We start from the raw sequence: 72,089 nt of genomic DNA on the forward strand, positions 1-72,089 counted from the left end.
ATAAAATCAAGCATCTTACTGGCATCGCTCGCTGTGCTCTTGTATTATTACTAAATTTCAGGTCCTCTGAATTTATATTTCCCAAGTACCATTTCTTATTTTTTTTGTTTTGTTGTCAGTGTGTCATTTAATCTATCATATACATTTGGGGGCCAATTTATCATGTGTCAGGCGGACATTGTATCATTTCCGCCAGACATCGCTAAATGACGACAGCATACACTGTCTGCATTTATCATTGCACAAGCATTTCTGCCCCCTGCAGACTCGCAGCCAATCGGCCGCTAGCATGGGGTGTCAATCAACCCGATCTTAAGACCACTGCTTCATAACTCCTGTTTCCGGCGAGCATGAAGGCTCACGCGGAAACAGATGTATTTGGCCCCATTCGGCCCCTTGGTTTTTGCATCATATGTGTTAATCTATAAATATCAATCACTTAATCCTACAGTTTTTAAAACCACCCCACTCTTGTATGAAAGAAACACACCAATATCACTGATGAATATATTAAATAAAACAGGCCCCAGCAGTGAACCCTGAGTTATACCACTAGTAACTTTTCGTACATTTAAATACATTTTGTATATTAAAGGACCACTCAATACAGATTTGATTAGTCAGCATACCCACATAGCCGTGCTAGAACATAGGTGATTATAGTTTGATGCAGTTCCCAATAGCTTTGTTATGGTCAGATTTCAAAACTTTATTTCTTTCATGTAATTGAAAAGAGTCCATGAGCTAGTGACGTTTGGGCTATACAATCCTACAAGGAGGGGCAAAGTTTCCCAAAACTCAAAATGCCTATAAATACACCCCTCACCACACCTACAATTCAGTTTTACAAACTTTGCCTCCTATGGAGGTGGTGAAGTAAGTTTGTGCTTGTTTTTTTATGATGTCTACTGTGATAAGTGCTTCTAAGCATTCTGAAGCCCAATTCCTCTCAGAGCACAGTGTATTGCCTATTGTTTTTATGGTTTTCCTCGCGGGAAATCTTTTCAAAGGTTCTCTGTTATCGGTCGTAGGGATTCATCTTCTTCCTCCCTTTTCAGATCGACAATATACTCTTATATACCATTACCTCTGCTGATAGTTTTCAGTACTGGTTTGGCTATCTGTGGATGGGTGTCTTTCGGTAAGTATGTATCATTATTTAAGACACTCTCAGCTATGGTTTGGCGCTTTATGTATTAATATAAAGTTTTAAATATATGTATTTTACTTATATTTGCCATGAGTCAAGTCTATGTGTATTTCCCTTTGCAGTCTAAAAAGTTTCAGTATAGGAATCATGTTTGGGAAGTTTATTAAAACTGTTCTCTTACCTGGGGTTCAGTCTTTTTCTAATTTGACTTTCTTTTTTTCGCGGGCAAATCTAGGCTCGCGAGGCCGCAAAATGCTGTTTTTTATTGCCTAATTTTTGGTGCAAAATTTTTGTGTGCAAAGTTGCGCCTTTGATGGCGCAAATTTCGTAATTTCCTGAGTCTTTGTTGTCGCTAATTGCTTTGGCGTGAGTTGCTTCATTTCCTGGTGTTAGTTTTGTGCCAAAAAAATGTAACTTCTTTTGCGTAATGAGTCATTCTTGGCGCCAAATTTTATTTATTTTACCCCTCTCCCTCTATTGCTCACTGTTTGCATGAAGTTTGAAAGCTATTATGCCTGCTTTTGTTTTTCTCTACTGAAAATGTTACATTGTGGAAATTGAATGTTTTGCCTAATGTTATTTTTCTTTTTCTGTTACATTTTGCGAGATGTCTCATTCTGATCCTGACTCTGATGTTACTGTAGACACCCCCTGCTAGTGGCCGTGAATCTGCAGGGGGCGGCGTTGCACCAGCAGTTCACAAGAGCTGCTGGTGCAATGCTGAATGCGGAGAGCGTATTGCTCTACGAATTCAGCGAGGTCTGTCAGACATGATTTGCAATGTTGGATCATGTCCGACAGGCCTTTCATAAATAGGCCCCTTTGTCTTTATCGGACAAAAGTCAATTGTAAGTGGCGTTAGCTTGTCTAACTTACAGTCTAGAACATTTCTTTCAGTGGCTATGTGCATAGAAGTTTTTAGGTCTCTTAACTGCAGCATCGGGCATGGTTCCCTTTGCTTGTTTTTCATCCGAGATCGCTTTTTGATTTGAATACTGAATCAATGATACAGGGTTTATTTTTAAATATCACAGTTTATATTTTTAAATCCTAACACTCTACTCTCTCTGTTTTGGTGATTAGTCTATCATCATTTTATTCAGGGGGCCTCCTTTTGTTCGTCCTTCCTGGACTGTATTCTTAATGGATGCAAGTCTTACAGGTTAGGGAGCTGTCTGAGGGTCTTTTGACAGCACAAGGGGTTTGGATACTTCAAGAGGCAAGGTTTCCAATCGATATTTTGGAACTCTGTGCTATTTTTCAGAGCTCTTTCAGGCTTGGCCTCTTTTATGAGAGAACTTTTTCATTTTTTGCTTTTAGACATACAATATCACAACTGTGGTATATGTCAATCAACAATAGGGACTCATAGTTCCTTAGCAATTAAGAAGTATCTTGAATATGTTCTTAGATGGAATTCATCTCCTGTCTATTTTCTATGATTTTAGACATTTGGGAGGTGGATTATCTCAGCCATCAGTCTTTACATCTGGGAGAGTGGTGTCTGAAAAAAAAATCTGAATCATGAAAGTTTTTTTTGGACTAGACTGTCCCTTTAACATCAAATTCATTATATTTTCATTTATTTTAATCAATCATGTTAGCCCATATTTTAAGTAGATAATAAAAGTTATGTTTTAACACATTTTGTTCCACCTATATTAGTCTAGGCACAGAGTGCTATAATGCATCCTATAGTGGACGACTTATTTTCCACACAGGTGTCACTCAATGCAGTAGAATTGCATAACTAACAAATGCATAATAAAAAGACAATGCAATAACACTGCCAATTGCATTTTTCTCTCCCATTTTCTGTCCCCCTGTATCATGTGACAGACATCAGCCAATCACAAACTAGTATACATATACCCTATAATACTGTGCACATGCTCAGTAGTAGATGGTGCCTCAGAAAGTGTGAATGTAAAAAGACTGAGCAAAATTTGATAATAGAAGTAAATTGGAAAGTGTCTTACAACTGCATAATCTTTCTGAATCATGAAAGTTTATTTTGACTTTAGTGTCCCTTTAACATCAAATTCATTATATTTTCATTTATTTTAATCAATCATGTTAGCCCATATTTTAAGTAGATAATAAAAGTTATGTTTTAACACATTTTGTTCCACCTATATTAGTCTAGGCACAGAGTGCTATAATGCATCCTATAGTGGACGACTTATTTTCCACACAGGTGTCACTCAATGCAGTAGAATTGCATAACTAACAAATGCATAATAAAAAGACAATGCAATAACACTGCCAATTGCATTTTTCTCTCCCATTTTCTGTCCCCCTGTATCATGTGACAGACATCAGCCAATCACAAACTAGTATACATATACCCTATAATACTGTGCACATGCTCAGTAGTAGATGGTGCCTCAGAAAGTGTGAATGTAAAAAGACTGAGCAAAATTTGATAATAGAAGTAAATTGGAAAGTGTCTTACAACTGCATAATCTTTCTGAATCATGAAAGTTTATTTTGACTTTAGTGTCCCTTTAATTTCAAATAAGCAGTAGATTTTCTTCTGATAAATTTATTTTTCCCCCCATTTTAATAAATATATAAAAACTGTGCAAAACTTGATAACGGAAGTAAATTGGAAAGTGTCTTAAAATTGCTGTTCCATCTGAATCATAAAAGTTTATGTTGACTTGAATGTCCCTTTAAGCCACTATTCTACCAACCTAAATGTCACTGAATCTAGTCTAGATTATGGATTTTTTTTTCTGTGTGAAAAAGTGAGAGCAGTAATTACCAGAGTCTTCACAGCCCTTTAATGAACAGATACTAAATTAGCAATTCCAATTATCTAAAACAACTCTTGTCAATATTAATTGATTTAACAGATGGGCAAACGAAACAGCTAACACAGAACAGCGTTCTTTGCTGCTCCTGAGCTTAGCTAGATAAACCTTTCAGCAAAGGATAACAAGAGAAGGACGCTAATTAAATAATAGAAGTAAATTGGAAAGTTGTTTAAAATTGTATGCACTGTCTAAATCATGAATGTCTAATTATGACTTTATTGTCCTTTTAACTTCATTAAATAAACAGCCATATTTTAGGATTCTAGAGACTCTTTTTGTAGTCAATTTCAGACTGATGTTTTCAGTGCCTCCATATATTTACACAATATAGACTATATTTAAAACAGGATAATCATTTTTATTTTAGTTTTATTTTACTTTGCTTTTTTCTGTTGACCGATCATATTTGAAGCAATTTGAATGTTTTCTCTGATTAGATATTTTGCTTTACAACTTTTATTGAGAGAAAGAGGACCCTCAAACTTACACAAAATGTTGTAGAGAAAAAGATGGAAAATCAGATATGTGGTCATTGTTAGCTGAAAACCACCTATACATGAGATGGTCAGCAGAACAGATGGACCTGTGAATTTGCATTGTAAAGCAGAACTAGAGAAGAGAGATCCGAGGGAAGAGAAACATTGTAATATACTGTAGATTGTACAATCCCTGAACAAATGTGTTTTGGATTCACATAATATATATGAAAATGTATGCAAATAGAATGTCAAGAAGTAATGAGAGATAAGGGGAGAATTAGGTTGTGTAGTGGTGGCTGGTTGGCGAGTAATCACAGATAAGGGTAGAGATATAGGAGGATGCAAATTTAAAGTGAACCTTAACTAATCAAATGTCATATATGCAATCTTTGCTGTTAAAATAGTAAATGTGTACCTTTTTTGTTTTTAATCCATCTGTGAAAGGGTTAAATTAGTGCATATAGTAATACTTCTATTGCAATGTTATGCCAGCCCACTTGGATGAACTCTTTTTTTTTTATGACAATTCCACTGAACATCCAATCAACATGTGCGTCATTTGACAATTTTGAAGTCCAGCCCTTTAAAGTCTATAGAAAGCCTATGCAGAGAGTGGGTAGGAGTGCTCTATACATCAAAGCCCAGCCAAAAGAGGAAATGAAGAGGGGCGGAGGAACAGACAATACCAATTAGGATTATAAATCTTTTATTATAAAATTTATATACACTTTAAAAAAAAATTATTATGTGGTTTTACTTGCAAACAAATATATTTTTCATTGCAACATTTTTATGCTCTTAAATTTACCATTACTTTAACAAGGGTGTTTACTGTGTTATGGTCAATATTTTATTATTGAGGCTAAGAGAAGCCAATGGAGGGATAGAGTGGTAGAGCAGATCTGGAGTGACACACAATGATGATGAGTCTGGCAAATGCATTCATATATGGTAATGCAGTAAGGACAGGTGCCAGCTTGGGAGACATAAGAGGATAGAGTTGCAATAGTGAAGGTGGGAAATGCCTGAGAAAAGTATTGGTGCCTTAGGTGACAAAGTGACACATTTTGGAGATATTTTAAGGTGGGAATAGATGGGTTTATCCACAGTAATTGGGATTTGGGGAATGTGAAACTGGAAAAAAACTATTTCTTAACACACCTTCGGGATAACACTTGATCGAAAGCCAGTGCAGGGTTTTGAAACGTGTCAAGAACTTGCGCTATCCGACTTCCAGATATTAGCTTGTGTGAGGCTTTTACTCAAGCGATAACATTGCATTTTGAACTTGTAATATCAGTGCAAGAATAAGAAGAGCGCTATTGATTTGGCTTAAAGCGGTGGAAGCACTCGATAGTGCTAATATTTGTGTAATCCACTTGTAATTTAGCCCTATACCTTTTAGAAATGTAACTTTCTAACGAGAAGTAGAACTTTTTACTAGTCCTTGTGAATATCACAGTACTAGTTATATATAGGTATTTATAACTGTAGGGCAAATATTGGCACAAAGTTACCTAAATGACAGAATGGTTTATTCCACAGACCTAATTTAACCCTTCTTTACAAAGACCATAACAGGACTTTTCACATAGAAATTCCCTTCCAGGAATTGTCTTTAAAAAGGGTGGTGTGGAGTAGGAGGCAGAGTGGGAGAGTGTCTAGTAGTATTTATAAAAATGGGGAAACACCCTTAAGGGTGAATGCATGGGGCTGTGTAAGTGTGAGAGGGCATCTAGGGATATGTAAAAGTATGGGAGAGTGCTTAAGGTTGTGTGCAATAATCAGCGGGCATTTAGGGTTGTGTATATTGGTTGGAGAGTGCCTATGGGTTTGAGTAAGGGTGGGCAAATGTCCTAGTGGTATTTGTAAGAAAGGGACAGCATCTAGAGGTAAGCACCTGTGTGTGTGTGAGGGTTGCAGTGTGCCTAGGGGTATGAGTATTGGTGTGAGAGTGCCTATGGGTGTGTGTAAGTGCTAGAGGTGTGAATAAATGTGGGAGAGTGCCTAGGGGTGTGTGTAAGTGCTAGGTGTGTGAATAAAGGTGGGAGAGTGCCTAGGGGGTGTGTATAAGTGCTAGGTGTGTGAATAAAGCTGGGAGAGTGCCTAGGGTGTGTGTGTAAGTCCTAGGGTTTGGAATAAGGGTGGGAGAGTGCCTGGGTGTGTGTATGGTTGGGAGAGTTTCTAGGGGTGTGGATAAGGTTGGGAAAGTGCTAGGTGTCAATAAGGGTGGGAGAGTGCCTAGAAGTGTGTATAAGGGTGGGAGAGTGCATAGGGGTGTGTGGAAGAATGTCCAGGGGTGTGAATAAGGGTGGAAAAGTGCTATGGGGTGTGAATAAGCTTGGGAGAGTGCCTAGGGGTGTGAATAAGGTTAGGAGAGTGCTTAGGGGTGTTAATAAGGGTAGGGGAATGCTTAGGGGTGTATGGGATAGTCCCTAGGGATGTGAATAAGGGTGGGAGAGTGCCTACGGGTGTGTGGAAGAATGCCCAGGAGTGTGAATAAGGATAGAAAAGTGCTTAGGAGTGTGAAAAAGGGTGGGAGAGTGCCTAAGGGTAAGAATAAGGTTGGGAGAGCGCTTGGGCTGAGAATAAGAGTGTGAGAGTGCCTAGGGTGTGTTAATGTGGAAGAGTGCCTAAAGATGAGAATAAGCCTGGGATATTGCCTAGGGGTATGTGTAAGTATGGGAGAGTACCTAAGGGTGAGAATACGGTTGGGAGAGTGCCTAGGATATAAGTGTGGGAAAGTGCCTAAAAGTGAGACTAATGATAGGAGTGTGCCTAGGGGTGTGTATAAGTGTGGGAGAGTGCTTATGGCATGGAATAAAATAGAAGGACCAGTGTGTAATAATACAATTACAAAACTTTATTTTAATGCAGCATTATCACACTTAGGTATTAAGCATTGATCTGCATACTGTAGTGTACTGTGAAGTTGCTACAAGGTGGGATACAAGGTGTGGCGTGAACAGTGGGATCTTGCAACATGAATATTAGACCGTAGAGAAACAAATGTCATGAAAAACATGTTTTATTTTTTGTTTCTTCCTTGTGTCTTTTAGAATTTGTTAATGAAAATCCTTTTGTCTGCTATTTCCCAAAGGAAATAGCTAAAAGACAGCAGCAGCACAAAGATTTAGTTAAAATAAAATGTTTATATATATAATGTTTGGAGTGTCATGAACAAAAGTGAGGCTTAACTGACAAGGAAAAAGTGTTTTTCATCATAGGAGTATCGATTTTTAACTGCATGTACAGATTAAGGGGTTGATTTATTATTATTTGTTGAGCGGACATAATTTGCTATAGCGAATCATGTTTGCTCTACATCGCTAAATACGCTGTCTGGTGAAATACTTGTGCAATGCCGCTCCCTTCTCACTGGCATCCAATCGGCCGATAGCAGGGGCTGTCAATAGTCCCGATCGGATCGGGATTATTTCAATCTGCCACCTAAAATATAGCGGACAGGTTAAAGGGACATAATACTCATATGCTAAATCCCTTGAAACTGATGCAGTATAACTGCAAAAAGCTGACAGGAAAATATCACCTGAGCATCTCTATGTAAAAAAGGAAGATATTTTACCTCACAATCTCCTCAGCTCAGCAGAGTAAGTTCTGTGTAAAAAGTTATACTCAGCTGCTGCCCAGCTGCAGGTAAAAAAAAAAAATATGAAGAAATGAACAGCAGCCAATCAGCATCAACTATGCTGAGGTCATGAACTCTCTTACTGTGATCTCATGAGATTTCACTTAACTCTCATGAGATTTCATTGTAAACTTCCTTACACTGAATAGGGAAATAAGTTGAGTGTGCACGAAAGCTCGCTCCTTCCGCTGTCCCGGGACAGACACACTGATTTGCTGCTTAGAAGTCCTTTACAATGGGATGTGGCTACTGAGAAACCTTTGAGGTAAAATATCTTTCTTTTTTACATAGAGATGTTCAGGTGATATTTTCTAGTCAGCTTTTTCCAGCTATATTGTATCACTTTCAAGTATTTAAACATTTGGGTATTATGGCCCTTTAAGGAGCAGTGGTCTTACGACTGCTTCTTCTTAACTTCCTTTTCAGGCAAGTCTGAAATGATGGGCCTCTGAAGCAGCATCCGCTGCTTAATAAATGGAGCCCTAAATCTTGTGACACGTGCTTGCGTCTGTTCATTTATTAGTTAAAGAGGCAGCATGTTTTGAGCTTTCAAATTAATGCAAAGGATACAGCAAAATCAGTGGTTTTGCCCTGAACATGAGAACATGTCTAATGATATTGGGCTCCATGTACTAAGCAGCAAAAGCTGCTCCAGAGCCCTTGCATCCCGCAATGTAAGAAGCAGAGGTCATTAGACCGCTGCTCCATACACCCTATGCCACCTCTGAGGAGGTGAGGGGAAATCAGAGAGCTCGCTCCTGGGGATTGACAATCCCTTCTCTCATGTGATTGGTCGTGCAAGAGAAGGGGCGGGCATTATACGCTTACTTGAGCGTGTAATGAAACATACGGGCAGCATTTATTGTTTGTCCGCTGCCCATATGTAGCAAAGGCGAGCGGACAAATTCTTGAGTGGAGAAGCTTGTCCGCTTGCTCCTTCGTACATGGGGCAATACATAAATAAACTGTGAGCATGTCTAATAATGTTGTCTTAAACCGTGAGCACGTTTAATGAATATGAGTTGTACAGTTTATATTTCCCTAAAAAAGCTACATAAATCCCACTGGACGTTAAACTAATTTTTTACTAGATCTAATTTTCGCGTTTCATCTGCTCTGTCTGGCTCATCAGAAGATTTTTTAAGCACTAGTTTTTTTTTCCCATCCTCTTCATGGCAAGCCAGAGCGTATCCTGGTCGTAATGCAGACTCAAAGTAAAAGCTGTTTGTAGTGCCTCTTGAGAACGTTTTTTGATAGAATATAATGTCGCTGGTGTCTCCCCTAATGATTTGGGGACAGTCTTGTTGCTGAAAGAGAAAATTTGAAATTAACACAAGTGAAGTACAAATATTTGATTCAAAGCAGAAATAAACAACAGTGGGGATATTTTATAGCAGGTACAGCATTGTCATTATCTTATATAAGAAGATATTACAGCCATAAGGCATTATATTGTAACTAGTCCTAAAGCCGAGTAAACCGGCCATTTTCTGCAGTTCAGTGGTCCCACCTGCCCGGCCACGCCCTGTTACTGATGCCCTGTCCTGCCACGCCTGACACACCCGCTCACGCCCGGCCATATCCCTATCACACCTGCTCCCGTCCACCCTCTCTGCTGTCTGATCCTAATGCTTCCTTACAGCCAGGCCAGGTATGTTTGTCTCGTGCTGCAGTCTCCACTGTGCATGACAGCTTCAGACAAACATACCTGGCCTTTTATTATATAGGAATAGTCCTAAAGCATGTGTACAAAGGCCATTTTTTGCAGTACAGCAGTCCCACCCCTCTCCCCTCTCTTTTTCCCACCTCTCTTTTGCTCTCTCTCTTTCCCCCCTCTTTTGCTCTCTCTCAATTTCTTTTTTGCTCTCTCCCTTCTCTTTTGCTCTCTCTCCCCTCTCTTTTGCTCTCTCTCTCCCCTCTTTTGCTCTCTCTCTCCCCTCTTTTGTTCTTTCTCCACCCTCTTTTGCTCTCTCTCCCTCCTCTTTTGCTCTCTCTCCCTCCTCTTTTGCTCTCTCTCTCCCCTCTCTTTTGCTCTCTCTCCCCTCTCTTTTGCTCTCTCCCCTCTCTTTTGCACTCTCTCCCCCTCTTTTGCACTCTCTCCCCCTCTTTTGCTCTCTCTCCCCCCTCTTTTGCTCTCTCCCCCCTCTTTTGCTCTCTCTCCCCCCTCTTTTGCTCTCTCTCCCCTCTCTTTTGCTCTCTCTCCTCTCTTTTGCTCTCTCTCTCCTCTCTTTTGCTCTCTCTCCCCTCTCTTTTGCTCTCTCCCCTCTCTTTTGCCCTCTCTCCCCCATCTTTGCTCTCTCTCCCCCATCTTTTGCTCTCTCTCCCACATCTTTTGCTCTCTCTCCTCCTGTTTTTTTCTGTCCCTCATCTTTTGCCTTCTCTCCCCCTCTTTATTCTCTCCCCCCCTGTTTCGCTCTCTCTCCCCCCTTTTTGCTCTCTTTCCACCCTCTTTTGCTCTCTCTCCCTTATCTTTTGCTCTCTCTCCCACCTCTTTTGCTCTCTCCCCTCTTCCCCTCTCTTCTGCTCTCTCCCCTCTCTTTTGCTCTCTCTCTCTCTCCCCACTCTTTTTCTCTCTCCCCCCTTGTTGGTGCTCTCTCCCCCCTCTTTTGCTCTCTCTCCCCCCTCTTTTGCTCTCTCTCCCCCCTCTTTTGCTCTCTCTCCCCCTCTTTTGCTCTCTCTCCCCCTTCTTTTGATCTCTATCCCCCTTCTTTTGCTCTCTCTCTCCCCCTCTTTTGCTCTCTCTCCCCTCTCTTTTGCTCTCTCTCCCCTCTCTTTTGCTCTCTCTCCCCCCCCTCTTTTGCACTCTCTCCCCCTTCTTTTGCATTCTCCCCCCTTCTTTTGCTCTCTCTCCCCCTCTTTTGCTCTCTCCCCCTATTTTGCTCTCTCTCCCCCCTTTTTGCTCTCTTTCCCCTCTCTTTTGCTCTCTCCCCCCCCCCTCTTTCTCGCTCTCTCTCTCTCTCCTCTTTTGCTCTTTTTTCTCTATCTCCCCTGTTTCACTCTTTCTTCCCCCTTTTGCTCTCTTTCCACCCTCTTTTACTCTCTCTCCCCTATCTTTTGCTCTCTCTCCCACCTCCTTTGCTCTCTCCCCTCTGCCCCTCTCTTTTGCTCTCTCCCCTCTCTTTTGCTCTCTCTCTCCCCCACTCTTTTTCTCTCCCCCCCTCCCTCTTGGCACTCTCTCTTCCTCTTTTGCTCTCTCTCTTCCTCTTTTTCACTCTCCCTCCTCTTTTGCGTTCTCTCCCCCCTCTTTCTCTCCCTCCTCTTTTGCGTTCTCTCCCCCTGTTTCGCTCTCTCTCCCTCCCTTTTCGCTCTCTCTCCACCCTCTTTTGCTCTCTCTCCCCTATCTTTTGCTCTCTCTCTCTCCCCCTCTTTTGCTCTCTCTCCCCTTCTTTTGCTCTCTCTCCTCAATCTTTTGCTTTTCTCTCCCCCTCTTTTGCTCTCTCTCCCCCTCTTTTGCTCTCTCTCCCCCTTCTTTTGCTCTCTCTCCCCCCCTCCTTTGCTCTTTCTCCCCTCTTTTGCTCTTTCTCCCCCCCTCTTTTGCTCTCTCTCCCCTCTCTTTTGCTCTCTCTCCCCCTCTTTTGCTCTCTCTCCCCCCTCCTTTGCTCTTTCTCCCCTCTTTTGCTCTTTCTCCCCCCTCTTTTGCTCTCTCTCCCCTCTCTTTTGCTCTCTCTCCCCCCTCTTTTGCTCTCTCTCCCCCCTCTTTTGCTCTCTCTCCCCTCTCTTTTGCTCTCTCTCCCCATTCTTTTGATCTCTATCCCCCTTCTTTTGCTCTCTCTCCCCCTTTTTTGCTCTCTCTCCCCTCTCTTTTGCTCTCTCTCCCCTCTCTTTTGCTCTCTCTCCCCCCTCTTTTGCACTCTCTCCCCCCTTCTTTTGCACTCTCCCTCCTTCTTTTGCTCTCTCTCCCCCCCTCTTTTGCTCTTTCCCCCTATTTTGCTCTCTCTCCCCCCTTTTTGCTCTCTCTCCCCTCTCTTTTGCTCTCTCTCTCCCCCACTCTTTTTCTCTCCCCCCTCCCTCTTGGCACTCTCTCTTCCTCTTTTTCACTCTCCCTCCTGTTTTGCGTTCTCTCCCCCCTCTTTTTTTTCTCTCCCCCTGTTTCGCTCTCTCTCCCTCCCTTTTCGCTCTCTCTCCACCCTCTTTTGCTCTCTCTCCCCTATCTTTTGCTCTCTCTCTCTCCCCCTCTTTTGCTCTCTCTCCCCTTCTTTTGCTCTCTCTCCTCAATCTTTTGCTTTTCTCTCCCCCTCTTTTGCTCTCTCTCCCCCTCTTTTGCTCTCTCTCCCCCTTCTTTTGCTCTCTCTCCCCCCTCCTTTGCTCTTTCTCCCCCCTCTTTTGCTCTCTCTCCCCTCTCTTTTGCTCTCTCTCCTTCTCTTTTGCTCTCTCTCCCCCCTCCTTTGCTCTTTCTCCCCTCTTTTGCTCTTTCTCCCCCCTCTTTTGCTCTCTCTCCCCTCTCTTTTGCTCTCTCTCCCCCTCTTTTGCTCTCTCCCCCCCCTCTTTTGCTCTCTCTCCCCCCTCTTTTGCTCTCTCTCTCTCTCCCCCTCTTTTGCTCTCTCTCCCCATTCTTTTGATCTCTATCCCCCTTCTTTTGCTCTCTCTCCCCCTTTTTTGCTCTCTCTCCCCTCTCTTTTGCTCTCTCTCCCCTCTCTTTTGCTCTCTCTCCCCCCTCTTTTGCACTCTCTCCCCCTTCTTTTGCACTCTCCCCCCTTCTTTTGCTCTCTCTCCCCCCTCTTTTGCTCTTTCCCCCTATTTTACTCTCTCCCCCCCCCTTTTTGCTCTCTCTCCCCTCTCTTTTGCTCTCTCTCCCCCCCTCTTTCTCTCTCTCTCTCTCTCTCTCTCTCTCTCTCTCTCTCTCTCTCTCCTCTTTTGCTATTTTTTCTCTCTCTCCCCTGTTTCACTATTTCTCCCCCCTTTTGCTCTCTTTCCACCCTCTTTTGCTCTCTCTCCCCTATCTTTTGCTCTCTCTCCCACCTCCTTTGCTCTCTCCCCTCTGCCCCTCTCTTTTGCTCTCTCCCCTCTCTTTTGCTCTCTCCCCTCTCTTTTGCTCTCTCTCTCTCTCCCCCAGTCTTTTTCTCTCCCCCCCCTCCCTCTTGGCACTCTCTCTTCCTCTTTTGCTCTCTCTCCCCCCTCTTTTGCCCTCTCTCCCCCTCTTTTGCTCTCTCTCCCCCTTCTTTTGCTCTCTCCCCCTTCTTTTGATCTCCCCCCCCTCTTTTGCTCTCTCTCCCCCCCTCTTTTGCTCTCTCTCCCCTCTCTTTTGCTCTCTCTCCCCTCTCTTTTGCTCTCTCTCCCCTCTCTTTTGCACTCTCTCCCCCTCTTTTGCATTTTCTCCCCCTCTTTTGCTCTCTCTCCCCTTTCTTTTGCTCTCTCCCCTCTCTTTTGCACTCTCTCCCCCTCTTTTGCATTTTCTCCCCCTCTTTTGCTCTCTCTCCCCTTTCTTTTGCTCTCTCCCCCCTCTTTTGCTCTCCCTCTCCCCTCTTTTTCTCTTTCTATCCTCTCTTTTGCTCTCCCTTCCCCCTATTTTGCTCTCTCTTCCCCCTCTTTTGCTCTCTCTCCCCCTCTCTTTTTCTCTCTCTCCCCTCTCTTTTGATTTCTCTCTCCCTCTTTTTCTCTCTCCCCCTATTTTTATCTCAACCTCCTCTTTTGCTCTCTCTCTCCCCCCTCTTTTCTCTCTCTGCCCCCTCTTTTGCTCTCTCTCTACCCCCTCTTTTCTCTCTCTGCCCCTCTTTTGCTCTCTCTCTCCCCTCTTTTTTCTTTATCTCTCCTCTTTTGCTCTCTCTCCCTCCTCTTTTCTCTCTCCCTCTCTCTCTCTCTCTCTCTCTCTCTCTCTCTCTCTCTCTCTCCTCTTTTGCTCTCTCTCCCTCTCCACCTCTTTTTCTCTCTCCCTCCTCTTTTGCCTTCTCTCCCCCCTCTTTTTTCTCTCTCTCCCCTCTTTCACTCTCTCTCCCCCCTTTTTGCTCTCTTTCCACCCTCTTTTGCTCTCTCTCCCTATCTTTTGCTCTCTCTCCCACCTCCTTTGCTCTCTCCCCTCTGCCCCTCTCTTTTGCTCTCTCCCCTCTCTTTTGCTCTCTCTCTCTCTCCCCCACTCTTTTTCTCTCCCCTCCTCTTGGTGCTCTCTCCCCCCTCTTTTGCACTCTCTCCCCCTCTTTTGCTCTCTCTCCCCTCTCTTTTGCTCTCTCTCTCCCCTCTTTTGCTCTCTCTCTCCCTCATTTGCTCTCTCTCCCCCCTATTTTGCTCTCTCTCTCCCCCTCTTTTGCTCCCTCTCCCCTTCTTTTGCTCTTTCTCCCCCTTCTTTTGCTCTCTCCCCCCTTCTTTTGCTCTCTCTCCCCTCTCTTTTGCTCTCTCTCCCCTCTCTTTTGCTCTCTCTCCCCTCTCTTTTGCACTTTCTCCCCCTCTTTTGCATTTTCTCCCCCTCTTTTGCTCTCTCTCCCCCCTTCTTTTGCTCTCTCCCCCCTCTTTTTCTCTTTCTCCCCTCTCTTTTGCTCTCCCTTCTCCCTATTTTGCTCTCTCTCCCCCTCTCTTTTACTCTCTCTCCCCTCTCTTTTGCTTTCTCTCTCCCTCTTTTTCTCTCTCAAGGTATGCTTGTCCTTGTGCAATCTCTACTGTGCATGACTGCATCTGACAAACATACCTGGCCTTTTATTATATAGGATGTGTGTGCCTTTCACTTACATTTAAAACCTGCATTACTAGATAAAAAGATCTGCAGCTAAAATATGCCCCCTCTTTTTATCTCAACCTCCTCTTTTGCTCTCTCTCTCCCCTCTCTTTTCTCTCTCAAGGTATGCTTGTCCTTGTGCAGTCTCTACTGTGCATGACTGCATCTGACAAACATACCTGGCCTTTTATTATATAGGATGTCTGTGCCTTTCACTTACATTTAAAACCTGCATTACTAGATAAAAAGATCTGCAGCTAAAATATGCCTTTCTAAAATTCTTTGAGGGACGTCACATTACTGACAAAATAGTCTGGCTAGAGCGGACAGCTTCAGATCATAAGGCTCTAAATCAAGCATATTATTAATACGTAGTTTAGATTGAAGAATCCATATAATCTATTTTTTTTTATCAGGAAACATTTGTTATATTAAAGGGACAGTGAACTGTAAAAGTAATGTTTTTCACTTAATATGTTCCAATGACTTGTTATATAAACTCCCAAGTGTAAAATATATGCGGAATTGCCTATTTAAGTTTATTTTTGTATTTGAAATAGCTGTTTTTATTCTTTGAAATCACAACCCATCAAAATGGTTTGAGCCTGGAGGGAAATCAGATATCCTTAGTTTATCACACAGCTTCTTTATATTATCTCTGTAAACCAAAACCCAATACTTAGAACAATTGAAAAAAGTGTAATTTCTTCTGCTGGTGTCACGTTACTTCCACCAGGTGTATATACCTTTAACTCACACCTCATAAATTCCCATAGTTCCTAACGCTACCTGCCAATTAATGTTTTGTGTGTAGCGTAGCTGCTCTCTGAACAAGCTGTCCCTTCAGATATGGCTCTAAGAAACCTGTGTGAACATTTGATTTCTTCAACATCTAACTAGCCACTGGCTCACTGGATTTATAGCTTTGTGCTCAAAGGTCTAGCTCCAGCTTTTCCGCTGGCTGGTAAATATAAACAGAGGTTACTTCCCTGCAAACGCTGCAGCGTCTCCCTCCGTGGAAACCCCGATCTGCCTCTGCATCACTCTCTAAGATCTCCTTGGCATCTTACAATACCTTTTCCTAAGTGGCTGTAAAGACTGAACCTTGTAAGTCTGTCTAATAAGGACTTTGTACCTATCTCCGTTCACTTGATTCCCGTTAAATGACAGGCTCCTCCTTCTCTGCTCTGACAGACATTTCACACTTACGCTGCACTGACAGAGACTCCTGGCAATCTGCCCCCACAGCCTACATCACAGTGATTGACACATTCTCCTCGTAGCTTTTAACGCCTTCTCAGACACGTCACAAACCAGTGTGTTCCTCCTATCTGCTTACGCAGACACTGCAAGTACCACTGCAGACCCTCAGCTAAAGTGTGAGCTTGAAACACTATCGCTACTTTCTAAAGACAATTAATACAACTAAAACAAACAACCTGCAACACAGTATCCATCTGCATCTCATAAAGAACATACAGTCTATGAACTTATCCACTCCTGTAACAATATAACAGGACATTCCCAATACATATTGCTCCTAAAATTTCGATTAGCTATCTGCAGTTGTGATCCAGGAACAATCTGATCTTTGATTCTATACGCTGCCTGACAGCTGGCTATGTTTAGACAGGTTTTCATTAGCCTATACTTAAGTATAAAAACTTACAGAAAATGTAGTGATACCACAGAAAAAAACAGCTATTTAAAATAGTGAAATAAGTAAAATGACCTATTTGTAAACAACTTAATACACTCCAGCAGGTACAATGGATAATTGGAAACAAATTAAATAAGGGTAAACTGCCCCTTTAACTGTTTTAGCTCAACAACATGCAATGCATTGTGGTCCTTCCTAAAAAAGCCAAAGAGTTAACTGTATGTACTTAGTGTAACAGTAAACAACTTGTAATCACAGGACATTGTTGTAGTCTTGTTATAGAATAAGATACCAGCCAAGTCTAAACATTTTTAAAATTTTGTTAGCTGCAATCCTATATAATAAAACGCCAGGTATGTTTGTCCAAAGCTGTCATGCCCAGTAGAGACTGCAGCACGAGACAAACATACCTGGCCTGGTCGTAAGGAAGCATGTGGATCAGACAGCAGAGAGGGTGGGCGGAATCTGGCGTGACCAACGGGAGCGGGTTTGGCTGGATGGTAGCGGGTGTGCCAGGGGCGGGGCATGGACGAGCGGGTGGGACCGATGCACTGCAGAAAATGGCCCGTGTACACAGGCTTTAGGACTAGTTGTTTTAGATACAAACGCCACCCATCCCTTGTCTGAGTCAGTCTGGGCATGAGTCTTGAGATGACAAGGCTAGTCAGGGTTATTTGTTAGTATAACTTGCATTGTTTTGCAGATGTTATCTGCTAAAACTTATTAGGGACATCTGTCAAGCAGAGAAGTCTGCCGTGTGCATTTTCAGTATTAGAAAATCTGCAATTTTCAGAGCTGAATTATATGAAAGTATATTGTAAAGTTGTTTTACTCTGCACTGCACAACTAAATACTTTATCTAAAAATCTCAAGGTGTTAACTGTCCCTTTAATCTTCAATTTCAGCCTGAACTGGTATTTCATTTCACAATGATTATGTGTAAAGGAGAAGTAACTGCCTTTAGCAAAAAACAATTTCTCAGTCACTATAAAACACAGATTTTTTTTTATACTTTACCCTCCTATCACAATGCTATGAGGAAGGGGATTCCCACAAGAATCTGAGGGCTTAGATGGAACCAAATGCTTAAACCTAGCCCAGGACAGACACTAAGGGCCAGATTACAAGTGGAGCACTAAACATCGCTTGCATGCTGTTTTTGTATTAAAAAAAAAGGCTAGATTTTTTCTTTTAAGAAAAAACTGCAATGCCCTCTATTTTGAGGGCATTTGGGGCAGTTTAAGAAAATTAACCAAAGATCTAATCTCTGGTTAATTTTCAGAGCGCTAAATTTGCCCATTTGCGGGAACACGATAATTTAGCTTGCCACTTGTAGCTAGGGGCCTATTTAATATGGTGCGAGCAGAAATGATCCGATATAGCGGATCATGTCCACTGAACATCGATAAATGCAGACAGCATACGCTGTCAGCATTTATCATTGCACCAGCAGTTCTTGTGAACCGCTGGTGCAATACCGCCCTCTGCAGATTCATGGCCAATAGCATGGGGTGTCAATCAACCTGATCGTATTCGATTGGGCTGATTTCTGTCCGCCGCCTCACAGCAGGCAGACAGGTTATGAAGCTTGATAAATATGCCCCCTAGTACTAAATGCCTAGACTTGTGAAATTGTTTCCTCTTTATAGGAGAGCTAGCAGTCAGCCAAGTAACAATTCTCATTAAAGAAGTCCAGTTTCCCTTCTGGAAGAGGCCAGATTACCAGTGGGGCGCTAAATATTTTTATTGATCCCGCTAACTGCACTCAAAATTACATTTTATATACATATGATTGTTTTTGTAATGTAGAATATGTCTATTTAAAACACATTAAAACATATAAAAATTGATTTAAAATGATATTGCATGTTTAAAGGTAGTTGACTGAAAAGGGCTCAAAAGTGTGTGTATATATATATATATACCCACACATACATATATATATATATATATATATATATATACACACACACACACACATATATATACATATATATATATATATATATATATATATATATCACATATATGAAATTACAAAAAAGAGACGCACTCGCCGGGTCTTAATCCAAAGTGTGTTTAATACACCAAGTGGAACAGTATATCACATATATTATATACTGTATATTGTGTATGTATATATATATATATATACACACACATACATACAGTCATGGCCAAAAATATTGGCACCCCTGCATTTCTGTCAGATAATGCACCATTTTGCCCACAAAATTGTTGCAATTACAAATGTTTAGGCATTCTAAAGTTTATTTATTTTGTGATGCTCGTGTAATTTGTAATTAAACTCACCTTTATCAATTAGCAGGTGCTGACAATATAGAAATCACACCGCAGCCAGTTAAAATTGTGAAAAATTGACTCAACCTTTCTGTTGTGTGTCTCTGTGGGCCACACTGAGCATGGAGAGGAGAAAGAGCAGCAAAGATTTGTCTGAGGATTTGAGAATAAAAATTGTGGAAAAGCATGGACAATCTCAAGGTTACAAGTCCATCTCCAGAAATCTTAATGTTCCTGTGTCCACTGTGCGCAACATTGTCAAGAAGTTTACAGCCCATGGCACTGTAGCTAATCTCCCTGGACATGGACGAAAGAAAAACATTGATCAAAGATTGCAACAAAGGATTGTCCGAATGGTGGATAAAGAACCTTAATCAAGAATACAGTCTCTACAGTCAAACATGGTGGAGGTTCACTGATGTTTTGTGGTTGCTTTGCTGCTTAAGACAATGGATGTTGACTTAACTGTGTGCATGGCATTATGAAATCTGAAGACTGCCAAAGAATTATGTGGTGCAATGTATTGCCCAGTGTCAGAAAGTTGGGTCTCCGTCCGAGGTCATGGGTCTTACAGCAGGACAATGACCCAAAGCCCACGTCAAAAAGATCAAAAAATGGTTTTAGACAAAGCACTGAAGAGTACTGAACTGGCCAGAAATGAGTCCAGATTTCAATCCCATAGAGCACCTGTGGAGAGATCTCAAAACAGCACTTGGAAAAAGGAACCCTTCCAATCTGGAGCAGTTGGTGAAAGAAGAGTGGTCCAAAATTCCAGTAGAGAGGTGTAAGAAACTAATTGATGGTTACAGGAAGCAATTGACTTCAGTTATTTCTTCCAAGGGGTGTGCTAACAAATATTAAATTGAGGGTGCCAATAATTTTGTCCAGTATATTTTTGGAGTTTTGCAAGAAATGTGTCAGATTTAGCTTTTTTTTCTCCAATTTTTTTGTGTCATATCAATACAAACCAAAGAAATTAACATGAGAATGCCTAAACATTTGTAATTTCAGACATTTTCTGGGCAAAGTGGTGCGTTATCTGACAGAAATGCAGGGGTGCCAATATTTTTGGCCATGACTATATATATATATATATATATATATATATATATATATATATATATATATATATATATATATATATATACATACATATATATGTGTATACACATGTTTGCACATGTATACACACAATTATTATGACCCTGGGGAAGTCTTCCTATGGGTTATGGGGGAAACCAGACGTGGACTCCTTGCCCAGTGTGCTTAGAGGAATGTGGCTGCACCTCACCGACGAGGCCGAAACGATCGTCTGGGGTTGTCATGTTCCTTGTTCAGAGGAGAATTGCCTGGTATTTCGGGGCTGGACTGACCTTACTTGGCAGGATCAGACTGATATACTTCAGCAAAGTTTTCTTCTGTGAAAAGCACACTGGTCTAAAAGAGGCTGCTTCCGGGTGGTAAATCGCCATAGAACAAGCCACTGAGCTGTTGTTCGTTCCTGGTAGAGCGCTTCTCTCTTTATATGCAAATTATTATGACCCTGGGGAAGTCTCCCTATGGGTGATGGGGGAAACCAGACGTGGACTCCTTGCCCAGTGTGCTTAGAGGAATGTGGCTGCACCTCACTGACGAGGCCCATAGGAGGCCGAAACGATCGTCTGGAGTTGTCATGTTCCTTGTTCAGAGGAGAATTGCCTGGTAATTCGGGGCTGGACTGACCTTACTTGGCAGGATCAGACTGATATACTTCAGGAAAGTTTTCTTCTGTGAAAAGCACACTGGTCTAAAAGAGGCTGCTTCCGGGTGGTAAATCGCCATAGAACAAGCCACTGAGCTGTTGTTCGTTCCTGGTAGAGCGCTTCTCTCTTTGTATGCAAATTATTATGACCCTGGGGAAGTCTCCCTATGGGTGATGGGGGAAACCAGACGTGGACTCCTTGCCCAGTGTGCTTTGAGGAATGTGGCTGCACCTCACTGACGAGGCCCATAGGAGGCCGAAACGATCGTCTGGGGTTGTCATGTTCCTTGTTCAGAGGAGAATTGCCTGGTATTTCGGGGCTGGACTGACCTTACTTGGCAGGATCAGACTGATATACTTCAGGAAAGTTTTCTTCTGTGAAAAGCACACTGGTCTAAAAGAGGCTGCTTCCGGGTGGTAAATCGCCATAGAACAAGCCACTGAGCTGTTGTTCGTTCCTGGTAGAGCGCTTCTCTCTTTGTATGTATATATATATATATATATATATATATATATATATATATATATATATATATATGATACATTGGAGCCCTTTCCAGTCAAACAACTTGTTATATACCATACCCCATATAACCCTTATAAAACATTTATATTAATATTTACATGTTTTTTTTTTATAAATAGTGTATATATGAATATAATAGTTTATTTAAATGTGTTTTGTGAAAACAAATGTTTATACTTACATTGACGCTAGGTCACCACCAGTCACGCTAATTGTTCTCAAGCCCAACCTTTTGCTTTCAAAATATGCGTATTAGTTAGTGAGGTTGTGATAGTGCTTGTCGCGTCCCATGCTAACTTTATTGCGCCTCGTGTAATCTAGCTCTTTATTGCCAAGAATTTGTAAATCTCCAGAATGTTCACTCACCTTGAAGCTAATCTTCATATCTTCTGTGCAGCACATACAGTAAGTCTTCTGATTAGCCTTAATAATGAAAGCCACAGAAAGTCCTGGAGAAAATTTTGTGTTTTTATATTTGTGTAGGTTAAACTGTACACCTCCTGTGATAATGTAAAAAATAAGTTATATTAATGTCTTATTCAAACGTGAAAAAGTTCACTTAAAGGGATAGTAAACACCAAAAATATTATTGTTCAAAAAGATAGATAATCTCTTTATTTACCATTCCCCAGTTTTCCATAACCAACACAGTTATATTAATATACTTTTAACCTCTGTGATTATCTTGTATTTAAGCCTCTGCAAACTGCTTCCTTATCTCAGATCTTTTGACAGACTTGCATTTCAGACAATTAGTGCTGACTCTTAAATAACTTCACATGCATGAGCAGAGCACAGTGTTATCTATATGAAACACATAAACTAACGCACTCTAGCTGTGAAAAACTGTAAAAAGCATTCAGATGAGAGGCTTACCTAGGTTTAGCTTTCAACTAAGAATAACACGAGAACAAAGCAAATTTGATGATACAGGTAAATTAGAAAGTTGGTTAAAATTGCATGCCCTATCTGAATCATTTAAGTTTAATTTGGACTTTACTATCCCTTTAAAAAAAGTTGAAACACTTCCCGCCACCCCCCCCCCCCCCAGTGTATTGCATACAAGAAGAACTAGGCAAATAAATGCACCATCTGACCCAGATACTCTTGAACTGACAAAGGAAGGTTTAAGTTTGTATTTATTTTTTAGTGGGTCAGTACAGCATAACCTAAGTTTTAATATTTCATAAGGTAACTGCGAAAAAAGGAATTTTCATGTTTTTCATTATTTATGTGAGGATTTCAACTCCAACATTTTTTTTGCTATTTAATTTCCCTAGTTTTCAAAAAGATATACAACACATAAAATGCTCTTAACCACTTGCAGAAAAGCAGTTAAAGGACCAATCAGTACAGTATAATTACATAATTAACAAGTGCATAATAAAAAGACAATGATTTTACACCTAGGGGCATATCTATCAAGCTTCGTATGGAGCTTGAAGCCTTGTGTTTCTGGTGAGCCGTTAGGCTCACCAGAAACACCTGTTATGAAGCAGCGGTATAAAGACCGCTGCTCCATAACCTGTCCGCCTGCTCTGAGGAGGCGGACAGAGATTGCCTTAATTCAACCCGATCGAATACGATCAGGTTGATTGACACTCCCTGCTAGCGGGCGATTGGCCGTGAATCTGCAGGGGGCGGCGTTCACAAGAGCTGCTGGTGCAATGCTGAATGCGGAGAGCGTATTGCTCTCCGCATTCAGCGAGGTCTGTCGGACATGATCCGCAATGTCGGATCATGTCCAACAGGCCTTTCATAAATAGGGGCCCTACTCTGAATTTCAAATAAGCAGTAGATTTTTTTTTCTGACAAATTTATTTTTTCTCCCATTTGCTGACCACATGTATCATGTGACAGACATCAGCCAATCACAGACTAGCATACGTATACCCTGTGAGCTTGTGCACATGCTCAGTAGGATGTTGTTCCCCAGAAAGTGTGCATATAAAAAGACTGTACAAAATTTGATAATGGAAGTAAACTGGAAAGTGTCTTAAAACTGCTGCTCTATCTGAATCATAAAAGTTTATTTTGACTTGAGTGTCCCTTTAAGATTACACAAACCGAGAACTATATAATTCTACACTTGAGCTACACGTCTTTTTTTTGCATGTTTTGATCATAGCTATATAAGCTCTAAATAGGGTTGCCACCCAGTCAGTGTTGTACCATCAGTGCCAGTGTTTTTAAGGTTCAGGTCAATTTAGATAATATTAAATAAGTATAGAAATAAAGGACCTCTCATGCAGAAACTCATTCTATGGGGTAGTTTCACCAAAGGTCGAGCGGACATGATTCGCTGTAGCAAACCATGCCCGCTCGACCTCCTCTGGTGAAATGCTTGTGCAATGTCTCTTAACTTCAGTTTCTGGGGGACCAGAAACGATGGGGCGTCAATTGACCCCCATATGTGTTCTTATCTAATTATAAAAATAACCCTTTAAAAAGGGCCTAGAAGCTTTAGTTTCTGAGTTATGGTGAGCAATAATGTATGATTAAGGATTGGTGAGCCGAAACATTGCTTGTACTGTTGACCCACTATACACAATAAAGGTCTTTTTATCCTAAGAAGTGCATAACAGATATAGATCTGGCTGCCTTCCTGTAGTCTATAAATACCCTAGTATCAGAATATTACTGTGCTTTCTTTATCCACATCGGTAATACACCAAGAGAGAGTTTAGTATGGTGTGAAGGTATATGGATCCTATGGGGGCTAGATTGCATACATATATAAATATTAATGCCAATTTTAATATATAAAAATGGGTATAAAAATGTATATTTATATGTATATAGGTTTATGGGAATAGCCCTTCAGAATAAGATAAAAAGTATTTTAAATAGTGCACATTGAGGGGAAGTTGGTGTATAACCAACATGAGTGTATATCCCTTTAAATGAGCTAAACGCTTTTTACTGGAAAAAATGTAACCAAGAAATCTGCCTGGGATAGATATAAGTATATTTGTGAAAAAAGCCTAATAGCTCACATATATTCACTCTTAAGCTGCTTGTAAACATTTAGCCCATAAAATAAAAAAGAACAAGCAAGTTTTATAAAGATTTATGCTAATCCATTTTTACTATTTTAAAACCGACATAAGAAGGGCACTTGCCAGTTTCCAATATGGAGGAACAAGCCGTTAAGCTAACAGGACTCAATGGTATTTAAATCAGATAGGAGGGGGGCGGCCCCTACCTCTGATGAAGCAGCCAATAGGCGAGGCTGATTCGCCTAAGTTATCAAGCCCTACACACCGGCAAAAGTAGAATAAAGTGATGTAAGCTTCGATCCGCCGTTCGGCACAATCTGACTACATTTGCTAGTTATCAAAAAACTAGCAGGTACGCTCGGCACTTTTACGGCCCAGCGTACCTGGTTTCAATCCGCCGCCCTGGAGGTGGCGGATCCCATAGGAATCAATGGGAGTCTGACCATAGCGAAAGTTCATGTTCGCTGCTGCCGACATCCCATTGATTCCTATGGGAGCTGTCTACACCTAACACCCTAACATGTACCCCGAGTCTAAACACCCCTAATCTGTCCCCCCCTACCCTGCCTCAACTAAATAAATGTATTACCCCCTAAACCGCCGCTACTGGACCCCGCCGCAACTATAATATATATGTTAACCCCTAAACCGCCGCTCCTGGACCCCGCCGCAACTATAATATGTATGTTAACCCCTAAACCGCCGCTCCCGGACCCCGCCGCAACCTACATAATACCTATTAACCACTATCCTGCTCCCCCTACACCGCCGCCACTATAATACATTTATTAACCCCTATCCCCCCCCCCACACTGCCGCAATTATAATAAAATTATTAACCTCTAAACCTGTCTAACCCTAGCCCTAACACCCCCCTAACTTAAATATTATTTAAATACATCTAAATATTATAACTCTTATTAACTAAATGAATCCTATTTAAAACTAAATACTTACCTTTAAAATAAACCCTAATATAGCTACAATATAAATAATAATTATATTGTAGCTATTTTAGGATTTATTTTTATTTTACAGGCAAATTTCAATTTATTTTAACTAGGTACAATAGCTATTAAATAGTTATTAACTATTTAATAGCTACCTAGTTAAAATAAAGAGAAATTTACCTGTAAAATAAAAACTAACCTAAGTTACAATTACACCTAACACTACACTATACTTAAATAAATTATTCCTATTTAAAACTAAATACTTACCTGTAAAATAAACCCTAAGATAGCTACAATGTAATTAATAATTATATTGTAGCTATTTTAGGATTTATATTTATTTTACAGGTAACTTTGTATTTATTTTAGCTAGTTAGAATAGTTATTAAATAGTTATTAACTATTTAATAACTACCTAGCTAAAAGAAATACAAAATTACCTGTAAAATAAATCCTAACCTAAGTTACAATTAAACCTAACACTACACTATCATTAAATTAATTAAATAAATTACCTACAAATAACAACAATTAAATACAATTAAATAAACTAACTAAAGTACAAAAAACCCCAAAAAACTAAGTTACAAAAAATAAAAAAAATAAGTTGCAAACATTTAAAAAATATTACAACAATTTTAAGCTATTTACACCTAATCTAAGCCCCCTAATAAAATAACAAAGCCTCACAAAATAAAAAAATGCCCTACCCTATTCTACATTAAAAAGTTCTAAACAGCTCTATTACCTTACCAGCCCTTAAAAGGGCCTTTTGCGGGGCATGCCCCAAAGAATTCAGCTCTTTTGCCTGTAAAAAAAAAATACAACCCCCCTGTGACGGACCCTTCGGTCAGGACTGAAAGCGTTAACTTTATTTTCTAAATACAAGTTGCTGGCTCCAGCCATAATTTAGTTAGTGATAAGAATTCCATTGTTTAATCACCTCCAGAGTCAGACTGTTGGTGATAAGGACTCCATTGTGTATTATGTTTAACTTGCTATCTGCCTAAGTAAAGTAATGTATTATATTGTATCATGTCAAAAGGGCGTGTTCCCTCCATGTAATGTACAACAGTCTTTCAACCCCCCCATCTGGGGTCAGACCTGCATAAATACTAGGCATAGCCTTTTAATAAATGACATTCTGTTTTAAACCTGATGTGAAGCCTGGTCTCATGTTTGAGGGGAAAAACTGGCTGGGTTGTGAGTTGCTGATTCCCTATGCAGGACATTGTTCCCTGGTGTTAACCCTTGGTATCCTGTTGGTAACGTAACAATTGGTGGCAAGCGACGGAATGAACCTTATCGCCCAGAAGAGCAACTACACAAGCCAGTAACCACAGGAAGAGGGGGATTATTACAATACTGACAAAGATGGAAAGAGTACCAGGGACCGTAGGAACCAATGGGCTCAGCATATCAAACAGAACCCCCGAAGAAGCAAGTTTTGACCGGGCTGTCAAAATAAGACTGGCACATTATGGCCCCAACCCATCTGCGGAAATTATCGACCGGGTCATAGCAGCTGTGGAGGCCAACCTACTTCGCCAAAGCGGCGCTGCAGCAGCCCAAGTCACAGCAACCCGAGTGGAAAAGAGAAAAGTAAATTTTGCAGCTTTTAAAAACTTCCTGGAAACAGAAGGAGAGATTGATGGGTACCTTGCGGATTTTGAGAGGCAATGTGCACTACACAAGGTACCCGCAGAGGACTGGGTCACGATATTATCCGGAAAATTATCCGGCCGTGCCAGTGAGGCTTTTCGGGCCATTCCAGATGAGGAAGTTGGGGATTATAATACTGTGAAAGAGGCTCTGCTCTCCAGGTATGCGGTTACACCGGAGGCATACCGGAGGCGGTTCAAAGACACTGTTAAATTAGCTGGTGATTCCTACGTTGAGTGGGCATGTAAGGTGCACCGCACAGCAGCTCATTGGATAGCGGGGTGCCAAGCCGTATCTGGGGAAGAGGTGCTGCAGCTATTCCTGTTGGAACATTGCTTTGACAAGTTATCAGCAGGAGTTAGAGAGTGGGTTCGGGACCGTAAACCCTCCACCCTGCATGAAGCTGCTCGCCTGGCAGATGAGTATACGGATGCCCGCAAACTGGACACTGCTACCACTAAGCCCCCTGCTAGAGTGGAGTACAGACCCCCAGTCACCCCAGCAGCTGCCAGTTACCAACCCCCGGCGCACCGCTATACCACATGGCTTCTGGCCACGAACTACCCTCAGAGAGCCCGGTTCAATTCGCGGGGCTACTCACAACCTATTCAGTGCTTTGGATGTAAGCAACTAGGGCACAAAAGACCAGAGTGTCCCCTAAATGCAGCGAACCAAGCACAGTCCTGGAGAAGACCCGCCGGCAGAATCCCACGTAACCCTCAGCCTGCGGCCCGCTACGTAGGGGCGCAAGAATGCTGGGGCATCCTACATGAAGCAGACCTTGTGCAAGCTGCCCGCCGGAATAACCGGCAACTGGTTAAAGTGAATGGGAAGGAGGTCAGTGGTCTACGGGATACTGGTGCTACCACGACCTTGCTTCAAAAGAACTTGGTGTCTGAGAAACAGCACACTGGAGACACTGTGACTGTGAGGGTAGCAGGGGGCGCTGTGTTCCGCCTACCTGTTGCCAGGGTACATTTGGATAGGGGAGTGGGCGATAGACCTGTGAATGTGGGGGTCATGAAGGATTTACCCGCTGATGTTCTCCTTGGAAATAACTTGGCCCCCCTTGTTTCTGCCTATGCTCCCATGGGTCCCGCTGATGTTAACCCTGTGACTACCCGTGCTCAGATCCGTGCAGCAGAGACTGACCCCCCTGCTGCTAAGCCCCAGAACGCTGAGCTCAGCAAATCTCTATCTGCTATTGATACGTGGAAGTCCCGTTACAATGTGCTGATGAAGGAGAAGAGGAGCGCAGAGGAAAAGGCACGTTTAGAACGTGAATCTCTGCTAGACAAGCTGCACCGACAGACTGCAGAAAACACCAGCTTGAGAGTGGAACATGAAACCTTAAAGACAAACTTAGCGACACTTGAGGAGAAGCTGACGCTGGCTCATAGTGAGGTGCAGCAATTCAAGGGCACCCTATGTCAGTATGAAGGGATTGTGGATACCTATAAAGAGCAGGTACAGAAAACACGTAAAGAAGCTGATGGGATTTTGAAGGACTGTTTAGCCCTAGTCTGGGCACTGACGAAGTTGAACCCTTGTTTGTATGGACAGGAATTCTCTCTCATAACGGGAATACAGATGGATTGTCCTGGCAAACTGACATGCCTACCACCTCCTAGTCCGGTCATCCCCAGGTTGACCCGCCAAAGGGTCAAGCCGGGTCTGCCGGAGTGTTCCACAAGGGGGGAGCTATGTGACGGACCCTTCGGTCAGGACTGAAAGCGTTAACTTTATTTTCAAAATACAAGTTGCTGGCTCCAGCCATAATTTAGTTAATGATAAGAATTCCATTGTTTAATCACCTCCAGAGTCAGACTGTTGGTGATAAGGACTCCATTGTGTCTTATGTTTAACTTGCTATCTGCCTAAGTAAAGTAATGTATTCTATTGTATCATGTCAAAAGGGCGTGTTCCCTCCATGTAATGTACAAAAGTCTTTCAACCCCCCCCATCTGGGGTCAGACCTGCATAAATACTAGGCATAGCCTTTTAATAAATGACATTCTGTTTTAAACCTGATGTGAAGCCTGGTCTCATGTTTGAGGGGAAAAACTGGCTGGGTTGTGAGTTGCTGATTCCCTATGCAGGACATTGTTCCCTGGTGTTAACCCTTGGTATCCTGTTGGTACCGTAACACCCCCCAACATTAAAACCCACCACCCACATACCCCTAATCTAGCCCAAACCCCCCATAAATAAACCTAACACTACCCCCCTGAGGATCATCCTACCTTTAGCCGTCTTCAGCCAGCCGACCACCGATGGAACAGAAGAAGACATCCAGAGCGGCAGAAGTCATCATCCAAGGGGCGCTGAAGAAGTCTTCCATCCGATTGAAGTCATCATCCAAGGGGCGCTGAAGAAGTCTTCCATCCGATTGAAGTCATCATTCAAGGGGCACTGAAGAAGTCTTCCATCTGATTGAAATCAACATCCAGGCGGCGTCTTCAATCTTCATCCATCCGGAGCAGAGCCATCTTCAGACGAGCCGACGCAAAGCCATCTTCTTCCACCGACGACTGAACGATGAATGACGGTTCCTATAAGTGACGTCATCCAAGATGGCGTCCCTTGAATTCCGATTGGCTGATAGGATTCTATCAGCCAATCGGAATTAAGGTAGGAAAAATCTGATCGGCTGATTAAATCAGCCAATCAGATTGAAGTTCAATCTGATTGGCTGATCCAATCAGCCAATCAGATTGTCCTCGCATTCTATTGGCTGTTCCGATCAGCCAATAGAATGCAAGCTCAATCTGATTGGCTGATTGGATCAGCCAATCGGATTGAACTTCAATCTGATTGGCTGATTTAATCAGCCAATCAGATTTTTCCTACCTTAATTCCGATTGGCTGATAGAATCCGAGGGACGCCATCTTGGATGACGTCACTTAAAGGAACTGTCATTCGTTGTTCAGTCGTCGGTGGAAGAAGATGGCTCCGCATCGGCTCGTCTGAAGATGGCTCCGCTCCGGATGGATGAAGATTGAAGACGCCGCCTGGATGTTGACTTCAATCGGATGGAAGACTTCTTCAGCGCCCCTTGGATGATGACTTCAATCGGATGGAAGACTTCTTTGGCGCCCCTTGGATGATGACTTCTGCCACTCCGGATGTCTTCTTCTGTTCCATCGGTGGTCGGCTGGCTGAAGACGGCTAAAGGTAGGATGATCTTCAGGGGGGTAGTGTTAGGTTTATTTAAGGGGGTTTTGGGTTAGATTAGGGGTATGTGCATGGTGGGTTTTAATGTTGGGGGGGTTGTATTTTTTTTTACAGGGAAAAGAGCTGAATTCTTTGGGGCATGCCCCGCAAAAGGCCCTTTTAAGGGCTGGTAAGGTAATAGAGCTGTTAACTTTTTAATGTAGAATAGGGTAGGGCATTTTTTTTTATTTTGGGGGGCTTTGTTATTTTATTAGGGGGCTTAGATTAGGTGTAAGTAGCTTAAAATTGTTGTAATATTTTTTTATTTTTTGTAACTTCGTTTTTTTTATTTTTTGTACTTTAGTTAGTTTATTTAATTGTATTTAATTGTAGTTATTTGTAGGTAATTTATTTAATTAATTTAATGATAGTGTAGTGTTAGGTTTAATTGTAATTTAGGTTAGGATTTATTTTACAGGTACTTTTGTATTTCTTTTAGCTAGGTAGTTATTAAATAGTTAATAACTATTTAATAACTATTCTAACTAGCTAAAATAAATACAAAGTTACCTGTAAAATAAATATAAATCCTAAAATAGCTACAATATAATTATTAATTACATTGTAGCTATCTTAGGGTTTATTTTACAGGTAAGCATTTAGTTTTAAATAGGAATAATTTATTTAATGATAGTGTAGTGTTAGGTGTAATTGTAACTTAGGTTAGTTTTTATTTTACAGGTAAATTTCTCTTTATTTTAACTAGGTAGCTATTAAATAGTAAATAACTATTTAATAGCTATTGTACCAAGTTAAAATAAATTGAAATTTGCCTGTAAAATAAAAATAAATCCTAAAATAGCTACACTATAATTATTATTTATATTGTAGCTATATTAGGGTTTATTTTAAAGGTAAGTATTTAGTTTTAAATAGGATTAATTTAGTTAATAAGAGTTATAATATTTAGATGTATTTAATTAATATTTAAGTTAGGGGGGTGTTAGGGTTAGGGTTAGACTTAGGTTTAGGGGTTAATAATTTTATTATAGGATGCGGCGGTATAGGGGGGCAGGATAGGGGTTAAAAAATTTATTGTAGGTGGCGACGGTGTAGGGGGGGCAGATTAGGGGTTAATAAGATTAATATAGGTGGCGGCGGGGTCCGGGAGTAGCGGTTTAGGGGTTAAACAATTTATTTAGTTGCGTCGGGGTACGGGATCAGCAGGATAGGGGTTAATACATTTATTATAGGTGGCGGCGGTATAGGGGGGCAGGATAGGGGTTAATAGGTATTATGTTGTAGATGGTGGCGGGTTCCGGGAGCGGCGGTTTAGGGGTTAATCAGTTTATTAGAGTGGCAGTGGGCTCCGGGAGCGGCGGTTTAGGGGTTAATATATTTATAAGAGTTGCCGCGGGGTCTAGGAGCGGCGGTTTAGGGGTTAATAACTTTATTTAGTTGCGGGGGGCTCCGGGGGTGCTGGTATAGGGGGTAGAACAGTATAGTTTAGTGTGGGTGCTTAGTGACAGCTTGTCAATAAAGCTGTAAAAAAGCCGAAGAGCAGCGAGATCGGATGAGTGATAACTAACACAGTCCGCTGCTCATCGCCCCGTACTTGGTGCGCGGCTTTTTGACAGATTTATTGATAACTTTGCCGAGATTTTTCCGCGGCGGCGATGGTAGGCGAGCTTAGGCGGGCGTATTGGGGCCGGCGAAGGCAGGTAAGTAGACACGTTGATAACTAGAGGCCTGTGTGTGTATCTCAATGTTAAAGCCCTTTACAGCCTTTTTTTTCTAACTCCTGAGACTTCATATCTTTCAACCCTTATAACTTTTTTGTGCAATAATTTTTTTAAAATATTTTTTATTAGATAGTGTTATTATGTGTGTAAGTGTACTTTTAAATGTATTTTGGATGTGTTATGTGGCAATTTTTTGTTTTGTGTAACAGTTAACCAGAGCTCTGAAGTCACGATATCCAAGCGCACGTTAACTTCAATTGCTTTCAAGCGATCATATTTACTCTCAACTTGTAATATGATCGCTACATCCGCCGCACGCAAACAGCCGCTATAAACCTGATACTGCTTGGGCTGAGAATTCTCAAGTACAATAAAAATAGATTAGATTAACTCATTATTATATACTACTTGCGTTACTTACCTAAGACATCACTAAAGTCTGCTCCACCTCCACTGATCTCTTTTGAGGAAGGTCTAAGGAACTCATTAAGCTGGTTTTTGATTAGTACGTTTATGGATGGTTGTGAAGCCAGTCTCCATGTGTCTGTTTGCAAGTCACTTACTAGAACAAAAGCAATATAGTCATTAGAAAACAAATCACAAATGTTTAGAACAGTGTTTTTCAACCAGTGTGCCGTGAGAGATCCTCAGGTGTGCCGTGGCTGACAACAGTGCAGGGGTGTCCCTCTTTCAAATTTCTAAATATTGGGAGGTATGTGACAGGCTCATCAGGCATCATTTACAACCATGACATTGACATTCATTCACAGACAATCATTATGATTGTTTGTGAATGAATGTCAATATGTCATGTATAGTTTGTAGGAGGCATGGCATGGCAGCACAGTACAGTGTGTTTATATATATATATATATATATATATATATATATATATATATATACTGTATTATATATCCTGTATTAGGCTACAATGTGTGATTTTGTAACATTTTGGGATGGTGGTGTGCCACAGGATTTTTTAATGTAAAAAAGTGTGCTACGGCAAAAAAAAGGTTGCAAATCACTGGTTTAGAACATACAAATGTGATATTATTAGCTAGAGCATAATGTTTTATAACCTTCACTAAACCTCCTTCAATATGCCAGATATATTGGGAATGACAGGACTCACCTTTCTTAAAGTGACATTCCAGTCAAAATATAAAATATAAATGCACAAATATTTATTGCATTTTTGAATAGCGACCTATATATATATTTTCAATATACATGTATTGGCAAAAATGCTTCTATTAAGCGTTATCACTGTTTTAGTGTTAACCTTTTTCTCTGCACGTGCATGTGAAGCATAGCTAGATATTCTCAGTGCACCCACATTTTAAAAATGTAGCTGCTTAGATAATCAGTGGGGCTTGTATCATGTCAGCAATTAACAAATTGAGTCATTACCAGATTGTACAAGTACCATAGGCTCTCTGAGCAATTGCTGTTTTTGAAATGCTGGTGCACGATGCATACTTAAATACACTCTTGAAACAGCTATAGCTTTTATTAGAAGCATTTTTGCTAATGCATGTACACTACAAAATTGCTTCTGTTCAATACTGAAATGCACCCATGTGGTTTCCTATTTTGGCTGGAATATCCCTTTTAGGTCCAAGTCTCACTGCTCTATTCTGGTGATAATACATTTAATAAGAGTTCTCTCTGTAATGTTCTTTTCTGACCTTTAAATCAGCATAAATGTCCCATTGCTATAGCCGTTCTTTACTAGAAGTCTATTTTATATTAAAACAAAGAGTATTTACCTTTTAAAGAGGCCCCTCTGGAAATCATCAAATATATAGTTGTATCTCACATCTCTCATTACCCTCAAAACATAAAGTGCCCTCTTGTGCATAAGTCCTGTATCCGGTCTGTCTGTTTAGCTGCAGACACGGTACCAGGCTGCACTTCAGAGCTGATACAGACAAACTGCATGGGAGCGCACTTATGGAAGAGAATGAAATATACAGAGGAACTAAAGTTACTTCAAAGAGCCCTTATAACATTGTCGAGACTTCCATTGGTGCAGCAGGGTCCAGATGCTGGAGGTGATAGCAGCCAGTCTATACATAGGTGTGCACAAGCTTAATGCAAGGGAGCTTTTATTAGTGCAGGTTGAAGGTTAATCTATCTATCCTCTAAATCATTATACAGAGCAGCATGTATGTAATTACTACTGAGTTACCTTGAAGGGGGGGGGGGGTCCAAAAATATTTTTTTGCACCAGGGCCCCCTGCTGAGCAGATCAGCTACCGATGTGATCTGTGCAGTAATCTTATAAGGGGAAAGTTGTAGTTTTATACATTGGGGCCGAATTATCAAGCTCCGAACTGAGCTTGATGCCCCGTGTTTCTGGCGAGCCTTCAGGCACACAAGTTATGAAGCATCGGTCTAAAGACCGCTGCTATATAACCTGTCCGCCTGCTCTGAGGCGAATACGATCGGGTTGATTGACACCCCCTCTGCAGGGGGCGGTATTGCACCAGCAGTTCACAAGAACTGCTGGTGCGATGATAAATGCAGAGAGCGTATGCTGTCGGCATTTATCGATGTGCAGCAGACATGATCCACAATATCGGATCATGTCCGCTCACATCATGATAAATAGGCCCCTTTACCTCATAAAAAAGGCATCAGTGCATTGTATGTAGTAGTTATTAGCCCCCTCCTTGCAACCTGCTGCTTAAATTATATGCTTTCACTAAACAAATTAGCACTCATAGCCACTCCTGTATATGAGCCATGTTAAATCTCACCCCTTTTCCTGTTCATACAAATATTGGGAACTTTGTTGAAATGATTGTCTATAAACAAATATCTGTTTTATATCCCTGCAAATGGGATATCTCCTTCTTTTAACATTTTATTCTACCTACCTGCTTCTTTATATTATCTTTGTCTGTATACAAAAGCCCAATACTTACAGAGAACAATTTAAAATTAACATTTTGTTACTTATCTCCCCTACCTCCCACAGTGTAATTTGTATGTTTATACATTCTTTCTTTAACCTATACATAAGTTTAGAAACTTTCAGTATAGGTAGGGATACCACAATAAGCTATTGCAAATGCAGATATAAAGCTATAGGAGCTATTTTTAAACAATCTAATACACTCCAGCAAGAAAATAAATCATTAGGAACAAATTAAAGGGAAGAAAAAATTAGGGTACACTGTTGCTTTAATAGAAGGATTTAGTGGGAGTTTTGAATGGAGACTCTGCTGCAGCTCCCCAGACTGGAAGTAGTTTTTTATGTTTATAAAAGAGCACAATATTATCTCCAGGCTATGTTTTATCTTGCTAAATCAGTGCTAGTAGTAGCTGACACTTACCTTCAAATACAAGGATATCATTTGAGCTACGATGCAGAATGTAGTTCACATCTAAAGAAATAAATGAAAAAAAAGATAATATATTTATGTTGCAGCCAACTATCCATAGGGTCATTTATTCCACATTATACATAAAACACCACAGGTACACTCATATGTACCCCACAATCAACCCCCAATTTGCAGGACAATTCCCAGTCATTCTGCCTAATCCACTTCCACTGGAACTTGTGACTGTCCAAATCTGTCATAGATCTATATAAACCCCCTTACCTACTGCACACACTCTGCAGACCCATCCTCTGAATTATTATGCCCCTCCCTTACACCTAGCGCCAGGTTATAGTTTTATAAATGGTGAGAGGTATTATACATGAAACATAAAAATACCCACACTAACATACAATTAATACAAAGCAACTAGTAATAGATAGATGGATAGATAGATAATTAGAACAATATATATATATATTGTAAATACTGTACATATTTCTTTATATATTAGTATATACTGTTATCTGTATATCTATTACTATAATAATACTCAAGTCAAAATAAACTTTTGTGATTCAGATAGAGCAGCAGTTTAAAGACACTTTGCAATTTACTTCCTTTATCAAATTTTGCGCAGTCTTTTTGATATTCACACTTTCTTGAGAACAAGATCCTAAGCGTGTGCACAAGCTCACAGGATAAACGTATACTAGTTTGTGATTGGCTGATGTCTGTCACAAGGTACAAGGGGCCGGAAAATGGGAGAAAAAATAAATTTGTCAGAAAAAAAATCTGCTGCTTACTTGAAATACAGAGTAGGTGTTAAATCATTATCTTTTTATTACAAAGTTGATATATGAGAGAGAGTACCTGTACCGCCACAATGTCTCCAACATAGCGTGGTCAGTATTTAACATTGCAAAAGCAGTTCTGGTCTGCAGATTTGCGGCCAATCGGCTGCTAGCAGGGGGTGTCAATCAACCCGATTATATCCGATCGGGTTGATTGCTGTTTGCCGCCTCAGAGGTGATGGACAAGTTAAGGAACAGTGATCTTAAGATTGCATCAGCCAATAGGATTTTTCCTACCTTAATTCTGATTGGCTGATAGAATTCTGTTTTTTAAGGGGGTATTGGGTGGGTTTTAGAGTAGGGTTGGTTGTGTGGGTGGTGGGTTTTAATGTTGGGGGGATTTGTACTTTTTTTTTACAGGTAAAAGAGCTGATTACTTTGGGGCAATGCCCCACAAAAGGCCCTTTTAAGGGCTATTTGTAATTTAGTGTAGGGTAGGGCTTTTTTTTTTTTAATGTTTTTTATTGAGGAAACTTAGACATATTGTAACATGCTGATTCATCACAAGTACAGGGTCTCACAAAGAATAACAAATGGAACAGGTAATACATCAAGTTAAAAGTACAGGTGGCCCTCGTTTTACAACGGTTCAATTTACACCGTTTCAGAATAACAACCTTTTTTTTCTAGTCATGTGACTGCTATTGAAAAGCATTGAGAAGCAGTGCATTTATTAAAATAGCCAGTAAGTGGAGCTGTCCGCTTGTGTTGCAGCAAAGCCAAGCAAGCTAAAATGTAATTAATTTAACCAGACCTGAGCTATCGAGCAGATTTCAAAGGAACAAGATCTTCCTGTCTATAAATCAGTCCAGATTGGAATGCATAGAAAGAACTGTTTGCAGAAAAATGCAAGTAAAGTCTGTGTTGTGTGATTATTTTATTAGGTTTATAATGCTGTTTAGCATTTAAAGTCTTCATTTCAAAGCTTTAAAAATAATGTATTAGGTGTTACTTATGCCAATTTTGAGAGGGGCCTGGAACCTATCTCCCTCACTTCCCATTGACTTACATTATAAATTGTGTTTCAATTTACAACGGTTTCGATTTACAACCATTCCCCCTGGAACCTAACCCCAGCGTAAACTGAGGGCTACCTGTATATATAGTGGAGTTATATATCAAAGTTCTCTGTTCCTCATTTTGTTGTTTAATGTTTTGCTGTGTCCTTTATGTCAATCAGATCCACTAAGGGGATCATGGCTTTCAAAGTATAAGAAGGACACCAAGGTTATTTACAGTCACAGAATATATTGATTCTAAACAATCTTAACAGGAGTATTAAACGTACAGTCAGTATCTTGAAAATATATAACATCCCTTAAAGACTTATAAAAAAGAGAATAAGGGTAAAATTATAAGTGAGAATTCTAGATAATCTACCAATAGACTAACAGGCAAAGGGAGATTGCGCGATCTTACATTCTGTAAGTAACAAATTATGCAACAGTAAGTACAAGTGTACGATCCTTAATAGGATCCGGAGAGCCTCAGCACACTTGTATATGTAAAGTCTAGAACTGAGGCTCCACAGATTGGGCAAAGACTACTATACCAGATAAATAATACGGAGGATAAGCTATTTATCCCTAACCATATAAAAGGGGGGGTGGGGGGGAGGCCAGGGGGAAAACATAAGAATAATGTCTCCCTCCTCTGTCAGTGTACGTATAACAAACTGTGGGAATATATATTTCCTCATGGAGGTGCTCCCATAGGCTAAATCCTATAAATATGAATAAAGCAAAAACATGAAAAGTCATGTAGTTGATAATTAGCACATATGGGACCAAAGTAAAGTGTTATACAGCATATAAAAATCTCATGCTTTACTCTGTCAAAACTGAGCAAAGGAGGGGACCAAGTCACATGGAATTATGGAGTCATGGGCTACTACATAGAAATGTGTGCAATGAACATAGGCTGGTAATCCAATACTTACAGTGAGATGATAAATTGCAAATTACAAAAGCAGAGTAAGCTGATATCATCAACATAAATACATATTCTAATACTTAGAACTATAAAATTAACAATTCTTTGCAAAAAGTTGTGTCTGGCCAACTCAGTTGTCACATATTACAATTTGGTGGGCCTGAAACCATGACTTAGGAGATGGCTGGACAGATGTTCAAGCTAGCTTTGGCATGGAGGGAAATTAATGTCGAACCACTATTTAAGTCTGCTCTCCTAATTATATTGACCTTGCATTCAGAAATGTAACAGAGAACAGCCCATATGTGGAACATATCAACCTAAACTAAGAACCATGACAAAGGAATAATATTATAAACTATAATGTAAAATGTAGAGGGAATAGACAAATAAGACCATTATCTTTGACATCCGGTCATCTTAATGCTAGAAGGGCCACTCATATATCTAACTGATTATACATAAACAAGCATGTGGTAGTAGTAGGTTCTAAGATTAAACTTCTATATAAGGTGCATCAATCTTAAACAATCCAGCATATTGTGGTATTTTAGGGAAATTATATGAATGTACAGACTCACTCTTCCAGTAAATCACATACATGTTTGGAATGAAAATGTAAAGACTATCATTATAGGATGAGCAACGAAACAACATAAACACATACTGCAAGTACACATATCAGGCTACTGTGAGCCTTCATAACGTACCAGCTAGTACACAGCAGAGGATGATATTATAGTACTGACAAGTAGGCATATACAAGAAATGCTGATTATAGCACCATAATATAGACATAGTCCCATATCTCAACCAATTCCGTGCTTATGATTCTTAGGTGCAGAACAGTAGTAGATAGAATACTGGGCATGCAGCTGGTGCTGGATTTGACTCCAGGGAGATAGCTGCTCTAATTCCTCAAGGAGCAAGTCTAACTGGGGCAACAAACTCAAGGGGTCAGCTGCACGCTCCCGGTAACCGGCACTCCCAGGGGCAGCCGCCTGGACATCGCTCCCCTGCTTCACAGAACATAGGTCATGGTCTCAGTAAAGTGCAAGAGACAGGCTCCTCCATCCTCGTCGTCAGGTAGGTTAAGTAGACCCGACCTCCCTTGCTGCACGGTTAAGGTAAGGGGATCAGATGAGATCTTCTGTGACACTTGCCCCATGTTGATATCCTCCCTCTGTTCAGGCTCACAGGAAGGCTGCGGTGATGCCAAAGAAGACAGCGGCACGTTTTGCTGATGAATGGCCTCTGTCAGTTCTTCTTTCGTGCCTCTGTAAGTTCTTCTTTCGTGCCTGACTTCTTCGTGCTAGGCAATGTGACACATAATAGAGTAACGCTCTGCTGTGACGCAGCCAGGATCCTGTCGATCCTTTCAAAGAAATGTCTCTCAAAGTTAGCCAGTAGTTCCAGGAAAATAGCACCCATATTCTCCATGTCTAGGAAAGGTTTAACCAGCTCAATGCAGCCCCGAGTCTGAGGTTTAAAGGAAAAGATATTCCACAAGGCAACAAAAAATGGCCGCTATGCAGTTGCCTTTATGTAGGCTATCTCACTTGTTAAGTATTAGAATCGGCTGCTTCAGTATCCCACAAGCTCAGTCTGACCAGGAACGGTCTCCATGGCATCTGCTCCCCTGATATGCCAACATTCCATCAGCTAAAAGATCCATTTAGTCTATGAAATATATCTAGGTGCTCTGTACTAGGCCTTAGTTACCGTCTCTTGTTTCTGATACAATCTTCTCCTTCTATCACAATCTGATCTATGGTGTCAGTTATGTTAAGCCCCCTCTGGTTACTAATTGGTAAAGTCAGTCCAGGGTCAAAATTTATAATATATTTTTCTTCAAAAATGCAATTTTTGGGCTGTAGTATATAGAGCTCTGATATGTGCGACCACTCTATTCGGTGGTTGGCTCCTCCCCGGTAGGGCTTTTTTTTATTTGTGGGGCTTTTTTATTTTGTTAGGGGGATTAGATTAGGTGTAATTTGTTTATTATTTTCTGTAATTTAGTGTTTAATTTTTTTTGTAATTTAGATAATTGTATTTATTTGTATAGTACATATGTAACAGAGCCCCTGTATATCTCCCTATAGTACATTTGTAACAGAGCCCCTGTATATCTCCCTATAGTACATACTGTATGTAACAGAGCCCCTTATATCTCCCTATAGTACATATGTAACAGAGCCCCTGTATATCTCCCTATAGTACATACTGTATGTAACAGAGCCCCTTATATCTCCCTATAGTACATATGTAACAGAGCCCCTTTATATCTCCCTATAGTGCATATGTAACGGAGCCCCTGTATCTCTCCGAATAGTACATATGAAACAGAGCCCCTGTAAATCACCCTATAGTATATATGTAACAGAGCCCCTGTATATCTCCCTATAGTACATATATAACAGAGCCCCTATATATCTCCCTATAGTACATATGTAACAGAGCCCCTGTATCTCTCCGTATAGTACATATGTAACAGAGCCCCTGTATATCTCCCTATAGTACATATGAAACAGAGCCCCTGTAAATCACCCTATAGTATATATGTAACAGAGCCCCTGTATCTCTCCGTATAGTACATTTGTAACAGAGCCCCTATATCTCTCCCTATAGTACATATGTAACAGAGCCCCTGTATATCTCCCTATAGTACATATGTAACAGAGCCCCTGTATATCTCCCTATAGTACATTTGTAACAGAGCCCCTGTATCTCTCCCTATAGTACATATGTAACAGAGCCCCTGTATATCTCCCTATAGTACATATGTAACAGAGCCGTGTATATCTCCCTATAGTACATATGTAACAGAGCCCCTGTATATCTCCCTATAGTACATATGTAACAGAGCCCCTGTATCTCTTCCTATAGTACATATGTAACAGAGCCCCTGTATCTCTTCCTATAGTACATATGTAGCAGAGCCCCTGTATCTCTCCCTATAGTACATATGTAACAGAGCCACTGTATCTCTTCCTATAGTACTATATATCTCCCTATAGTATGTATGTAACAGAGCCCCTGTATCTCTCCCTATAGTACTATATATCTCCCTAAAGTACATATGTAACAGAGCCCCTGTATATCGCCCTATAACACATATGTTACAGAGCACCTGTATCTCTCCTTATAGTACATATGTAACAGAGCCCCTGTATATCTCCCTAGAGTACATATGTAACAGAGCCCCTGTATCTCCCCCTATAGTACATATGTAACAGAGCCCCTTTATATCTCCCTATAGTACATATGTAACAAAGCCCCTGTATATCTCCCTATAGTACATATGTAACAGAGCCCCTGTATCTCTCTGTATAGTACATATGAAACAGAGCCCCTGTAAATCACCCTATAGTACATATGTAACAGAGCCCCTGTATATCTCTCTATAGTACATATGTAACAGAGCCCCTGTATATCTCCCTATAGTACATTTGTAACAGAGCCCCTGTATATCTCCCTATAGTACATATGTAACAGAGCCCCTGTAAATCACCCTATAGTACATATGTAACAGAGCCCCTGTATATCTCCCTATAGTACATATGTAACAGAGCCCCTGTAAATCCCCCTATAGTACATATGTAACAGAGCCCCTGTATATCTCCCTATAGTACATATGTAACAGAGCCCCTGTATATCTCCCTATAGGACATATGTAACAGAGCCCCTGTATCTCTCCGTATAGTGCATATGAAACAGAGCCCCTGTAAATCACCCTATAGTACATATGTAACAGAGCCCCTGTATATCTCCCTATAGTACATTTGTAACAGAGCCCCTGTATCTCTCCCTATAGTACATATGTAACAGAGCCCCTGTATATCTCCCTATAGTACATATGTAACAGAGCCGTGTATATCTCCCTATAGTACATATGTAACAGAGCCCCTGTATATCTCCCTATAGTACATATGTAACAGAGCCCCTGTATCTCTTCCTATAGTACATATGTAACAGAGCCCCTGTATCTCTCCCTATAGTACATATGTAGCAGAGCCCCTGTATCTCTCCCTATAGTACATATGTAACAGAGCCACTGTATCTCTTCCTATAGTACTATATATCTCCCTATAGTACGTATGTAACAGAGCCCCTGTATCTCTCCCTATAGTACTATATATCTCCCTAAAGTACATATGTAACAGAGCCCTTGTATATTGCCCTATAACACATATGTTACAGAGCACCTGTATCTCTCCTTATAGTACATATGTAACAGAGCCCCTGTATATCTCCCTATAGTACATATGTAACAGAGCCCTGTATCTCCCCCTATAGTACATACTGTATGTTACAGAGCCCCTTATATCTCCCTATAGTACTATATATCTCCCTAAAGTACATATGTAACAGAGCCCCTGTATATTGCCCTATAACACATATGTTACAGAGCACCTGTATCTCTCCTTATAGTACATATGTAACAGAGCCCCTGTATATCTCCCTATAGTACATATGTAACAGAGCCCCTGTATCTCCCCCTATAGTACATACTGTATGTTACAGAGCCCCTTATATCTCCCTATAGTACATATGTAACAGAGCCCCTGTATATCTCCCTATAGTACATACTGTATGTAAGAGAGCCCCTTATATCTCCCTATAGAACATATGTAACAGAGCCCCTTTATATCTCCCTATAGTGCATATGTAACGGAGCCCCTGTATATCTCCCTATAGTACATATGTAACAAAGCCCCTGTATATCTCCCTATAGTACATATGTAACAGAGCCCCTGTATCTCTCCGTATAGTACATATGAAACAGAGCCCCTGTATATTGCCCTATAACACATATGTTACAGAGCACCTGTATCTCTCCTTATAGTACATATGTAACAGAGCCCCTGTATATCTCCCTATAGTACATATGTAACAGAGCCCCTGTATCTCCCCCTATAGTACATATGTAACAGAGCCCCTGTATATCTCCCTATAGTACATATGTAACAGGGCCGTGTATATCTCCCTATAGTACATATGTAACAGAGCCCCTGTATATCTCCCTTTAGTACATATGTAACAGAGCCCCTGTATATCTCCCTATAGTACATATGTATCAGAGCCCCTGTATCTCTTCCTATAGTACATATGTAACAGAGCCTCTGTATCTCTCCTTATAGTACATATGTAGCAGAGCCCCTGTATCTCTCCCTATAGTACATATGTAACAGAGCCACTGTATCTCTTCCTATAGTACATATGTAGCAGAGCCCCTGTATCTCTCCCTATAGTACATATGTAACAGAGCCCCTGTATCTCTCCCTATAGTACTACAGGGAGTGCAGAATTATTAGGCAAGTTGTATTTTTGAGGATTAATTTTATTATTGAACAACAACCATGTTCTCAATGAACCCAAAAAACTCATTAATATCAAAGCTGAATAGTTTTGGAAGTAGTTTTTAGTTTGTTTTTAGTTTTAGCTATTTTAGGGGGATATCTGTGTGTGCAGGTGACTATTACTGTGCATAATTATTAGGCAACTTAACAAAAAACAAATATATACCCATTTCAATTATTTATTTTTACCAGTGAAACCAATATAACATCTCAACATTCACAAATATACATTTCTGACATTCAAAAACAAAACAAAAACAAATCAGTGACCAATATAGCCACCTTTCTTTGCAAGGACACTCAAAAGCCTGCCACCCATGGATTCTGTCAGTGTTTTGATCTGTTCACCATCAACATTGCGTGCAGCAGCAACCACAGCCTCCCAGACACTGTTCAGAGAGGTGTACTGTTTTCCCTCCTTGTAAATCTCACATTTGATGATGGACCACAGGTTCTCAATGGGGTTCAGATCAGGTGAACAAGGAGGCCATGTCATTAGATTTTCTTCTTTTATACCCTTTCTTGCCAGCCACGCTGTGGAGTACTTGGACGCGTGTGATGGAGCATTGTCCTGCATGAAAATCATGTTTTTCTTGAAGGATGCAGACTTCTTCCTGTACCACTGCTTGAAGAAGGTGTCTTCCAGAAACTGGCAGTAGGACTGGGAGTTGAGCTTGACTCCATCCTCAACCCGAAAAGGCCCCACAAGCTCATCTTTGATGATACCAGCCCAAAACAGTACTCCACCTCCACCTTGCTGGCGTCTGAGTCGGACTGGAGCTCTCTGCCCTTTACCAATCCAGCCACGGGCCCATCCATCTGGCCCATCAAGACTCACTCTCATTTCATCAGTCCATAAAACCTTAGAAAAATCAGTCTTGAGATATTTCTTGGCCCAGTCTTGACGTTTCAGCTTGTGTGTCTTGTTCAGTGGTGGTCGTCTTTCAGCCTTTCTTACCTTGGCCATGTCTCTGAGTATTGCACACCTTGTGCTTTTGGGCACTCCAGTCATGTTGCAGCTCTGAAATATGGCCAAACTGGTGGCAAGTGTCATCTTGGCAGCTGCACGCTTGACTTTTCTCAGTTCATGGGCAAATATTTTGCGCCTTGGTTTTTCCACACGCTTCTTGCGACCCTGTTGACTATTTTGAATGAAACGCTTGATTGTTCGATGATCACGCTTCAGAAGCTTTGCAATTTTAAGAGTGCTGCATCCCTCTGCAAGATATCTCACTATTTTTGACTTTTCTGAGCCTGTCAAGTCCTTCTTTTGACCCATTTTGCCAAAGGAAAGGAAGTTGCCTAATAATTATGCACACCTGATATAGGGTGTTGATGTCATTAGACCACACCCCTTCTCATTACAGAGATGCACATCACCTAATATGCTTAATTGGTAGTAGGCTTTCGAGCCTATACAGCGTGGAGTAAGACAACATGCATAAAGAGGATGATGTGGTCAAAATACTCATTTGCCTAATAATTCTGCACTCCCTGTATATATCTCCCTAAAGTACATATGTAACAGAGCCCCTGTATATCGTCCTATAACACATATGTTACAGAGCACCTGTATCTCTCCTTATAGTACATATGTAACAGAGCCCCTGTATCTCCCTTTATAGTACATATGTAACAGAGCCCCTTTATATCTCCCTATAGAGCATATGTAACAGAGCCCCTGTATATCTCCCTATAGTACATATGTAACAAAGCCCCTGTATATCTCCCTATAGTACATATGTAACAGAGCACCTGTATCTCTCCGTATAGTACATATGAAACAGAGCCCCTGTAAATCACCCTATAGTACATATGTAACAGAGCCCCTGTATATCTCCCTATAGTACATATGTAACAGAGCCTCTGTAAATCACCCTATAGTACATATGTAACAGAGCCCCTGTATATCTCCCTATAGTACATATGTAACAGAGCCCCTGTAAATCACCCTATAGTACATATGTAACAGAGCCCCTGTATATCTCCCTATAGTACATATGTAACAGAGCCCCTGTATATCTCCCTATAGTACATATGTAACAGAGCCCCTGTATCTCTCCGTATAGTGCATATGAAACAGAGCCCCTGTAAATCCCCCTATAGTACATATGTAACAGAGCCCCTGTATATCTCCCTATAGTACATATGTAACAGAGCCCCTGTAAATCCCCCTATAGTACATATGTAACAGAGCCCCTGTATATCTCCCTATAGTACATATGTAACAGAGCCCCTGTATCTCCCCCTATAGTACATATGTAACAGAGCCCCGGTATCTCCCCCTATAGTACATATGTAACAGAGCCCCTGTATCTCCCCCTATAGTACATATGTAACAGAGCCCCTGTATCTCTCCCTATAGTACATATGTAACAGAGCCCCTGTATATCTCCCTATAGTACATATTTAACAGAGCCCCTGTATATCTCCCTATAGTACATATGTAACAGAGCCCCTGTATATCTCCCTATAGTACATATGTAACAGAGCCCCTGTATCTCCCCCTATAGTACATATGTAACAGAGCCCCTGTATCTCTCCCTATAGTACATATGTAACAGAGCCCCTGTATATCTCCCTATAGTATATATGTAACAGAGCCCCTGTATCTCTCCTTATAGTACGTATGTAACAGAGCCCCCCGTATATCTCCCTATAGTATATATGTAACAGAGCCCCTTTATATCTCCCTATAGTACATATGTAACAGAGCCCCTTTATATCTCCCTATAGTACATATGTAACAGAGCCCCTGTATCTCTCCCTATAGTACATATGTAACAGAGCCCCTGTATATCTCCCTATAGTATATATGTAACAGAGCCCCTGTATCTCTCCTTATAGTACGTATGTAACAGAGCCCCTGTATATCTCCATATAGTACATATGTAACAGAGCCCCTGTATATCTCCCTCTAGAACTTATGTAACAGAGCCCCTGTATATCTCCCTCTAGAACTTATGTAACAGAGCCCCTTTATATCTCCATAGAGTACATATGTAACAGAGCACCTGTATCTCTCACTATAGTACATATGTAAAACAGCCCCTATCTCTCACTAGCCTGTACAGCTTGACTGGTCTCACTAGCCTCTACAGCTTGAATGGTCTCACTAGCCTATACAGCTTTGCTGGTCTCACTAACCTTTACAGCTTTGGTGGTCTCACTAGCCTCTACAGCTTTACTGGTATCACTTGTCCCACCACGCCGCTCTAGCCATTGCTAAGGGCGCAGCGTTTCCTTCACTGCTCCTTGTCGGGTCTGGAGGCGTGAGGCGCTGACGTCATCGCCGCATGCTCCTCTCCATCTCTGATGCCGGTCAGATTCTTGTGGCGAGAATCCTATGCCTATGTAAGTTTTCCTTGTACGATCTATCACTGCCCGATAGGTGTTACTCTGTGTGTTCCTGGGTGTGATAGATCGTACTTTTCTTACTGCCTTATTGATATACTGCTGCTGAACCCTGCCTGTCTGACTACTCTGCCTCCTAAGCCCTAAATTGCTGGATTGATTATTGCTGCTGAACTCTGCCTGTCTGACTATTCTCTGCTATAGCCCCTAACTTCTGGATTGATTCTGCTGCTGAACCTTGCCTGTCTGACTGCTCTGCTTATTAACCCCTGTTCTGGATTGCCTTTTTGTTGCTAAACCCTGCCTGCCTGCCTGACCATTCTAGTTGTGTGCCCTTGGACTGCTTTGCTGTTGCAAAATCCTGCCTGCCTGACCATTCTAGTGGTGTGCCCTTGGATTTTTTTGCTAATGCCAAACCCTGCCTGCCTGACTATTCTAGTGGTTTTTCCTTGGACCTCTCTGCTGTTGCCGCTGGGGAATGCCCTGCCTGTGGTGAGTGTCACTTTCCTCATCTTACTAACTTTCTCTGCTCTGGGATATTCCCTATCTTTCCGGCTCGACGCCGGGATAACAAGACTACTGGCCGAGTTCAGTCTGATAGAGGAATATCCCACGAGCATTACATTATACTTGGGCCATGCAGCCAGATGAGGTGGCACAAATTGTTTATCTTCAGGGACAGATGTTGGGAACCCATACCACACAGTTGCAGAATATGGATTCCAAGCTAAAGGCTATTACCGCTCAACTCTCCTTACTAGTTACAGCGAGGGATACTGCTCCTGTTGTTTCACCATCAGCCCCTACTCCTAGTACTGTGACGTCTTCCTCTGCTTCTGGAAGTATACCCCGGACACCATTGCCTGACAAGTATGAAGGTACTACTGATTGCAGGGGCTTTCTAAACCAATGCAGGCTGCACTTCCGCAATGATCCTCACACCTTTCAGTCTCACCAGTCAAGGATCACCTTTATCATTTCCTTACTGAAAGACAAGGCCCTAGCCTGGGTATCTCCCCTTTTGGAACAGAATGCTACACTCCTGCATGATGCTGATGAGTTCATTTCTGCTTTATCTTCTGTGTTTGGGGCTTCCAGCCATACCTCTGCTGCAGAATATTCTCTCCTAGATCTCCACCAGGGCAATAGAACTGTGGCACAATTTTCCATCGAGTTCCGCATTTGAAACCACTTCGGATGGCAGTGCTCTCAAGGCAGCCTTTAGGAGGGGTCTGCATGAATGCATCAAAGATGAACTAACTTATCATGATATACCATCTTCTTTGGATGACTTTATAACGCTTTGTATCAGTCTGGACTCTCCCTTTCAGAAGAGACAAGCAGAGAGACAGAACAAGGAGGGTCCTTCCCTCCCATCCTCCTGTTCACCCAGTTTCGGCAGCATCCTCTACCCCTTCAGCAGCTCCAGTTTCCTTATGGAGGAACCCATGGATATCTCCTCCTTTAAACCTTCAGAGTCTAAAAGACAGAGAAGAAGGAGACTAAGACTATGCTTTTATTGTGGATCTAACTCCCACCAACTAAAGGACTGTGACATTCGACCGGGAAAAGCCAATGCTTAGGGGATAACACAGGAGTACCTCTAAGCATGATCTTTACTAAATCCCCTCAATGCTCTCGGATCCTTGTACCTGTTACCCTTACGTTCCTTCAGAATACTGTCCACACTCAAGTCTTCATTGATTCAGAGGCAGCTGGAAACTTCCTGGATCACCGTTTCATAATTCAAGCTGTTTTGCCTCTTCTGCAGAAAAGACATTGTCTCAAAATAATTACTCTGGATGGCAGCTCCCTTGGTTCAGTCTTGATCCATTTTGGGTCAGCACCCCTGACCCTGACTGTGGGGGTCCTTCACACCAAACAGCTGCAGTTTGAGGTCATTCATTCCCCAGCACAGTCTGTCATCCTTGGTCTTCCTTGGCTTTGCAATCCACACTGGGCTGAGGGACAACTGGCCTCCTGGGGTACCTCCTGTTTCCACTCCTGCCCCATATCCCCATAGCCAGTATACAGACTCCTTCTAACCTTCCTTCAGTATACACAGACTTTGCGGATGTGTTTGAGAAAAAAAGCAGCCAACGTGCTGCCACCCCACCGTCCTTATGACTGCAAGATCGACCTCTTTCCCGGAGCCCCACTTCCTAAAGGGAGGACTTATCCACTCTCCAAAGCTGAAACCAAATCCATGGAGGAATACATCCAAGAGAACCTAGCTAAATTTTTAATTCGCCCTTCCTCCTCTCCTGCTGGGGAAGGCTTCTTCTTTTTGTCAGTAAGAAGGATGGCAGTCTCAGACCCTGCATTGACTACAGGGCCTTGAACAATGTAACCATCAAGAATAGCTATCCCATGCCATTAATCACCAAACTGTATGACTCCAGAATGCTCGCTTTTTCACCAAATTGGACTTACGTGGGGCATACAATTTGATTCGTATCTTTGCAGGCCACGAATGGAAGACCACCTTCAACACAAGATCTGGGCATTACGAATACCTGGTAATGCCCTTTGGGCTGTGTAACACCCCTGCAGTCTTCCAGGCATTTGTCAACGATGTCTTCCGTGACCTCCTCAACCGCACTGTCATCGTCTATCTGGATGACATCCTTGTTTTTTCTTCCACTTTGGAGGAGCATCATAAACACGTGAGACAGGTACTTCAATGTCTCAGAGACAATTCTTTAGTAGCCAAGCTAGAAAAGTGTGAGTTTGATCAAGTTCAGTTCCAATTCCTTGGTTATGTCATCTCGATAGAAGGTTTTGCTACGGATTCTGCTAAACTCACGGCATTTCTAGAATGGCCTCAACCTACTTCTTTAAAGGAATTACAGAGGTTCTTGTGGGTTCTTAAATTATTACCGCAAGTTTATAAACAATCGCTCCTTTAACTGAACTGACAAAATGGAACAAAGACTGTAATCATTGGCCTCCCGAAGCCATAAATGCCTTCTCTTGTCTGAAAAAGGCTTTCTGTTCAGCTCATGTGCTCCGCCATCCTGATCCTGACCTACAGTTCACTTTAGAGGTTAATGCCTCCGAGATTGGGGCTGGAGCAGTTCTTACACAAAGGGATCCTTTGACCTTCAAGTCACACCCTGTAGCCTTTTTCTCTAAATGCTTTAATCCTGCTGAGAGGAACTACAATGTGGGTAATTGGGAACTCTTAGCCATTAAGATGGCTTTGACTGAATGGCAGCATTGGTTAGAGGGTGCCACTAATCCCATTCAGAATCTCACTGACCACAAGAATCTGACTTACCTAGAAACTGCTCATCGACTCAATGCTTGACAGGTCAGGTGGGCCTTGTTCTTTTCCAGTTTTAACTTTGTGGTCTCTTATCTTCCTGGGACCTTGAACAAGAGGGCGGACACCCATTCCTGTCAGTTCCCTCACTCAAGTGAGTCCTCTGAAGCTCCTTTTAAACACATCATACCTCCCTCCTGTGTGGTTGTTCAACTAAATACCACCCTTTTGTAAAGATCGCAAAGTGCCCAGTCTAGTAAACCTCCTGGAGCCCCCATGGCCTCCGATATCCTCTTTGTACCTCTGAACCTACGCATCCCTGTGCTAGAGTGGGCTCATGATAGTAAACTCACAGGACATCCTGGTTTGACTAGGACTTTCAAGCATCTTTCCAAACATGTATGGTGGCCTACTATGAAGTCTGATGCTCAGGATTATGTGAAGGCCTGCACACTTTGTGCTGCCAATAAGACTCCCCAATCTTTGCATCCTGACTTGCTCCAACCATTCTCCATTCCCAAACAACCATGGACACACATAATAATGGATTTCATTGTGGACCTTCCTCCTTCTGGCCACCATATAGTTATCTTGGTTGTGGTGGATCGCTTTTTCAGACTGGCTTATTTTGTACCCCTAACCAAACTGCCTTCTGCCCAAGAATTATCGTCTCTCTTTCTCTTGCATGTGATACGACTTCATGGCATTCCTGTGACTATCGTTTCCGACAGAGGTCCACAGTTCATCTCTGCCTTTTGGAGAGTCTTTTGTAAGTTGATTGGAACCACTCTTTCTTTGTCTTCTGGCTACCATCCTCAAACCAACGGACTAACTGCGAGAGCAAACCAGGATCTTGAAACCTACCTTAGAGCCTTTGTCAACGCTTGCTATACCAACTGGTCTGAAATGCTACCCCTAGCTGAGCTAGCAAGAAACATTAATTGGCACTCTTCTCTTCTGTTCTCCATTTCAAGCTGCAGCAGGGTATCAACCTCGTGTCTTCCCTCTTTCTGCCCACTCCACTTGGCTTCCTGCTCCAGACCGACACGTCACTAGACTCACCACTCATTGGCAATGTATTCGCTCTCAGCTACGTTCAGCTTTCTCTAGATATAAGAAGTTTGCTGATCATCATAGAGCTTCTGTACGTGTCATCCCAGTGGGTGAATGTGTTTGGATCTCTACTCAACACATTAGTCTACGTCAACCCTGTCACAAATTGAGGCCTAGGTTTATTGGCCCTTACAAGGTCCTGAAAAGACTGTCTCCTGTTGCCTACAAAGTGGCCTTGCCAAAAACCCTACGCATCCACCCAGTCTTCCACATCTCACTACTCAAACCTTACATCAAGAACAGATATACCTGGCTCCAAGCTCCTCCTCCTCTTCTCCTGGTCCATGGTGACCCTGGATATGAAGTAGCTAAGATACTGGACTCCAGATACAGACGCAGACAACTGCAGTATCTGATACATTGGAAGGGTTACTCGGTGGCAGATCGTTCCTGGGTTCCTGCCCGTGATGTGTATGCTCCATCCTTAGTCTCAAGATTCCATGCTGCTCATCCTTTGAGGCCGACTCTGGTTCCCGGAGGGAACTCTTGAGTGGGGGGCTATGTCATGCCGCACAGCATTTCCTACCCTGCACGTTGCCTAGGGCTGTGTCGGGTCTGGAGGCGTGCAGCGCTGATATCATCACTGCACGCTCCTCTCCCTCTCTGATACTGGTCAGACGCTTGTGGCGCAAATCTTACACCTATGTAAGTGTTCCTTGTATGATCTATCACTGCCCAAGTATAGGTGTAACTTTGTGTGCTCCTGGGTGTGATAGATTGTACTTTTCTTACTGCCTCATTGATATACTGCTGCTGAACCCTGCCTGTCTGACTACTCTGCCTCTTAAACCCTAAATTGCTGGATTAATAATTGCTGCTGAATTCTGCCTGTCTGACTACTCTGTCTGCTATAGTCCCTAACTTCTGGATTGATTCTGCTGTTGAACCCTGCCTGTCTGACTGCTTATTAACCCCTGTTATTCTGGATTTCCTTTTTGTTGCCGAACCCTCCCTGCCTGACCATTCTAGTGGTGTGCCCTTGGACTGCATTACTGTTGCCAAATCCTGGCTTCACCAGTCTCACTAGTCTCTCCAGCTTCACCAGTCTCACTAGTCTCTCCAGCTTCACCAGTCTCACTAGTCTCTCCAGCTTCACCAGCCTCACTAGTCTCTCCAGCTTCAGCAGTCTCACTAGCCTCTCCAGCTTAACCAGTCTCACTAGCCTCTCAAGCTTCACCAGTCTCACTAGCCTCTCCAGCTTCACCAGTCTCAGTAGTCTCTGCAGCTTCACCAGTCTCACAAGTCTCTCCAGCTTTACCAGTCTCACTAGTCTCTCCAGCTTCACCAGTCTCACTAGTCTCTCCATCTTCACCAGTCTCACTAGTCTCTCCAGCTTCATCAGCCTCACTAGTCTCACTAGCCTCTCCAGCTTCACTAGTCTCACAAGCCTCTCCAGCTTCACCAGTCTCACTAGCCTCTCAAGCTTCACCAGTCTCAGTAGTCTCTCCAGCTTCACCAGTCTCACTAGCCTCTCCAGCTTCACCAGTCTCACAAGCCTATCCAGTCTCACAAGCTTCTCCAGCTTCACCAGTCTCACAAGCCTCTCCAGCTTCACCAGTCTCACAAGCCTCTCCAGCTTCACCAGTCTCAGCCGTCTCTGTAGCTTCACCAGTCTCAGCAGTCTCTGTAGCTTCACCAGTCTCAGTAGTCTCTACAGTTTCACCAGTCTCAGTAGTCTCTCCAGCTTCACCAGTCTCAGTAGTCTCTCCAGCTTCACCAGTCTCACTAGCCTCTCCAGCTTCACCAGTCTCAGTAGTCTCTCCAGCTTCACCAGTCTCAGTAGTCTCTCCAGCTTCACCAGTCTCAGTAGTCTCTCCAGCTTCACCAGTCTCACTAGCCTCTCCAGCTTCACCAGTCTCACAAGCCTCTCCAGTCTCACAAGCTTCTCCAGCTTCACCAGTCTCACAAGCCTCTCCAGCTTCACCAGTCTCACTAGTCTCTCAAGCTTCACCAGTCTCACTAGCCTCTCCAGCTTCACCAGTCTCAGCAGTCTCTGTAGCTTCACCAGTCTCAGTAGTCTCTTCAGCTTCACCAGTCTCTCCAGCTTCACCAGTCTTACTAGCCTCTCCAGCTTCATCAGTCTCAGAAGCCTCTCCAGTCTCACAAGCTTCTCCAGCTTCACCAGTCTCATAAGCCTCTCCAGCTTCACCAGTCTCACAAGCCTCTCCAGCTTCACCAGTCTCACTAGCCTCTTCAGTCTCTGTAGCTTCACCAGTCTCACAAACCTCTCCAGCTTCACCCGTCTCACAAGCTTTTCCAGCTTCACTAGTCTCATAATCCTCTCCAGCTTCACCAGTCTCAATAGTCTCTCCAGCTTTACCAGTCTCACTAGTCTCTCCAGCTTCACCAGTCTCACTAGTCTCTCCAGCTTCACCAGTCTCACTAGTCTCTCCAGCTTCACCAGTTTCACTTGTCTCTCCAGCTTCAGCAGTCTCACTAGCTTCTCCAGCTTCACCAGTCTCACTAGCCTCTCCAGCTTCACTAGTCTCACTAGCCTCTCCAACTTCACCAGTCTCACTAGCCTCTTAAGTTTCACCAGTCTCACTAGCCTATCCAGCTTCACCAGTCTCAGTAGTCTCTGTAGCTTCACCAGTCTCAGTAGTCTCTCCAGCTTCACCAGTCTCAGTAGTCTCTCCAGCTTCTTCAGCTTTTCCAGTCTCCCTAGCCTCTCCAGCTTCACCAGTCTCACAAGCCTCTCCAGTCTCACAAGCTTCTCCAGCTTCACCAGTCTCACAAGACTCTCCAGCTTCACCAGTCTCACAAGCCTCTGTAGCTTCACCAGTCTCACTAGCCTATCCAGCTTCACCAGTCTCTGTAGCTTCACCAGTCTCACAAGCCTCTCCAGCTTCACCCATCTCACAAGCTTTTCCAGCTTCACTAGTCTCACCATCCTCTCCAGCTTCACCAGTCTCACTAGTCTCTGTAGCCTCACCAGTCTCACTAGTCTCACAAGCTTCTCCAGCTTCCCCAGTCTCACTAGCCTCTCCAGCTTCACCAGTCTCACTAGCCTCTCCAGCTTCTCCAGTCCCACTAGTCTCTGTAGCTTTACCAGTCTCACTCATTGGTTGACAAGTTTCTTTAGCTTTACCCATCTCTCTAGCTTCACTACTCTCTTAAGCCTCTTTATCATTACCAGTTTCTCTGTTATTTAAAGGGACAGTCACGTTTAAAAATAATAAATATATCATGATTCAAATAGAGCATGTAATTTTAAAAAACTTTCCTATTTACTTTTATCACCAATTTTGCTTTGTTCTCTTGGTATTCTTAGTTGAAAGCTAAATCTAGGAGGTTCATATGCTAATTTCTTAGACCTTGAAGGCCGCCTCTAAGCTGAATGCATTTTGACCACTAAAAAGCGTTAGTTCATGTGTTTCATATAGATAACATTGAGCTCATGCACGTACATTTACCGAGGAGTGAGCACTGATTGGCTAGAATGCTCTGTAGATGCATAGATACAAGGTAATTACAGAGTTAAAATGTGTATTATTATAACTGTGTTGGTTATGCAAAACTGGGGAATGGGTAATTAAGGGATTATCTATCTGTTAAAACAACAACAATTCTGCTGTTTACTGTCCCTTTAATGTAGTTGATTAACCCAATTCTGTCTTGTGGTGAATCAGCTTGATAGAGTAGAACTAGAACTGGTGAAAATGAAGAGACTTCTTGAATTATGACGATTGCTACACCTCCCTTGCTTATCTAAGCTTAATATACAATGATTTTAATTAAAAAAAACAAAACAATTTTCATATCAACCATGTAATCAATAGCAGCATGTGATCTCTCATTTAAAAGAGACCTTCCTTTTTTAATAAAAATATGAGATTTCTGGGGGAACTTCCGGGCGGCGGCCATCTATGGACGCAAAACTGTTGGCTGCTCACACCTTCCTGCAGAAATTATAGAATATCGCAAGATATAACTAGTATTTGGGCTTTAAATTGTTGGAAGCAAGACTGTAAAAAGTTTATCTCTCATTTGATGCCTCCCTTCTTAGGATCGTGCAGCACCTACATTTTCCAGAGCTATTTCAAGGCTGAGGCCTTTTCAAAAACCCCCAGTGACTCTCACCCGGGTAACCACTGTTGCGCAGCCCCTGTTGCGGGCTGTTTATTTACTTAACATCTTTATCATGGATCCTTACACTACTGAGGGCTTTCTTGAGGAGCTGCGAAACCTACTAGCTGACTACCTAGTGGCTTTTGAGGAATCTCTGTCAGCAGCGCTGGGTACTAATAGCGGCTGCCCCGCTCAGAAACCTACCCTACCCAAGCTTGATCCCACGGAGCACATTAGAGAGGCTGACACGGAGCCTCAATGTTCGCTCCCCATACCTCACATCACTAAGGTCAAGCCAGATTCCACAGAAGTGGGCTTTGCAGCGGGGAAGGAAGGAACAGCTAAGCCAGCACTATCGGATATATTCGAAGGCACTGGAGGTACAGACAGACCTGGCTCCATGCAGCTTCGGGAGCTATGTGGCCTTACACCTACATGGACCACGGGAGTAGACTCTGCTCTAGTTACTGAAGCCTTACAACCGCAGGTATTACATTCGATGCACACTCTCCCGCCACCCATGCCGATAACCCTACCAAGTACCCCACCTGCGGGAGGACCGTTGTCCTTGGGCCGGCTGGAAAAGCTGATGTGGATGCGATGCTCAGTGAATACTCCGGACTTATCCTATGCAGTACAACTGCCTGCGCACAATAAGGCGTTCTTGCCCATGGGATCACAGACTCTAGATACCGAGGTGGTCATTAAGTTCAGACTTACCTGCTTTGACTGGCATCAAGGACTCTGGAGGCCCAGGAGCAGGTCCGGTGTTGGATAGAGACATCTAGTTTGAGCTGGGACAAGAGGTTTCATCTAGCGACCCACACTGGTTTTGTACACCATAGATGATGACCTCTAGTCTGAAAGGCCGTTAAAGGGCTCATATATAGATACGTTTATTTCCCTCATTGTGACCCCACATTCCATATACCTGCGTGCTTGTCACTAACGCTAATATGGTGGATACTCATACTCATCCACTGCTACCATTGGGATGATATACTGGGGTCTAAGTATGTTTGTGAACTTTCTCTTTTGAATATTGCCCAATATGCTTTACAGCTGGTCCTTGCAGCCAGCTTACAGATTCATTTGATCTCTATTGTAGCGGAGACAGGTGAAGAAGTTTCATCAATATTTTAATGTAAAATAAAAAGCATTTGCTATGCCTGTAAATAATGATTATGAATAACCCAGCTAGAGAGGGGTCCACTGTTTGATTCTCAGTTATACTGGCAAGTAAGCTGGCAAGTAAACCTCAGAGAATGTAACACTATTCTACAGCTTACTTTCCTGTAAAGAGCCGCCTATCATCTGCCCCCTAATTCAGAAGCTCCACTTGTAGAGTGTTAAGGCCAGGACCCCTACAAATCTCCCCACCCACCAATGGTGCAGATACTCAAATTGTTTCTAGTTAGGTTTCACATATAATTGTATCTTGATGTGGGAGCTTCCAAGCAGTGGCTAGGTCCAATAGACTGTTACATCATTTTTATTACATAGATCTTAAGTGAGGCACGTCCCTTGTTATGATAAGCCCATTATCTGCAAGTATTTTTTTTAATTCTGTTCCTATTCTTCGGTTGTTTTTCCTTTATCCTCTCCGAATATTTGATACCAGGTAACAGCGTTATTAAAGGCCCATAAGTGACCGTTTATAACATTTAGGTCCCTCCCCCAAGTTCAATATCCTCATCTAGGTCCAAGAGTGGCTGAACACATCTTGGGAGTCATCCTGTTTCACTCTAGTTATGGAAGTGGACATGTTGCCCTGAAATTTACTTTGAATCTAGAGTACTTAGATAGCCATATGCTTCACATATATTCATTATTGATGTGTTTTTGTATCAATTTATGTTAACTAAATGGCCCAAGAGTGGCCTTCATGTAACTACCAAATCCCCTCATCTTATTGAGTCAGCAGGTCCAAATGACCAGAGTAGTAGTTACCCCAATGCTATTATTCCCCAGAAAAATGAGGTTTCATTTATGTTTGTTAGACTCTTTTGTTGACATTTGATTATTGTTGTCACCGAATGCGTTCCAAAGTATGCAATCAGTGTACTAGTTAATGTTCTCATACGGTTAACATTGAAGCAAGGCATTGTTTTGATGACTACTCTTTGGTTTTTATTTTGTTTTTGTTTGTTTTTTAGTCTGAAAACAACCTGTACGCTTATCTCTTTTGAGAATGGTCTTATATTACATTTTGTAATGTACAAAAAACCTCAATAAAAATCTTTAAAATAAAAAATAAATAAAAAAAAAATAAAAAAAATAGGAGATTTCTTATCTTTTGGGAGCTGAACATACCATAACTATGGGTAGAAGTAACACTCTCTCCTGAATTAAGAGATTTTACTTTTGTCAGTGAGGACCGTCATCTCATTTCTCCATATATTATTGTAACAATGAATTATAGTATTGTTCAGTGCAGATCATACACTCCTTGGGGTCTATTTAACAAGGGCCGAATGGCCCCTGTTCCCCTTGTTTCCGCGTGAGCCTTCAGGCTTGCTGGAAACAGGAGTTAAGAAGCAGCGGTCTTAAGACCGCTGCTCCTAAACTCATACGCCGCCTCTGATGCGGCGTATAGCAATCCGCCCAATCATGTACGATCGGGCTGATTGACACCCCCTGCTAGCAGCCTGTAGGGGGCGGTATTGCACCAGCAGTTCACAAGAACTGCTGGTGCAATGATAAATGCCGACAGCGTATGCTGTCTGCATTTATCGATGTGCGGCGCACATGGTTCGCTACAGGGAGTGCAGAATTATTAGGCAAATGAGTATTTTGACCACATCATCCTCTTTATGCATGTTGTCTTACTCCAAGCTGTATAGGCTTGAAAGCCTACTACCAATTAAGCATATTAGGTGATGTGCATCTCTGTAATGAGAAGGGGTGTGGTCTAATGACATCAACACCCTATATCAGGTGTGCATAATTATTAGGCAACTTCCTTTCCTTTGGCAAAATGGGTCAAAAGAAGGACTTGACAGGCTCAGAAAAGTCAAAAATAGTGAGATATCTTGCAGAGGGATGCAGCACTCTTAAAATTGCAAAGCTTCAGAAGCGTGATCATTGAACAATCAAGCGTTTCATTCAAAATAGTCAACAGGGTCGCAAGAAGCGTGTGGAAAAACCATGGCGCAAAATAACTGCCCATGAACTGAGAAAAGTCAAGCGTGCAGCTGCCAAGATGCCACTTGCCACCAGTTTGGCCATATTTCAGAGCTGCAACATCACTGGAGTGCCCAAAAGCACAAGGTGTGCAATACTCAGAGACATGGCCAAGGTAAGAAAGGCTGAAAGACGACCACCACTGAACAAGACACACAAGCTGAAACGTCAAGACTGGGCCAAGAAATATCTCAAGACTGATTTTTCTAAGGTTTTATGGACTGATGAAATGAGAGTGAGTCTTGATGGGCCAGATGGATGGGCCCGTGGCTGGATTGGTAAAGGGCAGAGAGCTCCAGTCCGACTCAGACGCCAGCAAGGTGGAGGTGGAGTACTGTTTTGGCCTGGTATCATCAAAGATGAGCTTGTGGGGCCTTTTCGAGTTGAGGATGGAGTCAAGCTCAACTCCCAGTCCTACTGCCAGTTTCTGGAAGACACCTTCTTCAAGCAGTGGTACAGGAAGAAGTCTGCATCCTTCAAGAAAAACATGATTTTTATGCAGGACAATGCTCCATCACACGCGTCCAAGTACTCCACAGCGTGGCTGGCAAGAAAGGGTATAAAAGAAGAAAATCTAATGACATGGCCTCCTTGTTCACCTGATCTGAACCCAATTGAGAACCTGTGGTCCATCATCAAATGTGAGATTTACAAGGAGGGAAAACAGTACACCTCTCTGAACAGTGTCTGGGAGGCTGTGGTTGCTGCTGCACGCAATGTTGATGGTGAACAGATCAAAACACTGACAGAATCCATGGATGGCAGGCTTTTGAGTGTCCTTGCAAAGAAAGGTGGCTATATTGGTCACTGATTTGTTTTTGTTTTGTTTTTGAATGTCAGAAATGTATATTTGTGAATGTTGAGATGTTATATTGGTTTCACTGGTAAAAATAAATAATTGAAATGGGTATATATTTGTTTTTTGTTAAGTTGCCTAATAATTATGCACAGTAATAGTCACCTGCACACACAGATATCCCCCTAAAATAGCTATAACTAAAAACAAACTAAAAACTACTTCCAAAACTATTCAGCTTTGATATTAATGAGTTTTTTGGGTTCATTGAGAACATGGTTGTTGTTCAATAATAAAATTAATCCTCAAAAATACAACTTGCCTAATAATTCTGCACTCCCTGTATAGCGGATCATGTCTGTCCGCACATATATAAATAGACCCCCTTACCTTATCTTTTAAGTGCACTGTCTGACATACCCTCTCACAACATAGACCCCCACAAACATATCTGTCTATTCAAAGATCAAATATTTCAACTTATAGAAAATAACAAGTAAATGGACATTAAAGACTTGTAATTAATGTATTGCATCTAAAATAAGTGATTAAAATAGACAGCAATAGCTATATAAGTATCACAATGTAGTAAAAAGAATTAAAGTGTCACACACTGTGAATCATACATATGGAGTACAATATAAAAGCTAAACACAAGGCTAAATAAAGCATATTTAAACCGAAAAACAAACTGCTTGCCTGGCTAGATCTGTAATCCACACTACTCGTTTCAGCGCTCCTAAACCTTTTCATATCAAACAAATATTTTTAACTAATACTCTTTCATATTCATGAAAATCTGGTTGAGTTTAATGTCCCTTTTACTGAAATAACGTCCCATTGGTTAAACTAAATCAGGTTAAAATAAGGTTTGAAAATTCAACATTGCTGGAATTCAACATTGCACATGAAAGTTATTTTGCACTCATGTGCAATCCCGCCTCCTGCCCGCGCACAGCCAATTACGCGCGGGCAGGAGCTGTCAATCTGCCCAGTCGGACGAGACCGGGGGAGATTGAAATTTACCACTTAAGAGTTGGCGAAAGGTTAGGGAAGCAGCGGTCTGATTGATGACCTCTGCTTCATAAATTTTTGTGAGAACATGCAGTCGCAGGCAGTTGAAGGGGTTGATAAATCGACCCCATAATAGAATTTCCCAACTGCGTTAGCTAATCACACCTTACAGGCTGCTTTATGTGATGTTTGTTTTATTCAGTTCCATGTGTTCTGCATGACCTTGTTCCATGGAACACTCAGTATAAAGTCTTGGCAAAACTGAAATCTGCAACATTACACTGTAAAACATATATTGTGTGATCTGTAAGAGCTTGCGCACATTGCACAAATTCTATTATAAAGACCACTTACTGAAAACAAAATAGTGTATCCCACTAAGGAAACAATTAGTCATAAGTGACCATGGTACATTATTCAGCGATGCAGAACCAGAATGCATTGTTGGCAGTTTCTACAGCCCAGGAAGAGAGGATTATTCTTTCAGATGTAATCATGGATCGTCTCTGTACAGCTGTGGTTAGGATTATTAATAATAAACAGAAGTATTTTCACTTTTTTTCCACACCCATGTAAAAAATAAGTTTTTTTCCCCAACTCAAGTCTGATTTTGTATAAACATTTAAATAAAAGTTTAGAGGATATTTAATCCCCCAGAATAGCATTATCCATGATTTTTCTACTATTTCATGTGTGTTTTTACCGGGTTCCTCTGAAATATCAGTATTATAATCTTGTGTCTATTTAATAAACACATTTCAAAATTTTCAAAAATGTATTTTTCTAGAGATTTGCACCACTGTAACAGTGTTTGGGATCTTTGTCTGGCGTCATTCCTTTTAAAAGGACCCAGGTTGTCAAAAAACACCTAGCCACACTCTGTAGGATGCCCATTTCAGATACCTAAAAAAGATAATACTCACTGAAAATCCTCTCTAACAGTGGGAAGACATATAGACATGTCTTGTATGATCTCATTATTAAAGACGCAGGGCCAGGGCTACAATAGAAGCAAACTAGGCAACCACCTAAGGGCACCCCTGAAGGGGGGGGGGGGCAAATTTGGTGCATGACATTTTTTCTATGTGTATATATATTTTTATGCTGCTTAAAGGGATACTAAACCCAATTTTTTTTCTTTCATGATTCAGATAGAGCATGCAATTTTAAGTAACTTTCTAATGTAATCCCATTATCAGTTTTCTTCGTTCTCTTGCTATCTTTATTTAAAAAGCAGGAATGTAAATCTTTAGAGCCAGCTCATTTTCAACACCCGGGATAGCACTTGCTTATTGGTGACTGCATTCAGCCAACCAATAAGCAAGTGTAACCCAGGTTCTGAACCAAAAATGCTCCTAAGCTTTACTTTCTTGCTTTTTAAATAAAGATAGCAAGAGAACAAAGAAAAAAACAAAATTTATGCCTGATAAATTTATTTCCAGATATGGTGAGTCCACAGCTTGAGTAATTACGGTTGGGAATATCACTTCTGGCCAGCAGGAGGAGGCAAAGAGCACCACAGTTAAATTGTTTGTATCACTCCCTTACCCACAACCCCCAGTCATTTGACCGAAGGGAAATGGAGAAAAAGGATTAACACAAGGTGTAGAGGTGCCTGAGGTTATAGTCAAAAGAACAACTATCTTAAAATAAAGGGTGGGGCCGTGGACTCACCATATGAGGAAATAAATACATTTATCAGGTAAGCATAAATTTTGTTTTTCTTTCCTAAGATATGGTGAGTCCACGGCTTGAGTAATTACTGTTGGGAACCAATACCAAAGGTAGAGGACACAGATAAATAGGGAGGGACAAGACAGGCAGTCCTAAACAGAAGGCACCACCGCTTGAAGAACCTTTCTCCCAAAAGAAACCTCAGCCGAGGCAAAAGTATAAAATCTGGAAAATTTGGAAAAAGTATGTAGAGAAGAATAAGTTGCAGCTTTGCAAATTTGTTCCACAGAAGCTTCATTTTTGAAAGCCCAAGAAGAGGAAACAGCAGTCTCATAAGCCAAAGAAATTATACTTCATAACTGAAAAGAAACAGTAGTAGCAGTAGCTTTCTGATCTTTACGTTTCCCAGAGAAACAGACAAAGAGGGCAGAGGACTGGCAAAAATCCTTAGTCGCCTGTAAGTAGAATTTAAAGTGAAGGTAAACTTTGATGAATGAAAGCCCATTTTTAAAAATACTATTAAAAACAGGGGCACTTTCATTCATCAAAGTTTACAAAGCAGCCATTTTGATTAAAAACTTACCTTTTTTTCTTTTCACAGCCAGAGCAGCTTCCACCTCCTGGAAATCCTCTCTTCACACGTCAGCAATGACTAATCCGGCTTCCTCCAATCACAGCATGGCCTCAGGCAATGACTACCCTGGGGGGAAAGCCATGATTGGAGGAAGCCGTATTAGTCATTGCTGATGTGTGAAGAGAGGATTTCCAGGAGGGGGAAGCTGCTCTGGCTGTGAAAAGAAAAAAAGGTAAGTTTTTAATAAAGATATTTACACCATATCTTATGGTAAATCTTAAAGTAACAGGCTTGTGAGCCTGAATCATGGTCTCAATGACCGACTCAGAAAAACCACACTTAGAGAGAATTAAGCGTTTAATCTCCAAGCAGTCAGCTTCAGAGAAATTAGATTTGGATGAAGGAAGGGACCCTGAATCAGGAGATCCTTCCTCAGAGGTAGTCTTCAAGGTGGGAGAAATGACATCTCCACTAGGTCTGCAAACCAGATCCTGCAAGGCCACACAGGGACTATTAGAATCACTGATGCCCTCTCCTGTTTGATAAGAGCAATGACTCATGGAAGGAGAGCAAACAGAGGAAACAGGTATGCCAACCTGAAAACCCAAGGAACCGCCAGAGCATCTATCAGAACGGCCTGAAGATCTCTTGACCTTGAACCGTACTTTGGAAGCTTGGTGTTCTGGAGGCACGCCATTAGATCTAACTCCGGCACCCCTTATTTGAGGACTAAGCTGGAAAACACCTGCGTATGGAGTTCCCAATCCCCAGGATGAAAAGTCTGCTCAGAAAATTTGTTGCCCAGTTGACTACTGCTGGAATGTGGGTGGCAGATAGACAGCAATTGTGGGTCTCTGCCCACTGAAGAATCAGAGTAACCTTCTTCATGGCTAAGGAACTCTGAGTTCCTCCCTGGTGATTGATGTAAGCCACAGAGGTTATGTTGTCTGACTGGAATCTGATAAACTGGGCTGAGGACAACTGAGGCCAAGCCAATAGAGCATTGTAAATCGCCCTCAACTCCAAGATGTTGATGGGAAGAGCAGACTCCTCCCGAGTCCAAGGTCCCTGTGCTTTTAACGAGTTCCAGACCGCTCCCTAGCCCAGCAGGCTGGCGTCCATGGTCACAATCACCCAGAAAGGTCTCCAAAAGCATGTGACCTGAGACAGATGCTCCTGGGAAATCCACCACAGGAAAGAATCCCTTGACAACTGATCTAACTCTATTCTCTGTTATAGATCCACATGGTCGCCATTCCATTGTCTGAGCATGTACAACTAAGCTCTCAAATAGAATCGAGCAAAAGGAATGATGTCCATGGAAGCCACCATCAGACAGATTTCCTCCATATATTGAGCCACTGAAGGATGAGCAGTAGCCTGAAGAGGCAAGAGGAAATTATTTAGTTTTTCCTGACCTCTGTCAGAAAAATCTTCATCAATAGAGAATCTATTATGGTCCCTAAGAACACTACTCTTGTAGCAGGGGAAAGGGAGCTTTTTTCCAGATTCACATTCCATCTGTGGGAACGAAGAAAAGACAACAATATCTCTGCGTGAGAATTTGCTTTTTGAAAAGATGGCGTCTGAACCAAAATGTCGTCCAGGTAGGGTGCCACAGCAATTCTACAAAAATGGATCACTGCCAAAAGAGCCCCCAGAACCTTTGTAAAAATTCTGGGAGCCGTGGCTAGACTAAATGGAAGGGCCACAAACTGGAAATGTTTGTCTAGAAAGGCAAATCTCAGGAATCTGTGATGGTCCCTGTGAATAGGAACATGAAGACATGCATCCTTTAGGTCTATGGTTGTCATGAACTGACCCTCTTGTACTAAAGGAAGAATGGAGCATATCATCTCCATCTTGAAGGATGGAACTTTGAGAAACTTGTTTAGACACTTCAAGTCTAGAATGGGATGGAAAGTTTGCTCTTTTTTGGGAACCACAAATAGGTTGGAGGAGAACCCGAGATGCTGTTCCTGCACTGGAACTATGACTCCCAGGGAGGAAAGATGTTGTATACATTTCAAGAATGCCTCTCTCTTTATCTGGTCTGCAGATAATCTTGAGAGAAGAAACCTGCCTCTGGGAGAAAATGTCTTGAATTCCAATTTGTAACCCTGGGATACTATGTCCACAGTCCAGGGATCTGGGACATCTCATATCCAGGCTTGAGAGAACTTAGAAATCCAGGATTAGGGGCTAACCCTTCATGCTGATTTGGAATCAGCTGCTGGTTTCTTTGATTGTTTCCTCTTGTTCCAAGACTGATCGGGTTTCCAAGAAGACTTGGATAGTTCCTGCTTGGAAGAAGAAGGGAAAGACTTTCCTCTGAAGTTACAAAAGGAACGAAAATTACTCTGACGTCCTTTAGGCCTATTCTTCTTATCTTGAGGTAAAAAAGACCCTTTCCACCCGTAATATCATAGATAATTTCTGCCAAATCGGGTCCAAACAAGGTTTTGCCCTTGTAAGGAATCGCCAGAAGCTTGACTTTAGAGGACACATCCGCAGACCAGGATTTCAACAATAATGCCCTGCGGGCTAGGACAGCGAAACTAGAAGTTTTCGCTCCTAGTCTAACAACCTGTAAAATGGCATCTGCAATAAAGGAATTGGCCGATTTAAGAGCTTTAATCCTATCTTGAATTTCATCCAAGGAAGTCTCTACTTGAAGAGACTCAGACAACACGTCGAACCAATAAGATGCTGCACTAGTCACGGTGGCAATACACACCTCAGGTTGCCATTGGAGACCTTGATGAACATATATATTTTTGAAGGATACCACCTGAGTCTCAGAAGAAGGAATTATTCTGTCCGAATCCGAGATTTCATCCTCAGAACGTCCCAATGTATCTTCCCCATCAGACTTATGAGAAAGGGCAACTTGGGAAACAGAACTGAGGACAGGCACCTTACTTTCTGAATTTCTAGATTTCCTCTTGCGTTTTCCCTGTAATCTGGGAATGGCAGCTAATGCCGCAGATGCCGCTGAAGATAAGTGGGCAGCAATTTCTGCTTTTAAATAAACTCCACTAGGAGTTATTGAGGGACTGCAGGGCACTGCATATGACGCCATTGAGGCTTGGGACATAGCAGGAGAAAGCTGAGGTATTATTTTAACAGCATCATCCAGAGAGACATTATGCTAAAAAATGTTACCTATATTTTGCAAGGTTTTTTTGACTCATGAAGAACAAAATTGCATAGGAGCTGCAATTTGTGCAACTAAACATAATAAGCATAAATTCACGAGAGAAGGCTCTTGCTCCATATCAGACATGTTGTGAAACAGTAAATAAACTTGTACAGATAAGTTTCAAAGATTTTAATATTCAATTAAAATAAGCAAAGGAAAAAATACACTTTTTATCCCAAATTAGGATCGATCCCCAACTAAAATTATGGGAGAAAAGTTAAGAAAAAACATTTAATAAACATCAAATAAACTTCTAAAATACCCCTCAGGCAACCCAACACCTCAATTATTGAGGTGCCTTACCACTACCAATTAAGACCGGATCACCTAGAAATGGAGCAAAGACAACTTTTTCTTCAGAAACGTTATGATGAAGTTAAGCCAGTCATGTGACCGCAACTGCTGTTATGTTGTCTGACTTTCAAATTACTGCTGCGACACAGAGAGGCACTTAAAATAGCTTCCTGGTACACTGAGTACCAGAAATATCCGTTTTTTTCAAACCGGACAGTTTAAAATATTGCATTGTTTTATTTAAAGCAAAGGGGAAATGAATAAGCTGCTGAAATAGAAAATTCAGCTTTACTTTCAGTTTAAACTTGTATTGTTTTATCAAGTAAATATGTGTCAGAAATCAAAGCATAATAAAAACATTTTACCCTTTCTTTTTAAAAGAGTTTAAATGTTAGTCTCACACATGCTACAGTGCCTGCTTCATGCCCCCAATGTAACCCATACAACAGGATTATCTATGTCCCAATAAAAAAGCAGTTTTTTTTAATTTGTTAAGTGCATGGTCTTCCCAACTGGAAGAAAAAGCACTTACCTGCTCGGTTGTCCGGCATGTAGACAGTTACAAGGTATGAGAAGACACAGTTCTTCACAGAGACCTTTGAAAAAGAAAGAACAGAGTAGCCAACTATGGCTTTCTAAACTAGGGCAGCAATTGTTAAGAAAACGCAGTAAGTACCTCTTTACAAGTTCCTAACTGCTTTAAAGCCACTACTACCCGACTGCAAGGAATGACATGGTATACGGCTATACCCCAAAACTTGCTTGTAGATTAAATCAAAATTTATCTTCAGACACCTAAACTTCACCTCCTTCATGCACCGAAGGCAAAGAGAATGACTGGGGGTTGTGGGTAAGGGAGAGATACTTAACAGTTTAACTGTGGTGCTCTTTGCCTCCTCCTGCTGGCCAGGAGTGATATTCCCAACAGTAATTACTCAAGCCATGGACTCACCATATCTTAGGAAAGAAATTGACAATAGGACTAAATTAAAAAGTTGCTTAAAGTTGCATGCTCTATCTGATTCTGAATCATTATAGAACATTTTTGGATTTAGTATACCTTCAACTTAGGCTTCATAGGGCTAGATTACGAGTGGATTGGTAGTTTGCTCTGCCGCTCCCACGTTAACTCAGCTCAACTTCAGCTTTTTGCATGCGTCAGGTAGAGTGCGTGTTACAAGTTAAAAGTAAAAAGCTTTCCCTTGCATGATAATCTGACGTGCGCAAAAAGCGAAAGTTAGAATATTGTGACCGCATTATTGTTATTTCCCTATAGACTTTAATGGAGTGCGAAAAGCGGGAAAAAATAACCAACAAGTTGCGCAAACCCAATCGTGTTTTCTCAAGTGGGCTAACCCAACATGAAATGTTAATATTTCACATTCCAATGCTCTTCGTATAGCAGAATATGTTCTATTTATTGAGATTACAAATTATTAAGGGGGATTACAAACAAAAAGTAATACAACACATAGAAATGCCCAGCACTCACCAGCTAGCTCACAGCTAAGATAAAATCACAACTGAAAAGGTTAGTTACTGCATCTGGCCAAATGGGAAAGCTCAGGCACCACGTCAAGGTCCTTTCCATTGCTTGAGTCCCTAACACAGCCACACCATCATGCGAGCTCAAAAAGCCAAACAGACTGAGAACAAAGAAGGGGTGCACAGGTGGATGTAATCACCCAGAGAAAATACAAAACATGGAAGGGAACTGCACTCCAAGACCGGACCAGGTACACATCCTGTGACTCAGCAACATCCAGCCCTGGGTGCTAAATAGCACTCCAAAAAAAGCTGTGATGTCATTAGAGCCACAGGCAGTTAACCCCAGTCCTGAATGGGTGCAAGAAACAAGGGGGATTACAAACTAAAAGTAATACAACACATAGAAACACCCAGCACTCACCATCTAGCTCACAGCTAAGATAAAATCACAACTGGAAAGGTTAGTTATCGCATCTGGCCAAATGGGAAAGCTCAGGCACCACGTCAAGGTCCTTTCCATTGCCTGAGTCCCTAACACAGCCACACCATCATGCGAGCTCACAAAGCCAAACAGACTGAGAATAAAGAAGGGGTGCACAGGTGGATGCAATCACCCAGAGAAAATACAAAACATGGAAGGGAACTGCACTCCAAGACCGGACCAGGTACACATCCTGTGACTCAGCAACATCCAGTCCTGGGTGCTAAATAGCACTCCAAAAAAGCTGTGATGTCACAGAGCAACAGGCAGTAAACCCCATGATTATATATAGATATATACAGATATATAGGAATATCTATTTATAAATACTTAGAACACATTCCCTTATGGGAAGAAAATTAGAATGTGAAATATTTACAGTAAATACACAGCTAAATATTACATTTAAAGTGACTATTGCATAATGATTATTTTACATGTATTCAGCTACCTGAATACAAAGAGCTCCAATGCCCTTATATAGATTTTGAGCAAGGTTTGGAGTTCCAAGGAAAGAGATCCCCTGATAGCACTCTGTGCCCAGGCTAAGCGTGAGGCAGAAATTGTTAAAATATAACTTTTATTCTGTTTGCTGCAATAAATGTGAGGCAGGAATTGTTAAAATATAACTTTTATTCTGTTTGCTGCAATAAATTCTCGTGAGGATGGTTATCTCCTAAGTATTCTAATATCTGGCCTTGTATCAATATTTTCAAAATATCCGGAGACACTCAAAAGTAACCAAATTATTAGTCTAATGGAATCACTGTTGTTTGTGAAAGCTGGAGTGGCACCGGATTGGAATACTATTTCACAATATCAAAGAAATAGTGTTGTAATGTGTATATTGGGCGATGATGTACATCATATCCTGGACTCTGTATATATCATACGCAGCCTTCTGTGTGTCAATGTGCTGGTGTTAAATGTTAAACAACATAGTTGCGACGTATGTGTTGTACTGTATGTTCTGATTATCGTGCACCAACTACTGTGTTGCGTTAACTTGCAATCTCATAGAGTTAAACAGATATGAAACCCAAATTTTTTCTTTCATGATTCAGATAGAGCATGCTATTTTTAGCAACTTTCTAATTTACTCCTATTATCAATATTTTTTTGTTCTCTTGGTATGCTTTGTTGAAGGAGCAGCAATGCACTACTGGTTGCTGACTGAACACGAGTGAGCCAATGACAATCGGTATATATATGCAGCCACCAATCAGCCGCTAGAACCTAGGTTCTTTGCTGCTCCTGAACTTTCCTAGATAAACCTTTCAGCAAAGGATAACAAGAGAAGGAAACAAATTCATTAACAGAAGTAAATTGAAAATTTGTTTAAAATTGTATTCTCTATCTGAATCATGAAAGAAAAAAATTAAAATCAAAATTGTAGTGCTGTATCAGCAACAGTAATAATGTTGCTATACTTCAATTAAATATGCAATTATGTGGCCATGCCGTTCATGCAGAGTGTGGTACTGCTAATATTTTCTTTACAATAAAGGGTACAAACACACATTTTTATTGGTTTCATACACACAGGGGTATATCTGAGTTCTTATCATAACATGTCCCTATATTATGTGAATAATACTTGTCCTAGATAATGTGATTACTTGAATCACTATTGGATTGAACATACGTGTCACCTTGTTCAAACTTATCTAAGTGCGTCCCAGTACAAATTGTGTTTATATTAATTGTGGGTTCAATCCCAGTAAATTGGGATGTGATTACTTAGACATTCCTGAACAGTTTAGGCTATGTTCTAATACTATGTATCGTCAGTATTCTATCTAGTGCGCTTCTATCATATCAGCTGATTGCGATTTGGTCTGTCTGCTCAGACATACTGTACCTGAAGAGATTGGTATTATGTTCCACTCCCTATATAGTTAATATTGTGCTGAGTTTGTCCCTTAATAATGAACAGTTCAGGCTAAGATCTAATACAATGTATTGTCTTGATAGTACCTAGTGCGCTTCTGTAATATCAGCTGATTGCGCTTTGGTCTGTCTGCTCAGACGTACCTGAACAGATGAGTACTATGTTCAACTACCATATACTGTTTATAACATGCCCAGTGCTTCCCTATAATAGCAGCTGGTTGTGCTTACAGTCTAGCTATAGTGGTTCAAAACAGTGATTGGATTGACTAGCGTATAATAATGTTTTTACAGCGATACTCGGATAATTTAAAAACTACACAATACGGACCCCATCGTCCCACACAACCCACCTAATGCGTTTAGCCAGTTAAGGCTTTATCAAAGACTATATAGATGTCTATATATGTCTACATATGTATTTATGTGTTTATATGTGTATATATGTCTGTAAATACATATATACACATATAAATACAGATGTACACATATATATACATACATACATATACATTTATTTTTAGGAGACAAGGATGTAAGGTTAGGAGCCAGCCCAGTTTTGTCTCAGCACCTGGGTAGCAGTCCTAGGTGCTGAATCAAAAATGGGCTGTCTCTTAAGCTTACATTCCTGCTTTTTCAAATAAAGATAGCAAGAGAATAAAGAAAAATTGATAATAAGAGTAAATTAGAAAGTTGCTTAAATTTGCATGCTCTATCTGAATCATGAAAGAAAAAAATTGGGTTTAGTGTCCCTTAAAGTGGAGTTTCTTTGCAATGAAAGTTTTTCCTAAAAACGTTTTTTTAATTATACATATGTATACAAAAACCACATTGCAATATGAGTTAATAATTTACTATCTAATTCTGCACTACAGATTATTAAATTTGAAGTGTCACTGAGATAAGCAAACACTTGGAAATGTACAATGATATTAAAAAGGGGAAGACAACAGCTGGATAGAAAAAGGAAGTTGTTGAAAACAGAGAGTGCTGACAGTCATGGAAGGTCATTGCAGACCTGGAATTTTTTTTTTTAATTATCTCTCCTTTCTCGCACTATATTTCGCAACTCCCTCCTCTTTTTAATCTCTCTTTTTACCCTCTCCCTTCTCTCTCAGGCAATATCTTCTCTTTACACTCTTTCTTTCCCCTCTTTCATATCTCTTCACTCTTTTTTTTCTCCATTCTCTCTTAACTTCTCCAGCCCAATTTTTCTTTCTCTGCCCACTTTACCCCCTCAGAAGTAACAGTCTAAGCACTAATGGGGTCGCTGCAGCCCTAGAGGAATAACATATCCTTGCATTTTCATGGATATCTAATATACCTTTAGATAATAGTTTTAGCACATAGCCCAAAATGTGTGTTTGTCAGTACTGCAACTGGAATGTACATTCTGTAAATACAATGTGCCAAGTTTTCTACTTACATCCAGACTTCAGACTAAACATTCACTAACTTTTACTCGCCACCGTTACATTTTCACTCGCCAATGGCTAGTGGAAATTTTGAGCCCTGTATGTACAGGGAGTGCAGAATTATTAGGCAAGTTGTATTTTTGAGGATTAATTTTATTATTGAACAACAACCATGTTCTCAATGAACCCAAAAAACTCATTAATATCAAAGCTGAATAGTTTTGGAAGTAGTTTTTAGTTTGTTTTTAGTTATAGCTATTTTAGGGGGATATCTGCGTGTGCAGGTGACTATTACTGTGCATAATTATTAGGCAACTTAACAAAAAACAAATATATACCCATTTCAATTATTTATTTTTACAAGTGAAACCAATATAACATCTCAACATTCACAAATATACATTTCTGACATTCAAAAACAAAACAAAAACAAATCAGTGACCAATATAGCCACCTTTCTTTGCAAGGACACTCAAAAGCCTGCCATCCATGGATTCTGTCAGTGTTTTGATCTGTTCACCATCAACATTGCGTGCAGCAGCAACCACAGCCTCTCAGACACTGTTCAGAGAGGTGTACTGTTTTCCCTCCTTGTAAATCTCACATTTGATGATGGACCACAGGTTCTCAATGGGGTTCAGATCAGGTGAACAAGGAGGCCATGTCATTAGATTTTCTTTTTTTATACCCTTTCTTGCCAGCCACGCTGTGGAGTACTTGGACGCGTGTGATGGAGCATTGTCCTGCATGAAAATCATGTTTTTCTTGAAGGATGCAGACTTCTTCCTGTACCACTGCTTGAAGAAGGTGTCTTCCAGAAACTGACAGTAGGACTGGGAGTTGAGCTCGACTCCATCCTCAACCCGAAAAGGCCCCACAAGCTCATCTTTGATAATACCAGCCCAAACCAGTACTCCACCTCCACCTTGCTGGCGTCTGAGTCGGACTGGAGCTCTCTGCCCTTTACCAATCCAGCCACGGGCCCATCCATCTGGCCCATCAAGACTCACTCTCATTTCATCAGTCCATAAAACCTTCGAAAAATCAGTCTTGAGATATTTCTTGGCCCAGTCTTGACGTTTCAGCTTGTGTGTCTTGTTCAGTGGTGGTCGTCTTTCAGCCTTTCTTACCTTGGCCATGTCTCTGAGTATTGCACACCTTGTGCTTTTGGGCACTCCAGTGATGTTGCAGCTCTGAAATATGGCCAAACTGATGGCAAGTGGCATCTTGGCAGCTGCACGCTTGACTTTTCTCAGTTCATGGGCAGTTATTTTGTGCCTTGGTTTTTCCACACGCTTCTTGCGACCCTGTTGACTATTTTG

The 72,089-nt window shown here is 41.5% G+C and overlaps 1 protein-coding gene across 1 annotated transcript; it reads right to left on the minus strand.

Annotated features, from left to right (window-relative positions):
* Positions 1 to 9,083: 9,083 nt before the first annotated feature.
* On the minus strand, positions 9,084 to 53,780 carry IL18 (interleukin 18). Its single transcript, XM_053690926.1, has 5 exons — positions 53,693 to 53,780; positions 34,820 to 34,870; positions 31,900 to 32,040; positions 21,335 to 21,468; positions 9,084 to 9,404 (listed from the first exon to the last, which is right to left on the minus strand). Exons 1-5 carry the CDS (start codon positions 53,778 to 53,780, stop codon positions 9,174 to 9,176), a joined length of 645 nt encoding a protein of 214 aa, XP_053546901.1. The 3' UTR covers positions 9,084 to 9,173.
* Between the last annotated feature and the right edge of the window lie 18,309 nt (positions 53,781 to 72,089).

Source organism: Bombina bombina, chromosome 8 (genome assembly GCF_027579735.1).
Source record: "Bombina bombina isolate aBomBom1 chromosome 8, aBomBom1.pri, whole genome shotgun sequence".
Classification (NCBI taxonomy): domain Eukaryota; kingdom Metazoa; phylum Chordata; class Amphibia; order Anura; family Bombinatoridae; genus Bombina; species Bombina bombina.

What these genes read in the sequence shown, in the direction of transcription:
- IL18 (XM_053690926.1), bottom strand. Translation starts at nt 53,780, where the DNA reads ATGGGTAAAGCTAAAGAAACTTGTCAACCAATGAGTGAGACTGGTAAA. An exon ending in TGATATCCTTGTATTTGAAG is followed by an intron (nt 32,041 to 34,819) that starts GTAAGTGTCAGC and finishes CTTTTGTTCTAG; the next exon opens with TAAGTGACTTGCAAACAGAC. An exon ending in AGACTTTAGTGATGTCTTAG is followed by an intron (nt 21,469 to 31,899) that starts GTAAGTAACGCA and finishes ACATTATCACAG; the next exon opens with GAGGTGTACAGTTTAACCTA.